The 64,424-nt window shown below is 45.3% G+C and overlaps 2 protein-coding genes, 1 long non-coding RNA gene and 2 other non-coding genes across 10 annotated transcripts; 1 reads left to right on the top strand and 4 right to left on the bottom strand.

Moving 5' to 3' along the window:
* Positions 1–11,916: 11,916 nt before the first annotated feature.
* RASL11A (RAS like family 11 member A) lies at positions 11,917–14,538 on the bottom strand. 2 transcript variants are annotated; one of them, XM_078444687.2, is made up of 4 exons: positions 14,214–14,528; positions 13,714–13,770; positions 13,522–13,601; positions 11,917–12,555 (listed from the first exon to the last, which is right to left on the bottom strand). In XM_078444687.2, the coding sequence occupies exons 1-4, from the start codon at positions 14,335–14,337 to the stop codon at positions 12,088–12,090; spliced, it is 729 nt and encodes a 242-aa protein (XP_078300813.1). In that variant the 5' UTR covers positions 14,338–14,528; the 3' UTR covers positions 11,917–12,087. The 2 variants fall into 2 exon arrangements, with proteins under 2 accessions (XP_078300813.1, XP_078300830.1); XM_078444704.2 differs by lacking the exon at positions 13,714–13,770 and having other exon boundaries at positions 14,214–14,538.
* Positions 14,539–21,984: 7,446 nt separating this feature from the next.
* On the bottom strand, positions 21,985–27,327 carry RPL21 (ribosomal protein L21). Its single transcript, XM_060637478.3, has 6 exons — positions 27,116–27,327; positions 25,117–25,195; positions 24,787–24,848; positions 24,091–24,203; positions 23,202–23,352; positions 21,985–23,019 (listed from the first exon to the last, which is right to left on the bottom strand). Exons 2-6 carry the CDS (start codon positions 25,181–25,183, stop codon positions 22,930–22,932), a joined length of 483 nt encoding a protein of 160 aa, XP_060493461.1. The 5' UTR covers positions 25,184–25,195; positions 27,116–27,327; the 3' UTR covers positions 21,985–22,929.
* LOC132682618 (small nucleolar RNA SNORA27) lies at positions 23,920–24,046 on the bottom strand. Its single transcript, XR_009611789.1, has one exon. It is a non-coding gene; the product is annotated as a small nucleolar RNA SNORA27 (small nucleolar RNA).
* Positions 24,317–24,387, bottom strand: LOC132682601 (small nucleolar RNA SNORD102). Its single transcript, XR_009611773.1, has one exon. It is a non-coding gene; the product is annotated as a small nucleolar RNA SNORD102 (small nucleolar RNA).
* A 332-nt stretch (positions 27,328–27,659) lies between the features above and the next one.
* Positions 27,660–46,696, top strand: LOC132682249 (uncharacterized). 5 transcript variants are annotated; one of them, XR_009611566.3, is made up of 5 exons: positions 27,660–27,921; positions 34,583–34,644; positions 36,510–36,636; positions 37,989–43,397; positions 43,492–46,696. It is a non-coding gene; the product is annotated as an uncharacterized LOC132682249 (long non-coding RNA). The 5 variants fall into 5 exon arrangements; XR_013554785.2 differs by having other exon boundaries at positions 27,660–27,917; XR_013554771.2 differs by lacking the exon at positions 27,660–27,921 and adding an exon at positions 33,214–33,813.
* The last annotated feature ends 17,728 nt before the right edge of the window (positions 46,697–64,424 follow it).

Genomic DNA, 64,424 nt, shown 5'->3' on the forward strand with positions numbered 1-64,424 from the left:
ATCCTTCCCTTTTTCTCTTTCTTTCTTTCTTTCTTTCTTTCTTTCTTTCTTTCTTCTTCCCTCTTCCTTCCTTCCTTCCTTCCTTCCTTCCTTCCTTCCCTCTTTCTTTCTTTCTTTCTTATCTAGATATAGACAAGAGAGAGGAAGAAGACCAACCATTTCTTGAAGGTTCTACTCAGAGGGAGTCCAAACAACTGATTTGGACCCAACTCCTTCTAAATGCCTCCTTCTCTCTGATGCCTACTTGCACCCCTCCTGGAACCCCCTCACTAACCACCGCCTCTGTTCCCAGAGCACATTGCTTGTCCCTTTCTGGTTGCTTCTGTCGAGTTTGCCCAGTACTCTGTGAGGTGTCTGTCTATCTTATCTTTTTTACCAAAGTCATCCATTCAGGGCGACTGTGTATGCTAGCAGCCAGCAGAATGGATGGGGCGTGGCTGAGGACAGCCTCTTGGGAAAGCACTAGCTGAGACCCACAGCCAAGGTCGACTAGGCCTGCGTCACAGCTCTGCCTCTCCCAACAGGGGCGTGACCTGGGACAGCCTCTCCGCAGCTGTGTGCCTCCATTTGCACATCTGTAACAGGGGATAATCATCGCTCATACTATTAATAATGTACTGATAATACTAATTAGCCCTAATGTACTAAGAATAGTATATGTCACGGGATCGTTGCAGGATAAAATTAGTTAATCCACGAAAAACTCTTTTAAGTAGTGTTTGGCACACGGCAAGGACTCAGTAGGTTTTAGGTATTTTTGTTGGGCAATTTCCACGTGGAATTTCTGTATCAGAGTCTCTGGGAGTCGGCCCAGGAGACTGCATTTTAAGCAAGCACCCCCAGGCGAGTCCACTGCATCCTGGCATGTGTGGACCGCTAATGAAACCCAAACCTCTCGTTTCATAAACGAGGAGCTTGGAGACCAGCGAGGGGAAATGACTCACCCAGGCCCCACAAGGACTTGCATAAGCCACTGTTTAGTGTATCTTTCATCATTCAGGGGCTTGAACGCTCAAGAAGACCAACTTTTTTTGGTTTTCAGATGCTTTCCCCACCCAGGGCAGCCCAGAGGGGACCAGGGCCACAGAACTGGCCTGGGCAGGAAGTCCAGCTTTGGCCGATACACCCAACTCCTTTCCTATCTGCAGCCAGAGAAGCAAAGCCCACGAATTACCACTTACTCCATTTCCTCCGTTCTAAGCAACTCAAGTTCATAAATAAGAATGCCCTTGGGGCGCCTGGGTGGCTCAGTCGGTTAAGCGTCCGACTTCGGCTCAGGTCATGGTCTCGCGGTTTGTGAGTTCGAGCCCCGCGTCAGTCTCTGTGCTGACAGCTCGGAGCCCGGAGCCTGCTTCGGATTCTGGGTCTCCCTCTCTCTCTGCCCTTCCCCCACTTGTGCTCTGTCTCTCTCTCTCTCAAAAATAAACAAACATTAAAAAAAAAAAAAAAGAGGGGCGCCTGGGTGGCGCAGTCGGTTAAGCGTCCGACTTCAGCCAGGTCACGATCTCGCGGTCCGTGAGTTCGAGCCCCACGTCAGGCTCTGGGCTGATGGCTCGGAGCCTGGAGCCTGTTTCCGATTCTGTGTCTCCCTCTCTCTCTGCCCCTCCCCCGTTCATGCTCTGTCTCTCTCTGTCCCAAAAATAAATAAAAAACATTGAAAAAAAAAAATTAAAAAAAAAAAAAAAAAAAAGAATGTCTGACTATCAGACTGTTCGTCAGTCTGACCCCATCCCTCCAAGGCAGAGGACCTTGCTATGATTTGTGTGCATGGCCTGGGAGAAGCTGAAGTCACTTCCCAGAGTCCCCAGGATTCTCAGGTACCAGGAGCAGACAAGCCATTGAGAGGACACTGGGCAGAGCCATTTGGGGGCAAACTTCCCCTTCCTTCTTCAGCCAGACATGAAGGAAATTCTTCCCTTCTCTTCCTTGTCCTCTACCAACCCGTGAAAATCCAGAGGATGAATCTGTTCTGAGATGGATTTTGTAGCAGTGACCATTAGCCGTCTCCAATATCCATTCTCTTGTCCCTTAAAAAATGGAAATCAGGGTCAGACGCTCAACCGACTGAGCCACCCAGGTGCCCCCGGCAGTGGAATTTCTGGCAGGGAGCAAACCGCCCAGCTGAAGTCTGCATCCCTCAGTCACACGAGGGAAGGACAGCAGAGGGGAAGGCCTCGACTTTTGGGTCTCCACCTTAAAGAGACAGAGCCTCCTGTCTTGGCCCCTTCCTGCTCTCTGGCTGCAGACTGGCTGAGAGGCATCGTAGACCCCGGAATGAGGGTGACACCAGGAAAGGCAGAGTGACAGAGAGGTGGAGCCTGGGCCCCTCCTGGGCCTCCTGGGCCCCTGGAATGTCGGAACAGAGCCACCCACCCAGCTTGAACTGCCCGTGTGGGAGACGCAAACTGTCTCTCGTCAGGCCATGCAGATGTCAGGGCAGCTAACCCCAATCCTGACACAGACGTGGAGAACTATACTTAGAGGACAGAGCCATGGTTCCCCCTGCTCTGGGCTGCCGTGCCTGGCCGCAAGGGTGCTGTGGGCAGAGCCCCGGCTTTAGGTTCAGACTCAAATATGGGCCCAGCCGTCTATTAACTGTACCAGTCAGCTCGGGCTGCCGTAACTAAGCACCCCAGCCAGATGGCTTAAGCCACAGAAATATATTGTCTCCTGCTTCTGGAGGCTGGACGGTCGAGGTCAAGTTGGTAGCAGGGCCACGCCTAATTCTGATTCTAAGGAAGGATCCGTTCCAGGCCTCTCTCCAGCTTCTGGCGGTCCCTCGGCTTGTGGGCGTTCACCCCAGTCTCCGCCTCTACCCTCACATGGCCTTCGCCCTGCGTCCCTTCTCATCACCTTCCCTCTGTTCACGTCTGTCTCTGTGTCTTTTTAAAACTATGTATGTATTCATTTGTTTAGTAAACTTGATGCCCAACGTGGGGCTTGAACTCACGACCCCGAGATCATGGGTCCCATGCTGTACCGGCTGGGCCAGCCAGGCCCCAGATTTCCTCTTGTTATAAGGACACCAGCCATTTTGATTTAGGGCTCATCCTGATGACCTCGTTTGAACTTGATTAGCTCCCTTAAGACCCTATTTCCAAATAAGGTCACATTCTGAGGTCCTAGGAGTCCAACGTATGGGTTTTCTTGAGGAACACAATTCAGCCCACAACACTCGCTTTGCTCATAAAATTTGGGTGTTTCCTTAATGCCTTATTACCTGCTTCTCCAATGTCAGGTTTATATATTCATTCTCAAGATCTAGTATTTAGGAAGTCCCCGGGCCGTGCCTTGGGTCTGGCCTGTGTCAGTGTCACGTCTACATTTGAGGACAGGCGCCCCTTCGCATCGTCTAATCATCAGACGAATGTAGTGGCCTTTGCCAGCTTTTCTGCCTGCTCGTCCCCCAAGCCCCTTTCCAGGGTCTGGGGTGAGCCTGTACCTTACGCGTCAGGGACAGGGACCATCTGCCACAACAGATGCCGAAAATGCCACTTTCTCGGCCTCCCTCGTAGCTGCACAGCCCCAGCTGTGGTTCTCCAGCTCGCCCGGTGATTCAGTAACGACTCACTAGCCCCTTTTTATTGATGAGGCAGAGTCTTCCCTAGTGATACCCCGTGGCATTTTCAAGGCTAAAATGGTTGATCAGGAGAATGGTAGCAGCTTCCAGGTGACCTCAGGGTGCAGAGAGTAGGACCGTTGGCATGGGCGGCAATACAGTGTGGTGGCTTCCAAATCAGAAAGCTGTGGGTGGATGGGGCGCCTGGGTGGCTCAGTAGGTTGAGAGTCTGACTTCGGCTCAGGTCACAATTTCACGGTGCGTGGGTTCGAGCCCCGTGTCGGGCTCTGTGCCGATAGCTCGGAGCCCGGAGCCTGCTTCGGATTCTGTGCCTCCCTCTCTCTCTGCTCCTCCCTTCCTCATTCTCATGCTCTGTCTCTGTCTCAATAATGAATAAACATTAAAAAAAATTTTTTTTTAAAAGAGAGCTGTGGATTGAAATCTCAACTGTGCCCCTTACTGGCTGAGAGACCATGAGGAAGTTGATGAACCTCTCTGAGCCTCGTTTTCCTGGTCTGTCAAACGGCGATGGTAATACTCAGCTGCTCAGAATTGTTTGGGAGGATTAAACGAGATAATACGCCTGAGACTCTTACTGTGCCGTGACGGTTACTTTGACCTGTCAACTTGACGGGGCCACCGGATACTCAGATACTTGGTCAAATGTTATTCTGGGTGGGTCTGTGAGGGTGTTTCCACACGAGGTTAGCACCTGAATGAGTGAACTGGGAAAAGTAGACTGCCCTCCTGAATGTAGATGAGCCCCCTCCAGTCCCTGGGGGGGCCTGCGTAGACTAGAAAGGCTGACTTCCCTCCTGTAAGCGGAGCTCCTCCAATACATATATATATAATGCTATACTATATATATAATACTATATATAATACTATATGTATATATAATGCTATATACATAATGCTATACTATATATACTATATAATATATACTATATATTATATAGTATATATATACACTATATAATACTATACTACGTATATATAATGCTATATATATATGCTATACTATATATACTATATATATACTATAATACTATACTATATATACTATATATATACTATACTATGTATATGTAATGCTATATATATAATGCTATACTATATATATTATATAATATATACTATATAATATATAGTATATATATACACTATATAATACTATACTATGTATATATAATGCTATTATATGCTATACTATATATACTATATAATACTATATTATATATACTATATATATACTATACTATGTATATGTAATGCTATATATATAATGCTATACTATATATATTATATAATATATAATATTATATATTATATACACTATATAATACTATATACTATACTACGTATATATAATGTTATATATATGCTATACTATATACACTATATAATACTATACTACGTATATATAATGCTATATATATGCTATACTATATATACTATATATATACTATACTATGTATATGTAATGCTATATATAATGCTATACTATATATATTATATAATATATACTATATAATACTATACTATGTATATATAATGCTATATATATGCTATACTATATATACTATATAATACTATAATACTATACTATATATATACTATACTATGTATATGTAATGCTATGTTTATAATGCTATACTATATATACTATATAATATATACTATATAACATATAGTATATATATATACACACTATAACATATATACACACTATATAATACTATACTACGTATATATAATGCTATATATATGCTATACTATATATACTATATATACACTATACTATGTATATGTAATGCTATGTATATAATGCTATACTATATATACTATATAATATAATAATGCTATACTATACATACACTATACTATATATATATATATTTTTTTCTGTTGATTCTATTTCGCTGGGCAATCCCGATACACTGGAATACACGGAACAATAGTGCCCATTCAGCGATTACAGTAGCTGTTTGTTGCGTGAGTTCTAGTATTATGCTACAAATAAATGATGGAGCCAACACACAGCCCCCAGCAAAGCCCCCTGGAATATCGCCATAGCAGCCTCAGACTTTGCCCTGCGCCACACTGAGTTGGGGTGGGGAGGCGTCTTTAGCTCCCGGATGTGCACTGGCAATTTCTGCTTCTGGCACCTTCCCTACGCCATTGGCTCCCACAGCCCCCTGGGACGCTGACATCAGCCGCCAGGTGCTCCAGGAGAAAAGAAAATGCCTGAATCTCTGGGGGCCGCTGTGGAAGCTGCTTCTCAGGGCCCCGGTCGGAGAAGAGCCTCAAGAGACAGCATGGCCGGGGGTGGGGTGCCCCGGGGCCTCTGACTTAGTGCCCCCTGCACACCCCCCCCCCCCACCCCACCCATGGCTTTCAAAACGGTGACTCTGGGAGAGACCCTCCTAGCCTGGAGAAGACTGCACGCTACCGGGTGGTGCTGAAGACAGAAACTCAGCAGAGCAGCCCGCCCCGGCCCCCCAGGCCAGCCACGGGGGTCCCCCGCCCGTCCCTTGTGGCATTCCTGCCTTTCCCTCCAGGTGCCACTTTCCCCTGGGGAAACAGGAAGCCGGGATGATCTTGCTGAAACCTGCAAATGTGAGATATCCGGCCTCCTCCGTACCACTCAGGGAGCTCGTCAACAAGCAGACTCCTCCTCCACAGACCCACAGAATCCCTGGAACTGGGCCCCGGGATCTTTGCTTTGAACAGCTTCTCCAAAAGACGTGGGCCTGCACGCGTCTGGCCAAGGGAAACAGCCCTGAGCTGAAAGGCACTCTCTCCCCTTCCCCGGGGCCAGACCTCCTGCTTCCTGGGTTTATATGGCTTGTGGCCATCGCAGGACCTCTCTGAGCCTCAGTTTCCTCATCTGAAAGATGGGAGTGATCATGGCTCTTCCTCAAAGGATTCAAGAGAAAATAAAAGTGCTCGGTGCAGAGTAAAGGATCAGCAATCGTTAGGCATTATCACTGAGGGAATAACGGCTCCCCTGCAAACTTTCTTTCTCCCACATGTGAAATGGAAAAAGTCACGTCTTGCAGAGCACCTACTATAGTTTTTGGAGTACACGAGCAAGTTCAAAAAGCACTCTTTTTCCAAAAGCAGCTTCGTAAATGTACCAGTGTACCTTTAAAAAATAATAAAGGGGCGCCTGGGTGGCTCAGTCGGTTAAGCGTCCGACTTCGGCTCAGGTCATGATCTCACGGTTGGTGGGTTCGAGCCCCGCATCGGGCTCTGTGCTGACAGCTCAGAGCCTGGAGCCTGTTTCAGATTCTGTGTCTCCCTCTCTCTCTCTGACCCTCCCCCCTTCATGCTCTGTCTCTCTCTGTCTCAAAAGTAAATAAACGTTAAAAAAAAATTTTTTTTTTAAATAAAAAAAATAATAATAAAAAACTGAAACTATTAACAATAATAACAAATTACAACTTCCTGAATGCCTTCTATGTGTCAAGCTCTGGCAACAATCCTCCCTGATGGGTACTGGAGAAGGAAACCCATACTGCACCTTGACCCAGGTAAAGTGGGCTTTGAACCCAATCTCAGTCTGGGACCCACACTGTGCTACCTTCATAAAGCTGGTGAATAACTGTCTCATCAGCAGGAGCTCCCGAAATTTCCCTGGTTTTCCACAGTCATAAATACACGGCAGTATTTCCAGGCAAAATTTGTTTATGTAAGTAAGCTTTGCTGTTAACAACGTTTCTTTTTTTTTTTAATGTTTATTTATTTTTGAGAGAGAGTGACAGTGAAAGTGGGGGAGGGGCAGAGAGAGAAGGAGACACAGAATCCAAAGCAGGCTCCAGGCCCCGAGCTGTCAGCACAGAGCCCGACGCGGGGCTCGAACCCACGAACCCTGACATCATGACCTGAGCTGAAGTCGGACGCTCAACCGACTGAGCCACCCAGGCTCCCCAACACCCTGAGATTCGGGTCCGAATCTTGTTTTCGCCTTTCATCCCCCAGAGTCCCACCCTCAAAGCGGACTCCCTAGAACTCCCTTGGGACCGTGTTTCTGGAGAGGGACAGCTCTCTTGATCACAAGGACATCTGGCACAGAGCTTTGTAGGAAGCAGGTTCTCCATAAATGTGATTTGAAACCGTGCAAATCACTACCGTGGTGGTCTTTAGAAAGATAGGAGGAAAACCAAAAGCAATAATACTCATTTTGTTCACGAAGCCACGCCGTGGAGAATGGGTGAAGGGCCAATTCGGATCGTTTGACAGCGGGAGCCCAGAATACAGATACACACAGCACTGCCCTCCCGGCTGTACCCAAGTAACTGGAAATGCTCCTTAAGTTTTCTGATGGCTCACCTTAGCAAACGTTGAGGATCCTGGCTTCTACCGGACACTACAGCAGGTGCCGTGGCTGGGGATGAGCCAGTAGACGAGCACTAGTGGAGCTCATGCCTCCTGGGGCAGAGGTGCATGCGGGCATCCGAAGGTGAGGGCCGACCGAGCCAGGATGGGCAAATTTCTGCGCGGTCTATGGAAAACCGTTTTTGCGGTTGCCAACCAATCATTGCTTACGACGGTTCATTTTTCCTAGACCCCTAGAGAACTTCAGGGTGGTTGGGATTTTTTTTTTATGTATCACACCTTTCTCACTGGGTGTCCGAGTGGCTCAAGACCAATTTTAACAAAGTCCTGAAAAAGACTCCACCTTTTGGAGACGGGTCAAATGGTAAGAATAAGTTATGAATCATCCCAAATTTCATCGCGTCGTAAATTCGGACCGGTGACTGTGCACGGCGAGAAGCCGAAATGACAGCACACACGTGGAACAAAAAAGCGATTCGAGCCCCAAGTTCATGACTAAACAGTCACCTTGTCTCTCCCATCTGCTCCATTGCCTTCCACGGCGACTTATTTTCATCCGTTCCTCCAAGGAGATATGAATAAACTTCGGGACTTCCGCTGTGCCCTTCACCTCAACCCAGGCAAAGCAGATTTATCTTCTGAGGCTATAATGGGTCTCGTTTTCCATTATTCGAGTTTGCTCTCCACGAGTGGCACATGGCGTACAGAACGCTTCCCGGATGTAGTCATTTGGACCTTCTCCATTATCTCCAGGACCATTAATTAAATAGGCTCATTAATTAAATCATTCTGCAGCTTCAGAGCAGCATGAGCACGGAGCCTTGACCGGAAGGGGGATGAGTGGTGTCAGTGGAGACTGGGGAATCTCAAAAACAGACGTGGGGGGGGGGGGGGGTTGGGGGGTGAGGGGGGGGGCGGGGGCGGGGCGTGAGGACAGAGGTGACAGTGAGGATGACAGCCCGGAGGGACGTCAAACCTATGATGGAGATGTAGACAGTCTCCTCCCCACCTCCCCACCTCCCCGATATTCTCCCCAAAGCTCCAGGAGGTGTGTCCCCACCAGGGGCGGAGCGACACCCAGGGCTCTGCCTCCCCCACTCCTGAGGCAGACGGACGCTAGCTGGGAGCTCAGCTTCCACTCTAAGGGCCTCCTCGGCACCCAGTCAAGGCCAAATCCTCACATCCTCTTTCCTGAACACAAATCCAACAACGTCCCACCCTAAGTGCCCCCCCCCCCCGCCCCACCCATGAACTCCATGCTCCCCTCTCACATCTGCACGGTTGCTACCGGGGGGGGGCCTTCTGGATGTTGCCCTGTGCACCTCGCCCCCTCAGCAGGAGGTCTGGGGAACAGGCATGGAGGTCCCTGTGAGACCAGGGAGCCGGGTCGTCCCCTGGGTCTGTTCTGGCAACCAGAAAGAAGGGAAGCTTTGAGGCCCAGGTCAGTTATTTGTGATGCCGAGGCCGGGAAAAATACCATGTGGGGTGCTTTCTGCTTGGCCCCGGGTCCCTAGAGGCTCTGCTCCTCCCTTTGGAACTGCCCCATGACTTTTGACCCCTCTGGTCCACACTGTGCTCTCCCCTGGAGAGCTCAAGGGTACTTCCTGTCCTCAACATTCCCTCACTTGGAACTTCTTCATAGGCAGCCTTGGGACATCTCTTGGGTTGTTCTTTCGCTTCTACAGTAGGGCTTTCCCCTTGGGATGTGGGATGCCTTATTCCCATGGGATTTGGGCTCAGCTCCTTAGAGGCAAAGGAGCCCCCTCCCTGCGCAGTGGGGATCTCGGCAGGCTGTGGGCATAGCAGTAACTGGTACAACTGTGCTTTTCGTGTCCTAACCTCCGAAGGGAAGATGTATGGTTAGAAGCAGGAATGGCCGGGGGCGCCTGGGTGGCGCAGTAGGTTAAGCGTCCGACTTCAGCCAGGTCACGATCTCGCGGTCCGTGAGTTCGAGCCCCGCGTCAGGCTCTGGGCTGATGGCTCGGAGCCTGGAGCCTGTTTCCGATTCTGTGTCTCCCTCTCTCTGCCCCTCCCCCGTTCATGCTCTGTCTCTCTCTGTCCCAAAAATAAATAAATAAATAAAAAAAAAAAAAAAAAAAAACGTTGAAAAAAAAAAGAAGCAGGAATGGCCGATGATAGAAAGAACTGCTTTAGTTCTGTGCTTGCGAATCAGCAAGAAGTAGGCACGTTCTCAAACATAATAGAATCCAAAACTATATTATTTTCCCTTGATTATTTCGATGCTGCTTTAGGCATGAACTAATTTGGGGGTTTTTAATTTATTTTAAAAAAGTGTCTTTTAATGTTTATTATTTTGAGAGAGACAGAACGCGAGTGGGGGAGGGGCAGAGAGAGAGGGAGACACAGAATCTGAAGCGGGCTCCAGGCTCCGAGCTGTCAGCGCAGAGCCCGACTCAGGGCTCGAACCCACAAACCACGAGATCATGACCTGAGTGGAAGTCGGAGGCTCAGTCGACTGAGCCACCCAGGCGCCCCTTGAACTATCTGATTTTTGTAATCCTTCATGCCATTTAGCACAGGTAGTCACGCCAGGTAGACACCCCTCAAGTGCAGGGAAGAATGGTGGTAACAGCACAGATGTGGACACAGGGGTCCCTGGAAGGCAGGGTAATTGTCTGAAATGACCAGAAGCTACATATGTGTCACTTCCTCTCTGTCGCTGCCAATCAAGTACCTCTAACTACTCGGAACACCTCCTTTCCTTATTCTGCGGAAGTGACATTGATCGTAATCTCCCATCACTGTCCCTTGGCATCAAAATCAACGCATGCAGCTCGTACTATTCATCAAATATTTACTGAAAACTTACCACTCTGTGCAAGCCGGAGGCCAGAAGCTTGGGATACAAAGTCATAAAATGCAGTTGCAACGGAGGTGACAAATAGCTACATGGTGTGGCTGGGTTTCACACAAATGCTACAGGGAGACTCAGAGACGGCACCCCGGGAGCTGAGCCCAGCACAGGACTTGGGGCTTGAAAAATGAGTTTGTGATCTTTTCGGGGGAGAAGAGGAAAATGTATTCAAGGCACAGGGACTGGTTCGTGCTAAGGCAGGAAGCATGACAGAGCCTTGTATGTATTGAGAACGGCAGACCGTTCTGTTGAATGGGCTTTCAGTCCATCGTGTGTGTGTGTGTCTGTGTGTGTCTGTGTGTGTGTGGGGGGGGGGGGGGGGGCGCGTGCTTGGAGGAGATGATAAGGCTGGAGAGGTGGTAAATGATCTCATGCCTCATTTATATTTTACCCAGTAGATAAGGGGAAAACAGCTGAGTTTCTTTAGCCATGAAAATAAAGAGATTAGGGTTGGTTTTAGCCAGGTTGTCCTGATGTGAAGAAAGCATGCGAAGGGTGTCATTCCAGAAACCAAGAAACCAGTCTCACCTTCCCTGCCAGTCTGGGCGACACCCGTACAGGCCTAGATTGTGGCAGAGTGACGCTTTAGAGAAAAAGAGGGGAATGGACCCTTCAGATGCCCTGTCAGATGTGAGGGTCCGGGAGGCAGAGCAGGAAGAATTTTTCACCACTCTGGGTAGGGTGCGGTTACTGACCTAAGGCATGTTTAGTTTTTAGAACAGGGTGGAGAGGATAAACCGGCATTTGCACCAACAAATAAAACTGTTACTCCTGTTCGTAATTTTGTAGCACCAGCAGATAATGAACCCCTTTCCTTGAAAATCACATGGTGTCAATTTCATGCCTGTGGCAAAGCGCCCTAATTAAAGACATCCTACAGTTGCTCAAGTCTTTCCTCCTGCACATTCTTTCCTGTCTCCCACAACAGATCCCCCTACATCAACCCCCTTAACGCAAGACACCAACAGGAGTTCAGACTGAGGGCAAGTGTGGAGCCGTTCTGGGCTCTGGTGCAAGTATGATCTATAAAAAGACATTTAGAAAACAAGGAGCCATGTTGCCATTTTGCCTTTAATGGAAAAGTGGCTAGCAGTTACAGTAAAAAAAAAAAAAAAAATTTAGTTTAATAAAAAAAACAAACAAACTATCCAACTTCTAGGCAATCACTGAATTTTCAGAAACACACATACACTCGAAAACCAACGGTCTGTATAAAAATAAACTTTGAATGTGCGGCTAAAAAGGGAGATCCCCAGTCTTTTCGGCTGCACAAACGGGCAGTAAAAAGGAGGCGAGTCTGGGTGAGCCGGGTTCACCCCAGCGCAGAGGGGGCTTTGACTTTGGAAGACAGAGCCTGCTTGAAGCGCCTCTTGAGGTCTTGCATGTTGGGAGAGCGCGGCCGGGGAATGATGGAGGCTCGCCTCCTCTCCCCGCTGACGCCGTGCGACTTGCTCACCTCTTTGCAGAGGTGCTGAAACACATCGCAGACGTCCTCGTAGTTTTCACTGGTGGAAATTTCAAGGAACAGGCTGCCCAGCTCGTTGGCTAGTTGAACGCCATCATGCGTTTGCACCTGCCGGGCATGCAGAAGGTCCCCCTTGTTGCCCACGATGACGACGGGGACCCTGGCGTCAGGGTGGACCTTCCGGATGTGCTGGTGGAGGGGGCGGATGGACTGGTAGCTGTCGTAGTCAGTGATGGAGTAGACCAGCAGAAAGCCGTCTGCCCACTGCATGCACCTGGACAGCGGATCAGCTACCTGGAGGAGGTTGTCTTGGACCTGAGAAAGATCAACACGAGTCTGGATCAAGGAAGCCCGCAGTGGGAGCGGACTCAAAATAAGATCAAAGGGACCCTCGGGAAAACAAGTTCGAAAAAGAAATCGTAAGTACAGTTTTCAGACTCGACCTAGCTTCTGCGGAAGGCGGCTCTGGCTGCGGGGAGAACAGATTCTCCGGCCAGGTCCCTGCCTGGGTTATTTTATTGGCTGCCACTAATGCTCGATCCTTCGGCCCCCTGCTTGGCAGGTATTCTGTGGTGAGCCCTGGCTGACTGAAGGATGACTTCAACGAGAACTTATCAAATGAGAATGGCGCAATCTTTAGGGAACTGGGAATAAACAAAACTTTGAAAACAAGCCAAGATAAATATCTTTTCCCAAGCCCATAAAAATATTTTTAGCATGCCCTTTTTGAGAATGTTACAGAAACAAATTCCTTCTTTCTGTTCTTCCACTAGACCTTGCCTCCCTAGAAGGGAGTGCAATTAATAACTTGTTAATCAAGTTAAGTTCCTGACTGCTTGCCAAGGGCTTATCTGGTTGCAATTACTAACTTGAGGGAACAGTTAGAAGCACGTCAGCAGTCCCTGCTAGGGGAGGAGCCCCTCCCCAGAATCCCACCCCAATAATTTTGTTAACGGTTTCCTGGCCCAGTGCTGGAAGCTGGGGAGGACCCATCCCTACAAGCCGTGATGCCCCACTAGGGTTGTAAAGAAAGGTCAAGTATCTCTCTCCTTTGGAGGTGACAGACACCAGGATGCTGCCTCCCTAACCATCCACCCACCCTGCCCAAGCCCCCAGGAGGGTTTCTAAGCCCCCACCTGGGGACAGCCCACTTCTATATCTAAAGGCAAAACGGGTGTGTTTAGACATCTTGCTCAAGCCTGGGAGCCCTCCCCCCCCCCCCCCCCCCCCCGCCCCCGGGGTATGCCAAGTGGTGAGCTGTTTGCTTCTGGCAGTCCTTACCTGGATGCCCCCGGGGGTGTCCTGAATCTGCAAGGATAGCTGGTCCCCCTCTACATAGACGAGCCGTGAATACAACTTGCCTGGAGAGTGAAGGAGAGTTTGCTTTTAAATTCCTAGCCTCCTATCAGGAGAGAGAAAGCCGGAGCTCGGGGCATGCAGCCACGGAAGCAGAGAGCACGAAATTATTCTAACCTGTATTCGGTTCATAATCGCCGATGAATCTCTTGGTGAGGAAGCGCACGATCATTGCTGAAAGGGAACCATGGGGAAGTCCGCTAAACGACTGGAACCAAACAGTCACCCCGGACGCTCTCGAGGAAAAGGAGGGGGCGATGGGCCGCAGGACAGCGGGTACTGCCCCAGTCCTACGGCTCTGCAACACCCAGGGTGCGGCCGTCGCGGTCTCCCGCGCGTCGGGGTGTGACTGCAGGTGCCCGGCCTGCCGCACCAGCCCCCCGCCATTCTCCAGCAGGTGCCAACCCGGGCGGGAGGGAGCCCTGGAGTAGACAACCCCGGGGAAGCAGCGGGAAAAGCGGGCTGGCGGGGGAGAGCCGGGGCCCGCGCCGAAACTTCCAGGTTCCTCCCCGCGCTCCACCCCGCCTCCCTCCGCTCCAGAGCTCCGGCTCTTCCCCGAAGCCCGGTTCCCCGCCCCCCCCCCACCCCCTCCCCGGCGCGGCCCCCCGGGCACTCACCGCTCTTGCCCACGCGGCCGGCGCCCAGCACGGCCAGCTTGATGTCCTTGGGCGGGAGGCAATCGGAGGAGGACTCGGGGATGGGCGCGAGCAGACAGTGCCCGGACATGCTGGGCGGCCGCATGGAGGGCGCGCCGGCCGAGCGGGACCCGCCGCCGAGAGCGCAAACCTGCCGAGCCCGGCCGCAGCGCCGCGGCGGCCAGCAGAGCGCGCGGGGACGCTGGAGCGCGGGCACCGCGGCGGCCGGCGCAGCGCGCGGGGCCCCGCGCGTTTTAAAGGGCTCGGCGCGCGCGGTGGGGGCGCGGCGGCCGCCTCCGGCTCCTCCTCCTCCCGCCCCTTCCCGCGGCGGCCGGGAGGGGACGCGCTGGGAGAGGCGAGGGGCCGGTGGCCGCGGGCGTGCGCGCCGCCTAGCCGCTTGACGCGCTGTGCGCGGCTCCCGCCTGCGGCCCCTGCAAGGACCGCCGCCGTCCCGCGAGTGCGTGGGAGGCCCCGCGTCAGGCTGTGCGTGCGTAGCCCTGGAGGCCCCTCCTTCCCGCAGAGACGAACCCGGGTCACTGGGCCGGTGGGTGAAGCTGAGATCCCCGTGAGCTGGAGGAGGAACGAAAGAGGAAACGGTGCACTCGGTCGGGTGTCTCCGCAACAACGGGAGGGATACATTCCTGTTGAGTGCAGTGGCCCTGTTTATTTCCAAAAGGTGCTAAGGGATGACATTAATAGGGAAGAAAGAGGGGGGTGGAGTCCCGAATTCGTGTCAGCATAAGGGAACTCGGTCACGGTGATCTGGCTCCGGATATGTGAAGGCCCCTTCCGGGCAGTAATTGTTTGCAACTCGGCCTCCCCGCCCGACCCTCGCCCCTCGCCCCTCGCCCCTCGCCCCTCGCTGCTGGCCTTGGCTGAATCCACTCATTAGGGAACCACTCGGCCTCCCCGCCCGACCCTCGCCCCTCGCCGCTGGCCTTGGCTGAATCCACTCATTAGGGAACCCTCAATGCACATTCCGTCCCCTGGGAGCTTTGGCTTTGGACTGATTCTCCATTGCTCTCTGCACTTGAGTCAGGCATTTGCTTTATTACTCAAGTACTAAAATGAAGGTTGGTGAGGATGGGGAGTGGAAGAAGAGGACACAAAAGGGAAAAGTGGCCTGCTCTCGGGTTTGGGGAGCCCACCGTCGGAAGGCAGAAGCCTTGGGATTTTATCCTTGTAGGTTCAGAACTTCATGCTTCTGGCCTCCTGTGTACCCACCTCAAATGTCCAGTTGCCTGTTGGGCGGCCTCACCCTTACGCCCCTTTCTCTTGGCTGAGTCAGTTGGCTTTGGCTGCATGACAAACTGCATGAAACTTAATGGTTTAAAACGACAATCCCCCACAGTTGCTCACAAGTCTGTAGGTCAGTGGAGGGGTTATCCTAATCTAGGCCAGAATCAGCTGACCTAGGCTGGGTCCTTTCACGTATCTGTGGAGAGCTGGCAGGGGGTGGGCGGTGGCGGGCAGGCAGTCAGCTGTGATGGGGGACGAGCAGTGACGGAGTCACAGGTCTCTCCCCACCCCGCACGCTGGCCCGAGTTTGCTCCTGTGGCGGCTGGGCAGCGAGTGGAAGAAGCAGAAAAGGCCTCTTGAACCCCAGGCTCCGTGGTGGAACCCATCACCCCTGCTGCATTGTGGGCCAAAGCGAGACACAATGCCGGCCCAAATTCAAGAGGGGAAGATACACCCCACTCCTTAGTGGAGGCAGCTGAAGCCACATTCGAAAGGGCTGAGTGTATGCAGAGAGGGGTAGAGAGTGGGATCCATGTTTGCAACCAACCACACTAATGCATGTTCCTTCCGGCTCCCCACGTGTCCAGACCGGCAACCTGTGAGCCATCCTTGATTCCAACCACTCTCACTTCTGAGTTCCACCATTTCTACGGCCTGCACACCTTGGTGTCTCCCCTCTCCGTCCCACTGCTGTCCTCGCTTCTCAGTTGACTTCTTCAGGGCTCCTGCAGTAGACTAGGAATCTCTCCTCTCTCAGATTTCTTTGATCATTGCTGCCACCCCCACCCCTGTCTCCCAGTTCCTCTCTCTTGGGAGGCCCTTGGCAGCACGGGTCTCAACTGTCGCTTTCTGTTCAACTGGTTTCCTGCCTGTCTCCAGGAGGGCAGAGACTCTCGTCTGTGCCTTCAGCATCAGCACATAGTGGTAGCTGGGACTTACAAGGTCCTTTGTTCACGGACCGACTTTCCGAATGAGTAAGTGAGTAAATGATGTCTTCCCTGTGTGAACTGGAAAGGGCAGAAATCGTATGTATAACCATCATCCAAATACCTCGGTTTTGAAAGCAAAATGCTCTCAAGAGAAAGCGTTCCAGGAAGTGTCCTGAGATGAACTGCCGTATCTCAGTTGCGCGGACCTTCGCCGGCTCACAAGGCAGTCTTTTAAACCTCGGTTTAACTGGAAAGATTTGAAGCAGGGCGCCTCCTTCCTCGACGGGGAGAAGGTACCATAAAGACAGCTACTATTTACAAAACCTTGAAACTATCCGGTTCCAAGGGTCCTTCAGCTGCTCAGTAATAGGGGTCCAAGTTGTTGTCTCCCAGATTCTCTTGGCTCTCCTTGGACACAAAAGGGCCCCTGCTTCGCCAAACACCAAGTCCTCAGCAAAGCAGGGAGGGTGGGACTCTATTCTTTGGTCTCTTTTTTATTATGACAAAATAATTCTCAGAACCCGCAGACTTTCTCTTATCTCTGAATCTCCAGAGCTGAGAAGTTGAGAGTTTATCCAAGTATCTCGCAAAGACTGGGACTGCCACTCCCTTAGGACAATCGTCGTCCCTTCCCAGGAGCTAGCAGGCACACTGCTTCCCCATTAAAAATCAAGAAATAGAAGAGGGGGATCGCTGTGGAGCAGGAGTCCATGGGACCTGCCACAAACACCCCTCACTTTCCCATTAAAATGCAGAACTCTCAAGGGAAAGGAGAGCACTTTCCTGGCTGAATCTTGGGCTTATCTCTTCACCTCACATTCCCCAGCTCACATTCCGTCAGAAATAAGATCGTTTTGACTTAAGGTCACCCAATAAGTAAGATTCCTAAGACTGTTCCTCTGTCCACTGATGATTATGTTCCATTTTGCATTCATGTCGCACCTTTGCTCAGAGAGCTCAAAATGTTATTCTTTGCATTTGCAGATAGATAATCCATGACCTGTTAATACAGACAATATGTTACCGAACTGTTACTGAACATTATAAATAGCCTTCCTTAAATGGTTGCAGCTTGTGTTCTCTTTCATTTTGGATTTGTGTCCAGAGTGCTGTAAAATTGCACTGCAACCAATAATTCACAGGCATACTGAAGTGGTTTTAACATAATGGAGATGCGGAGGCACAGATGTAGACACACAAATCCTGTGGGTGTTTAGAATACGCACAGATGTAGACACACAAATCCTGTGGGTGTTTAGAATACGTGTGAGGGGCAGAATTTGGGAATTTGCAAATATCAGCCTCAGGAAGTTATTAACCCTTTACCAGCCAAGTAAGCTTGATTTCTAGCCCTCAGGCAAAACTTTGCTGAGGGTACTTGTCTAGTTCAAGAACATCTCTCCCCCCACCGCCCATCATCTCCTAATATCAACTATCTTTCCTGCGTATCCTAAATCCTTGAACACTGAGCTTACTGGGGACTCACAGACTACCTTTTGGTAGTATTCCCAGAATAAAAATTGTGCTTCTGTACCAGCTCCCTACTTTATTTCAATCTTCAAAATTATTGAAAATCTAGTCATTGCAAAGCTCTATTAAGTGCTGGTACAAAACACAGAGAACAGCTTTGTTACCATTTACTGAGGAGACAAAGTGTAAGACATTCCCGCCTGCCATCACAGACATCCCTAGTGAAACAGTGAAATTAATTCCCTTTTATAAAATTGCTTAATTTACAAAAAAAATTCTCATATTTTTTCTTTAATCTTTTTTTTTTTTTTTTTGGACAGAGTGTGAGCGGGGGAGTGTTAGCAAGAGAGGGAGACACAGACTCTGAAGCAGGCTCCAGGATCCAAGCTGTCAGCACAGAGCCTGACATGGGGCTTGAACTCACGAACTACAAGATCATGACCTGAGCCAAAGTTGGGCGCTTAACTGACTGAGCCACCCAGGCGCCCCATTTCTTCCTTAATCTTAGATTAAGCCTGTAAAACGGGTTAAATTATCTCCTAAATTGAGATTCAGACAAGTTCGGTACCTTACCCAAAGTCACAGAGCCATTCAGCAGTAGACGCCCCAGCCCCTCTGATGTCCAGTCTTGGCACTTCCCATCAAGGTAGAGAGCAGGATGGAAAACGCACCAGTCGTGGACAAGGAGTGATAAAGCAGGTCAGGGTGCCAACTCCCAGTACAGCTACAACGGGAAGAATTAAATCTGAAGGGGGCGGGGGTGGTGGTGGTCATCAGGGAAAGCTACGGGGAGAAATGGCCTGGTCTCTGAGCTTCAATGATATTTGATAGGTGGAAGCACAGAGAGCAGGAGAGAGCATGTCAAGCTGAAGGAAGAGCATGAGCAAAATCATGGAGGTAGAAAGTATAATTCAAGTTCAGGGAGCTGGCAGACTCCAATATTAGGATGTAGCGTGATCCAAGAAGTTGGCGACCCCGCCACGGACGGCAATGAATGCTACGCTCGCTCGGGAATGTATCTGGGGCCCATGGAAAACCACTGAACTGTTCTCGAGGAGGGAACAATATGTAACTATCAGTGCTAGGAGCATGTGAAAAACAGAGTATCATCTCTGCTCCCAAGGATCTTCAAACTATTTACTTACTCATCTCCCAGAAGCAATTCTTCTGCATCTCCTTCTGGCTCAGGAGCAAAAAGTTCAATCACATCTTCACTTGAGCTGAGCCATCATCATCACCCCATCTCAGAGACAACAGAGTACCTCACTGCATTTCTTTTCCAAGCCAAATGATTTCCATACATTCCAGTCTTGCTAGCCAAGTACGTATGAGAGCATTTTCTCTGTGCTTTTCCCGTTTGGGGCTTCATGAGCTAGCCTGTCGGTTACTCCTCACCACACACTCTGGCAGTTTGAAAAGAATCACAACACAGAAACCCCGGGCTGCTTACTCCCTCCTCTGCACACACTTCCCACCTCAGCAAGAACAGCAAGCAGATGCTGCCTCACTGTTACTCATAACCAAATAACCTGTCGAGCACATTCCGTGAAGGTTTTCGTATGAACAATACCAACTGTTTTCCTTTTCAGTGGGGATGGGACAAATACTGGTCTTCCAAAGCCAATTGTTTAAAATTATTTCTCTTGCGCTCAAAAAATAAACCTGTTTTGTTTATATTTTAGCAACATTGTTTATATTTTTCCTATTTCTTTTCCCACCAGAGTACAGAGATCGTATAGACACCAGTGAGAACATCAAAGAGATATCAAACCGTGGGGCTTTTTTTCCCCACTACCGCAGAGCGTGACAAATTTTATTCAACCCTCGGGATTGGGCTCAACTGAACAAAAACAGAGGCCTTAAAAGACACCTAGCTAGATGAGAAAAGAATTAAAAGTTCAAGGAGCCAGGCACCTTCACTTATGGTCATGGCTCTAACTGAAAAACAGGGTGAAAAGTTTTATAGTTAGAACATCTTCCTTCATTCTCGTCAAGTGTACGAAAAGGGAATTGCATGGTAAGAGATTCACTTACAATCTCACAACCTGTAACAATTACTCGTTTTTAAAAGGACCTGCGTTTCAAGGCGGGTACGTAATCGACCAGTGCACACACACATTACTCAAAGCTCAGGGAACTGGATGCAATTTATTTCACCAGTGATAAAACCCCTCCAGATGAATCTGTGTCTATGCAGGATATCAAGATGGAGCTGCCCAAGAGGAAGCCGGAAATACAGTCGGAGCTGCAGAGAAGGTGAGCTCTGAAACGTGAGTCTCAAGTGTATTAGACAGGACTCAAACTTGAGCAAGCACCTCAACCACCCAGAGAGGCTGTGAAGAGTGCTGGGCCCAGCCCCGGAATTTGATTCAGTAGGCCCACGTTTTTAACGAATTTCCAAAAAACGTAGATGCCATGTGGGGAACCATACTTGAGAACCACTGGCGGGTCATGCAGAAAATACAGAGAATAGAGACAGATGCGGAGCATCACAAAGGCAGAAAAACAGGGTGCAGAGTCAGACAGGCAGAAAAACCTGGGTGAAGTAGGATGGCAGAAGCCTCTGGAACAGCAAGTTAGTCGTTGGCACGTCAAACATCAAGGAGGTCAAATCAAAATTGGCGTGTTTGGTGACCCTTGAGAGGAGGTTCATAGGAACGGTGGGGGCAGAAGCCAGATTTGCACTGGGGCGCTAGGAAATTAAGTTACAAACGGGACAAGGCATGCACAAGAGAAGCCGCTTCATTTAATCTGCCGGCTGAAGTCCAGGAAAAGCAAGCGGAAAGGGTCAAGGGTACAAGATCCAGGAATAATCAGCGAAACGAGAGCAGACGCATGTCAGCACCAACGCTCTCCCCTCTGCTGTCCCTTTACACACCGTGCCGTCCTAGCTTACCTTGTTTGACACAGCTTGAAGTCTTAACTGCTCCTCCTGGATTGTCATCTTTGCAGTTTGTCCCCACTTCTCTGGTAGAGTAGGTAACAAGTATTCCCTACCCTGAGAACGTTAAGTTGATAACCACCCCAACAAAATGTACCAAGTACAAAAGCAAGCGTGTAACTTGGCTTATCTGAGGCACCGTAAAGGTAGCGTAATTGAATTGGACCTTGGGCTCAAGGAGTAGGAGGTCAGAAAGGCAGGCACTGACCAGACGACGTGGGTTTTTACAAGGCCCTTGAGAATCTGGAGGTCGGAAAGACGGTCAAGACACAGCCAAGACTGCATTAAGAGGCAAAGGGGAACCAGGCAAGTGCTGCAGGAGGTGAAGCCAGCTCCATAGCGAATGCAGTATCCTCCCACCAAGTTAGCAAAGGCTGAATTAGAAGGGTGCGGACACCGGCATTTTCATTCACGGGAGGGCACACTAGTATAATCCTTTGGGAAAACAATTTATTCTCAATGAATTGGGAATTTGGAAAACACATTTTAGACTCCACGCTGTGTGCGAAGAACGATCTTTAAAGCGTCGTCCGAAAAGCCCCAAATGCCTTACGTACATTCGCAGGACCACCGCTGCCACGGACTGCACTGCACCCCAGATGGGAGAGCTCCTGGGTCCTGATGAACTGCCCTAAGCCAGCTCTCCTTGCGGCCCTTCCTCCCCTCAACATTCAGCCTCGCCAGCCCTCCCGCACCGAGCGCATCTTGTCCTCCGCCAGGCCTCTTCTCACAAGCGTGTCATGGGGGTCATGGTTTAACAGGAAATCACAGGCCCCGAGTGCACAAAGGACCTCCGGGAACCGTGTGGTCCGATCCCTATACTCCTGTGGGGAACACCCTTATTTCACAGGGGACAACAGAAAGTGAGGTTAACACGAGCTGCTGGAAGACAAACCAAGAACTGTTGAGGTTTCTTGAGGTTTCCACAGCATGTGGGAGATTTAAATAATCCCGGAAAACAAGATCAAACGAATGAGAAAATGCACATCAAAAAAAAAAAAAAAAAAAAAAGGACAGTGCTTTCCTCATTAATCCCAAGAGCATTCATTAAATGCTTATTATGTGCCAGGCCTTAGGAGTGCAAAGTTACGAAGACAATCGCTAACCTCAGGTGTGATGGGGAAGACAAGTTTTTAAAAATTATAAACACTGTAAAAAAAAGCAAACACATCTGTTGTGGTAATAGATATAAGGGATTTAATTCTATCATCCCAAAGCAGATTTTCCCCTTTGATTCCAGTTTCATTCCTCTCCTTTCTCCTTAAAATACATTAGGGAAGGTTCACTTATGACATGCAAGGTGAACAAAGGACAATCAGGAATTCACCAACTTTAGAAAGCACAGGCAGTCTTGGGCAAAGGCAAGTGCAAAGGACCTGGGGCAACAAAGAGCGTTTCCAATAAACAAATTTTTCCTAACACCATACAGAAAAACACTTAACAGGAAATGACAGGGAAAACAATTTAGTGGGAACCAGAATGCTTTAAACAATCTTTTTAAGTAATGGGCTTCAAATGCAAGTTCTTTATCCTTAAAACATAGCTACTTATGACTTAATACAATTACAAGTACTCAACTTTCCGTGCTTAAATGCAATCTCAACAGATAACCTTTCATTTGTTTTTAAAAAAATCTTTTTTCTTAGTAATTTAGAGGAACTATTTTCAAACTACTATAAAATATGTTATAGGTACTATCTGGCAGTTCCTAATCAATTGAGTATATTGTACAATAAACCACATCTTTCAGCAAAAACAAAAACCCCATCATATTTTAACATTTGTTTTTGAGACTCTAGAGAGAGCACCAGCAGGGGAGGGCAGAGAGAGAGGGAGACACAGAATCCAAAGCAGGATCCAGGCTCTGAGCTGTCAGCACAGAGCCTGACAAGGGGCTCAAACTCATGGACTGCAAGATCATGACCTGACCCAAAGTAGGATGCTTAACTGAGTCATCCAGGTGCCTCAAAACCCACAAAATTTGAATAAAGCCATCCCCCAGTGAATTCGGATATAAAGTTTGCTTTAAATACTTCTTTGGGGAAGACAATACCACGCTGCTACTCAATTAAAAGAAACATTTGTACAGTCTTGATGTCTTTTATTTTTTTTACATTTCTCACGCCATGAATTCATAGGGAATGGGTTCCAACAGCTCAGGCTCCTTTCCATTGGTTCTCACAAAGTGTGCTTCTCTGGGTGGGGCAGGCTATTAAAAAAAAAAGGCAAGGGAACAATCATGTAAACTACAATCATCAATTTCAAAGTACTCTAGAACCAAAAAAAAGTAACATAGTCAATTCATTAACTTTCATATAAAAGAAAATGACCACTGAGCAAGTTTTAAAATTCCCAAGATCAATAGCAAGAAGCCACCTACCAAGCACTCACCTGGCGCTTCAGTTGAACCCAAGTGCCTTTCTCCTTGGCTTCCTTCTTTTTCTGATCATTTTCCTTCACGCGCTTCAGGAAGCTGTCTCGGCTCTTTGAGTGCTTAATGTGCTCGATACGTACATTAATTCTCTTAGCAAGAATCTTGCCCCTGGAGAACAGAAATTCCTATAAATGCTCCAGCAAAAATGTAAGAAAGTCCAAAAGCACTTCTGCCAATTTCATTTATTAAAAAAAACGAAAAAACAAACATTAAGGGCACCTGGGTGGCTCAGTCAGTTAAGTGTCCCACTCTTGCCACGATATCCTGATTTGGGAGATCAAGGCCCACACTGGGCTCTGTGCTGACAGCGTGGAGCCTGGGATTCCCTCTCTCTCAGTCCCTCCCCTGTTGTCATGTGCTCTCTCCCCAAAATAAACAAAAAAACCACAATCCATTTAAAATAAATCAACCACGAACCTTTTACCAACAAATAGGATTAAACAGCAAGGTACAGCTAACTTACAATCATTTATTGATCGTACTGGAAGAGGCGCTGAGGCAAACACCCCCCATTTGTAAGCTTTCTTTTAATGAGGTGACAGACCTTCCAATACTAAATAAGCAAAACCAAATCGCTAACTAGATTTACATCGTGTTACACATCCTTCTACACTCTGAACACCAGAGTTGCTTAACACCGAGTTCTAATGAACATTTTTCATTAGGTCTAGTTCAATTTGTTTCCTCTGACAGGATACAAGACAAACACCCAGTTTGCTTGAGTTTTGAAAGGATATTTCCTTTGCCCCACTTGAATGACCAATAAAGACACAAGTCCAATTGGCAAAGTGAAACGGGGGTAAGAGGGAATACTAATCAGCTAGAAAGAAACCAGACATTACTTACTTAACTTGTTTGTTGACAACAATGCCAACAGCATGCTGGGTAACATTGTAGACTCTTCCAGTTTTGCCGTGGTAACATTTGTGGGGCATTCCTTTTTGAACAGTGCCCATTCCCTGTTAAAAGGAGATCAAAGTTATGCCAGCAATTTTCCCTTCTTTTTACATCCTGACTCTTATTAAAGTAACTAAGACACTCTTAGAATTTTTCTTTTAAATGGCAACTCAAGAGCTTTCAGAGCCGGTGAAATGGGTTTTTCACATTGCTTTAAGCAATCAAAAAGACAATCATCATTAAGCTCTAGAGTACCAGGATTCATTTAAATACCCATTACAAAAGAACGTTAACTTTCACCATTTTTTAAAAAATAGCAATCTCCATCTTCATCAACAATTAAATTCTGTACTAACGTATTATTCCTTTCCACCTTAAAAAACCGGATTTTTCCACTACCTGTTAACAAACAAGTAGTAAGAAAGTTTTCAGATTCAAGAATAGCACTTTAAAAACTCTGGTTTCTGGAAGTTAAATTAGCCATTCCACACTTATGAGCTCTTATTTAGGCCAAAAATTTCCCATTTAGGAGAATAAAAAGTCAACAGGTAAAATACAATATACACTAGCATCTGAATTTCAGTATCACACTTTTCTAGCTTCTAATGTTGTTCTGTAGGTTATTTACCCAATTTTAGAATTTACCTTGATGTCCACAATATCACCTTTCTTGTAGATTCGCATGTATGTTGCCAAAGGAACAACTCCTGTCCCCCAAAAAATCAGTAGTTAGTATCAAGATTAAAAAGTCCAGACTAAAAAATACATGTAAGCTTACTAGCTTTCAACATACTCTTATCTTTGACAGTTGTATTTTTAAAATCTTGTTGACAAAAAACAACTATATGAAATTTATGCTTTTTATTTACTACAAAGAACAAGTTAGGTAGATGCTGGTTAATTAACACCATTTATTAAAAACACATTATATGAATATATACTATGTTTGCTCTCAAGAAGGAAGTATCTACTTACCATGTTTTCTAAAAGGCCTAGAGAACATATAGCGAGTACCTCTCCTCTTTCCCTTTGTGTTGGTCATTTTGGCGAATTACTGAAAACAGTAAGTATAAAACATCAAACAAAACCGCAAAATTGGTAATTGTCTTTTTAAACAAAAAAAACCCCAATCAAACCCCGTAAATTTCAAATGCTTGCTTTACAACAAAAAATTCTAAGTTGAATCACCAATTATTTCCCATAAAGGATAAAACCCCATCATTTTGGCATGTAGGATCTTCACGCAAACTGCCTAAGTGCTATTAACACTAAAGCTACGAAGACCTGAATTTTGGAACCCACACCAGTACTTTCCCTGTTAGAACATAAAACAAAACTTCTACCCCGCTTCTGTAGAACCCATCTGAGAATGCCAAAGGCACTGGAATTACTAACTGGACAGTAATTTACCGTTGGAGAGCAAAACAACTCAACCCTACATTTTTAAGTGGATTAAACCCCTTCTCTTGAGATAATTTTTTGTGACCCCGTATCTCTTACACAGGGTCATGTCTACAAAGCACTCAGCAACTTTTTTTTAACATTTTGAGAGAGAGGGAGCTTGCAGGTGCGAATGGGGGAGGGGCAGAATCTGGAGCAGGCTGCAGGCTCCGAGCTGTCAGCACAGAGCCTGACGTGGGGTCCGAATCCGAACCCTGAGATCATGACCTGAGTCGAAGTTGGACGCCCAACCAGCTGAGCCACCCAGGCGGCCCCACCGAGCAACTTCTAGTGTATGTGTTTAATATTAAGTGGTAGTTAATTTATCGCTATCTAAGAATTCACAAATAGGCATTTCAAATTGCATCTTTCACTGTTCCCCAAAAGGTTGAAACAATGGCTTTTATGCTTCAGGTCGCTGGAGAGCAGAACTCCCATCGCTGGGAACTACTCCAACCACAAGGCAAAATATATGGAAGTCAGGCTTAACTTGATGAGACCCTAACATAAATCCCTTAACTTATGAACACTCCTTAAAAGAAAAGTGACTCCAAAGCACCTTCTTCGTGTAACTTGAGACGCAAAGGGACACAATGTTTCACCCGACCCGCCAAAGCGGGGTTAAAAACATAACTAAGCATCTATGAAGTGCCAGCTACCCTGCGTGAATCCTCAAATTTTCTACATTTGTACCCAGCGCATACAAAAGCGTGAAGTTCATCATATATACAAGGGACGCTCTGCAGGTCCAAATCACTTCCCCCGGTCACAAAGTGGCAGACTCGATAATGGAAGTAATTTCGGACTCCAGAAACCATTCTTTCACCAGATCCATTTTCCCCAGTAAGAAATCACCCAACACACGCTTTTGAAAATGATACTTGATGTAGGGAAGAGTGATGCTTTCTTTAGAGTCTCCAAAAGCACCAACCTGCGCGCCACCTGCGGTTTGCTCAGCTCTGGTAGCTAAAATTTACAAACTAGAACCCCCCTCCCCAAAAAACCTAAGATTAAGTGGTAATTCACTAACTCCACCCCCCCCCCCCCCCGAGTCTACATGAGACACACAACTATTCGGGAATCCTTTCACCGGCTGCCCCGGCCTTAACAAAATACCTGCGGCAACCTGAACGCACTTTCCGTTTGTCCAAATGCGATTTGGGCCTAAAATCTGTAACAGCCGGGATAATTTCACAAGCACTAACGCCGAGGGATCTGGGGTTCACATCCTGCGAGGCGACTAAGCGGGCATCCACTCTTCTCGGACCACGGGCCCGGGCTTTCACACACACCCCGGGGCCTCCTTGGAGGTTAAAGCTCCTGACTTTAAGCCCGTTTTAAACCCGTCCCAAACGACCGTAAGTCCCCGCCCAACTCATTTCAAGTTTAGGTTGCACATTAGGGGCCAAAACTCCACACTGGGTTCCAAAGGCCTGCCTGGGCCACGCGGCCCCACAAAGCCTGTCCGAAGGCCCAGAGTACGGAGTCTAAAGCCGCGGGGACCCAAGAAAAACCAACGATTCCCTAAACTGACCCGAGTCGCCTCCCCCCTGTATCTCGACTTCGCTTCTCTGGAGCCTCTCCCCCCGCAGGGCCCCGGCCTCGCGGTCCGGTCCTCAGCCCCCCGGCCCAGACCCGGCGCACGCCGCTCCCGGTCTGATTGGACATGGCTCCACCGCCCAGGCCGGTGGGCCCCGAACAGTCTAACCAGTCCCTTTAAGGCCTCAATGCACGGGCGGAGCGGTCACAGGGTCAGGACTCAGGTCTGGGGGGTAAGCGGCACCGGGAGCCACGCGCAGGCCTTACCTGGAAGATGGCGGTTCCGGCCGAAAGGAAGGAGGCGGGGCTGCAGCGCGCGCCTTACAAGGGCCTACGGGCTGCCCGCGGCACTGCCTGAAAGAAACGCCAGCCGAAAGCCACTCTTCCGGGGAAAGGGATCTTCTCAGAGAACAAGGGAACCCTTAGAATATTTTTCTTTTTTGTGAAAAAGAGGAAATAGACCTACACAAGCTGACACTTGGATCTTTCCAGACAGCCCGGAAAGGGGCCTTCAAGGACGTCAAACAGGGCGCCGACGTCCTACGCGTGCCGACGTTCGCCTTTACGTTGAGCTTACGCCGGAAGTGGGCGTGTATTGGCGTCTCCGGGCGCCGGGGAGAGGCTGGCCTGACGGAGTTTAAGCCTTTTGCGGGGCTCCTAGCAATCGTATGTTTGTTTGCAGAAATGATTACGTGAGCACAGAGGGCAGATTACAATGAGGAAAGCATATTATCCAGTTTGTGTCTTTCAAAAGTTCTTTTTCCTCTATGAGTCACGACATAACCACGTTCTTGCTGGTAGGTGCGTAAATGTTACATCCACTTTGGGAAGCACTTTGTCAGAATGAAGTAAAACCGCAAATTTTCAAATACTGTATCCTGGCATTCTGCTTTTAAGTTTGTATCTTACAGAAGCTTTGACATGTAGGCAAGAATGCGTAACAGCACTGAGTAGAAGCAAAAGATTAGAAACCTCCCCTGGTGAGAACAAATACATGAATGGGATGCTCATATGAGAGAATATTATATGCCAGTAAATCAGTACTAAACCCAGAAATACGAGGCCAGAAGAGGAAGATGTAGAAAGTATACAGCATGACAATTTATATACATACGATCTTAAAACATGTAAAGCTACCGTATGTTGCTTAGGTATATATGCATATGTGTTGGAAGTACTGAAGAAATAAAAGGGGGTAAAAATCGAACTTAGAATTTTTACGTCCAGTAGGAAAAGAACTGGAAAGTAGTACAAGAAAGGGTTTTGCGGGCGCCTGGGTGGCTCAGTGGGTTAAGCATCCGACTTGGCTCAGGTCACGATCTTGTGGTTAGTGGGTTCCAGGCCCCGCGTTGGGCTCTGTGCTGACCGCTCAGAGCCTGGAGCCTGCTTGGGATTCTGTGTCTCCCTCTCTCTCTCTCTCTGCTCCTCCCCCACTGATAACTCTGTCTCTCTCAGATTCTGTGTGTCTGTCTGTCTGTCCCTCACCCGCTCACACTTTCTCTCTCAATCTCTCTCTCAAAAATAAATAAGCATTAAAAAAAAAAGGATTCGATAAAGACTGTCTCCTGATTCCTTAAGTTCTTGAGCAAGTGAGCTCAAGGCAAGAAACTACAGACAGAATGTATAAATTCAAAATTTTGAAGCCTATGCAGTTTTTAAAAATTACAAAGTCCAGATGCATCGGGGTTGTAAGTCAAATTTCAAAATCAATGGAATAACATTATTTAAATTCAAGCAGGTTAAGATTTTTGTTGCTTAGATTATTTTTAGAAAAAAACATCATAAAAATAATACAATCATGAGAAAAGGATCAGACAAATTCCGCTATTGGGACATTCTACAAAATATCTGCCCAGCATTCCTCAAACTGTCAAGCTCGTAAAAAACAAGGTTAGTCTGAAAAACTGCCACAGCATAAGGAGACGTGATAATTACATGTGATGTGGTTTCCTGGATGGGATCCTAAGAGAAAAATAATATTAGGTAAAAATTAAGGAAGTCTGAATAAACCGTGGCCTTCAGTTGACAACACTGTACAAAATTTGGGACACCTGGTGGCTTGGTTGAGCATCCGACTCTTGATTTTGGCTCAGGTCATGATCCCAGGGTCATGGGATCAAGCCCCATGTCTCTCTAAAATAAACAAAAAACCCTCCCCCCCAGAAACTCAACAATGTACAAAACTGGTCCACTACCTTCACTGTAACTATTATACCCTCCTTTGGTCTCTATATTCTTTATCCAGCTTCATTTTTAGTAGTTCATTGTTACGGTCACTCTATCTCAACTAACTCAAATCAGTCTTCCGTATCACTCTCCTAAAAAATGTACCACCTTGGATAAATGCAACCTGTTTTCTTCAACACATAGAGTGGTTTTGTTGTTGTTGTTTTGTTTTTAACGTTTATTTATTTTTGAGACAGAGAGAGACAGAGCATGAACGGGGGAGGGGCAGAGAGAGAGGGAGACACAGAATCGGAAGCAGGCTCCAGGCTCCGAGCCATCAGCCCAGAGCCCGACGCGGGGCTCGAACTCACGGACCGTGAGATCGTGACCTGAGCCGAAGTCGGACGCTCAACCGACTGAGCCACCCAGGCGCCCCATGTTGTTTTGTTTTTTAGAGAGAAAGAGGGCATGGTGAGCGAGGGGCAGAGAGGGGCAGGGAGAGAGAATCCCACGCACTGAGAGTGTGGAGCGACAAGTGGAGCTTGAACTCACCCGATGTGGGACTCGAACTCATGAACCGGGAGATCGTGACCTGAGCCTAAGTCAGATGCTTAACTGACGAGCCACCCCGGTGGCTCATAGAGTGTTTTTTAAATTAAGATATGTTACATAAAAACCAAGATTTCTGGCTCCTCTTAGATCAGGGGATGTGACAACATAGGATTGACAGTGTTGGTGGCAGCAGTCCAGTGGCCACCCCCTTGAGACGGGATATATATTCTTGAGTTTCGTGTCCACTTAGCCTGCTTCAGGTTCACTTGTCTTGGCCCCTGTAGGCATTGGAGCTTTTAGCCTGTGCCACAAATTCATGGTCACCCGCTCTCAAGTGGTGCCTAACATCGCCACTGCAGTTCAGTTAATTTACGTACCTACTCTCTGTGAAGATTATTTCATGTTTTTTTCTTCAGTAACCAAATCTTCCGTCCCTTTCGAAACTTCACCCTTTTTCAGCTGACAGTTGCTTCATTTTTATCAATGTACAAACACGCTTTGGTCTTTCCCCTCTCCTTCCGGGCCCTACTTGACCTCATCTTCCCTTCTATGTTCTTCCATCAAGCTCCTTAGAAAAGAATCATGTGAAATTACTGTTTTTGTACATCAGAAACTGTCAGAGTTCAGCAATGTCCTATGATTTAACCTAATACGTGATCATTATGATCTCTTCCTTACATCCCATTCTGTTTCCAGTTTGATCTGACTTCTGCCCCAATCATGCTCTTCAGACTGCTTCCACGTTGCCAAAACCAAAAGATATTCTATGTTCATGGTTTTCTTAATCTCTGACAAGCTTTGGCCGCTCCCTCCTTGAAACACTACCCTTTCTGACCAATCCACCGCCTGCTTTGCTGGTTTTCTTTTTCTTCCTGCCCTCTAAAAGACTTCTTCAAGACGTGGAACTGGTTCCCTTCTCTTCTCTTTCTACACCCTCTTCTTGGGGAAATCCACGTATACCTATAATTTTAAATTTCGTCTCTATCCTGCTTACTACCACATTTATTTTTTTAAATTCAAGACTCTCCTCAAAACTATTCAGCCTGACATCTCTTCTTGGATACATTTTGGCATCTCAAAGTTAATGTGTCCAAAATAAAACTTACCTTTCCATCCCTAAACCTGTTTTCAGTGCAGTATTTCCCATGTCAGTAAGTGGCATAAGCCAGAAACCTCAGTTTCATTTTTAAGTTTTCCTCCCCCCACCATATCCCATCCGTCAGCATATTTTTTTCCAGTAATACCTGTAAAATATATCTCCGGATGGCCTACCTCCTCCCATCTCCACCACCACCACTGGAATCTCTCCCCCAGACTAGCAATGGCCCCATTAAGGCTACTTTTTTCTCTCTTGCTTCTGCTCTGTCCATTTTCTACATAGCAGCCAGAATGATCTTTTAGAAACGTAATCTCAATTGTGTCATAACCTTGCTTAAAGTCCTCCAAAGGCTTTCTGTTGCTCTTAGAATAAAATCTATACTCCTTACCTTGGTTTACAAGGTCCTGTATAAACCAGTTCTGGGTTATCTTCTCAGGGTCACTTGGTTTCCCCGCCCCAGCTCATTTGTAGCCTTCTGTGGTTCCCTAACCCGGACCAGGGCTTTCTAGCCTCAGGGGTTTTATGCATACTCTTCTCCTTTGCCTTTCCCGTGGCTCATTCTTTCTCATCTTTTTTGCTTCCTAAGAATTAGCATCTGCATAGTTAGGAATTTAGTAAGGTGTTTAAATTATAGAACAAATCCAGATGCTGTGACCAAAGTATTGGCTATTACTGTGCTTCTATTTTAGGTAACTCTTTAAAAATCTTTTTTAGAGATTTTAAAGATTTTTGTCATAGGAAAAAATATAATTGGAAGGCGGCAGTTGTTTTTTAGCACAGTCTTTTACGTCACTCATCAGTTGGTCCAGGCTAAGTGTAACCAAAATCATATTACTTTTAGCCTAAGAAAATCATAATTAAGAAGATAAAAATAATAGTACAACAAATCCAGAATTAATGTGTTCTTGGTGTGGCCCACCACTTTAGACTTTGTATATTGTTCTTGACTGTCTTGAATAATAAGTAATTGAACCCCAGTATAATGTACGTATATGTGTGTATACATATATGGACACATAGGTATATATGTGTGTATACATCAGAGAGAGAGACTGAGAGATTTTTTTAAAATACATACACTAAAATGCACACATCTAAGTGTATACGTGGAGGGTTTTTTGACTAATTTTTATAACTTTACAACCAGTATTTACGACAAAGGTATAGACCATTGCCATCCCTGTGGAAAATTCCCTGATGATCCTTTCCAGCTAACCCTCCTCCCCACCACAACCATCTGATATCCTGATTTCTACAATTATAGAGTAGTTTTGCCTATTCTGAAATTTCACATAAATGGCGCCCTACAGTCTGCACTCTTACTTATCTTCTTTTGTTCAGCTCAGTGTTTTCAAGATTGCATCACGTCATCTGGACCAATAGTGCAATTCCTTTTTCATTACTAAGTAGTATTCCGCTGTGTGAATATACTACAAATTATGTAGACATTCTTTTCTAGATGGAAAGTGGGATGTTTGCAATTTTTTGATACTATGAATAAAACTGTCGTAAACGTTTTGTGAATATGTTTTAATATCTTTGGGGGAAATACCTAGATTTAACGTTGCTTGACCGTAAGGTGGGTGTATCTCTAACTTCATAAAAAATTGTCAAACGGTTTCTCCAAGTGAACCCCATTTTATTTATTTAGCATATTCCTCCAAAGAATGTAAGGCATTTGTTTCTACTGCAGGCTTTTAAAATCGGTTTGTGTCACTAGCTCTGTCATACACATCTGAAAACCAAAGTGGTTTCCTGAGTCTCTAACAGTCAATTTGTCTCTACTTTGAGATCATTAACGTAAAGAATAAGAACAGCGTTGAGACTTAAAAAGAAGTGTGCAGTAATTGAACGTGGAAAGAAGGGAAACTCGAAAGTCGTTCAATATTTATTAGCATCCAGATTAAGTCAGGTGCTGTGCTGAGTGATGGAACTATAAACATGAATAAAACATGAGCCTTGCCCTCAAGGACTCCACAGAGAGTTTGGTGGAAGGAAAAGGTGAGTGGGTTCCAATATTCTAAGTGCCCTAGGAGAGGACGCTGAACACGAGCAGTGCAGGCATTATGTGGATGCCACCGTGTGTGTGCGTTAGAGGGGGGAGTGGATGAGAGACGAGCCCCCGGACGAGAAGGAAGCCTCACGGAGGAGGTTGGACTCGAGGAAACAGTTAACGCTTTGACCATAGAACAAGTAGCAAGGGTATTTTAGGTAGAGGGTATTTTAACTTTTTTAAGTTTATTGGTCCTGAGAGGGGAGAGAGAGAGAGAGAATGCAAGTGGGGGGAGGGGCAGAGAGAGAGGGAGAAAGAGAATCCCAAGCAGGCTCTGCCACCAGCACGGAGCCCGACCTGGGGCTTGAACTCACAAACCGCGAGACTAAGACCTGAGACGAAATCAAGAATTGGACGCTTAACAGACTGAGCCACCCAGGCGCCCCAAGGCATTTTAACTTTTGTAAAAGCACAGTTGTTTTGAATAACAACTTTCAAAACTCGGGGAAATGAAGGTCATCCAACAGCTTTAGAAAATAAGGTCAACAAATGAACAGGAACGTGACTTATTAAAATGAGGGAAATTAATTGTGCACCAGGCTTGAATAAAAATACGAAACAAAACCCATAATTTTTGGTCATTAAGCTAAAGTCATAAGCTAAAGCTATGTCCATTTTCATGTTTTCTTCTGTGAAGGAATTTTAATAAAGTTCAGTGTATGTTTTGTTTTTTTTTGGTTTTCGGAAGACACTGGCAGTTTAACTCCAGCAGGAAAAAATTTTCCAAGCTAGGAAGAAACCTGGATCCACCTTCTGTGTGAGGCTGTGGTTAGGAAGTCCATATGAGTCTCAGTCGACTCCTTTTGATTTGCCCTTTGTCTTGGTAGGTTGGCAGGAGAACAATTTCAAATGAGAACTGATTAGGAAATTCTGGGGTAGAAAGTATATAATGAGAATTCTTGTCTCCAGGGAAATGTCACTAATGATAACTGAAGTCATGGGAACTGAAATACTATGAATAATGGAAAAATGTATAGTGAAGAATAATTATGTAAAAGAATCATTTTTTCCCCATAAAAATTTTCATTTGAGATCCTGAGAAGCGAGGGGAAGGGGGAGGTGGAAATGAACAAGATAAAATCTATTTTTTAATCAAGGAGGCAAAGATTGCGCTCTTCCAGAATTTTTCTACCTGCAAACAGTGAAGCATTACCAGGCTTGTGACCATGTGATTGGACATTCTGATTCAGTCTCAGCCCTCTAACCCAGGTCTTCATTGTCTGTATCCAGATGTTTCTGTTCCCAAATCCTGCGTTTGCTCCAGCTTCCAAAATACCTTCAACTACCTTAGACTTTAAGGCCAGTGCAACGTGAGGAAGAAGCTAGTCAAGTATCAGAAGTGTTCAGACAGGAAGAGTGTTGCCGTGAGAGTAGGAGAAGCCGTTGCAGTGATTTATGGAAGCCTAGTTACGTTTAGACAGTCAAGTACAATTTGGAAAAGTGGGAAAAGATACGATGTAGAGTTTTGTAGTAGGTAGGAAACATCTAGTGGACCGTTGAACTTGTAATAAATTCCAGGAGTCTCCTCAGTTAGGGTCAACAGTCCTTGCTCGTAATGATTGTTAGTTGTTTTGTTTTGTTTTTTTTCCTAGGTAATTCAATCACTTGGAGCTGTGCACATCTCTTCCTGGCAAACTTAGTAACAAAGGAAGAGGTTCGTGCTCTGTTCCCACATACTTGCCTCATAATGATTTAGAAATGAGGGCTGACAAATTTCAAGTCTGTTGTTAGCTCGGATTGATTGATTGATTGATTGATTGTGGCTACCTGGACCTGAGTTGAGATGTTTCTGAGGCCAATTCCAGGCTAACTGAAAAGTAAAGATTATTAATGTCCGGTGGGGGCTTATTGGGAGGGGGGGAAGACCTCTTATACCTTATTCTTCTCACTTCTGGCTTAGATAACTAGTATAAGAGAAGTAGTTTTACTGCTAGAGGAAAAGGTTTGCCCAGACTTGGAAACAGGTTAGATGGTAGTGTGGGGCATGGCTTATCATGGTGGGCAGTCTGCAAGAGGGTCCCTAAATCAAAGCTGGAAAGAAGGTATCTTTTTCCACTGTGGAGGAAAAACATGAGTTTTGGAGCCCGACAGACTAGATTCTATGTTCTGTCACTTCCTAAAGCCTGTTTCTTTAAAGTGGAAACACAGATACTTGTTGAAGAGAATCTCGGACTTATAAGCCCACCTGGGAAAATGAATGTAGAACATCTTTTCCATTTTGTACAGCACTGGCACCTGGGAGGCCCAAAGCATGTCCTCTCCCTTGCTCTCCTTTGGAGTCTGGTCTGTGGGCCCCTGGGTGTCTCTGGGACCTTTGTAAGGGATGTGTGAGGTCAAAATTATTTTCAGAACAGTGTTAAGACATTATTTGCCTTTTTTACTGCATTGCCATTTCTCTGGTGATGCAAAAGCTATAATGGGAAAAACAACCTAGTGCTTTACCACGAATCAAGGCAGTGGCACTGGCCATTATTGTACTTTTCGCCACCATGCACTCTTAAGATAAAAATAAAACCAGTTCACTTAATAATAGGTGTGATGAGGGCAGTAAAACTCATTAATTTTATTTGATCTCCACATCTGAGTACACATCTTTTAAATAAACTGTGTGTGACAAAATGGGAACTGTGGATAAGACATTTGTGCTATATAATCAGTACAATGATTGTCTGGAGGAAAAGCACCTGTTCTGTTGTTTGAGTTGCAAGCTGAACTAACACCACCTTTCCCACTGAATACTATTTTTACTTGAAAGAACAGACAAACTAGGGTTATTCAGAGTTGAGTATTTGGCTGACATCTTCTGATGGGCTAAACCAGACTACTGCTACTTCAAGGGAAACAAGGGAGAAAATTTGAGCTTTTAAGTAAAAGTTACAGTTTGGAAAACTTGTATCCATCACCGGGAGCCTGACAGCTTCCTACAACTGAGATACTCTTCTGTTAAGATCATTGGTGATATGAACAAACGCAGTTTGTTTTATATAGTTAAATGTTTCCACATTTGGATTATCTGCATAACTGAGTGAACCATATTTTCAAATGATCAGTACATAATGTTACAAAGTAAGAAATGGGAAAAGATCATGTGAAGTGTAAGATAGGCCAATGGAATTAAAAAACTTTTTTTTAATGTTTGTTTATTTCTGAGAGAGAGAGAGAGAGAGCGAGCGAGCACGAGCAGGGGAGGGGCAGAGAGAGAGGGAGGCACAGAATCCGAAGCAGGCTCCAGGCTCTGAGCTGTCAGCCCAGAGCCCGACGCGGGGCTCGAACTCATGAACTGCTGGATCATGACCTGAGCAGAAGTCGGAAGCTCAACCGACTGAGCCACCAGGCACTCCTACGTGGGCCAACAGAATTTAATGTACCAGTATGAAAATGTCACTGATACTACTTAGATTCCACGTTGCAACTACTCTTTTAAAAACAAATCTGTCACTGTGGAGTGTTGGTATAGTACCAAATAAGATTAGCCACAATTACCTGAAAAAGTTATTAAAATACTGCTCCCTTTTCTAGCACACCTGTGTGAGAAGGTTTTCTTCATATACTTCAACCAAATGCACATGGCAATAGAGTCAATGCAGAGGCAGATGAGTGTCCAGTTGTGTTCGACCGAGCTAGACCTTAAGGATGTCACAAAAAGGTGAGACAATGCCACACTTGTCACCAAATGGTGCAGCAAAAAAGAAATGCAGTGAAAAGGAATTTATTTTGGAAAATACAGTCACTTGTCATAAAAACATTTATGTGACCATATATGAGGTTTCTATTATTATTTTTATAGAAGTTAATGAATATTTCTAGAAATTCTTTATTTTAATGTCTGATAAATATTGATAGATGAAAATCCACATAAATGAAAGTTCAGTGATTTTTTTTTAATTTTTTTTTTAACATTTATTTATTTTTGAGACAGAGACAGAGCATGAACGAGGGAGGGGCAGAGAGAGAGGGAGACACAGAATCGGAAGCAGGCTCCAGGCCCTGAGCCATCAGCCCAGAGCCCGACGCGGGGCTCGAACTCACGGACCGTGAGATCGTGGCCTGAGCCGAAGTCGGACGCTCAACCGACTGAGCCACCCAGGCACCCGAAAGTTCAGTGATTTTTAAGAGGTAAAGGAGTCCTGGGATCAAAAAGCTTATGAACACTGTCCTAGTCCCCTACTTCTGCTACCGCTGCATGTGCTCTGATCCCCAGAGAAGAGCCAGAGATGTCCCTGCAGATTCTGGAAGTAATCCCTATTTGTCGCAAACTTTTTTTTTTTTTTTAATTTTTTTTTAACATTTATCCATTTTTGAAAGGCACAGAGAGACAGAGCGTGGATGGGGGAGGGGCAGAGAGAGAGGGAGACACAGAAACAGAAGCAGGCTCCAGGCTCTGAGCTGTCAGCATAGAGCCCGACACGGGTCTCGAACTCACGGACCGTGAGATCATGACCTGAGCCGAAGTCGGACGCTTAACCGACTGAGCCACCTAGGTGCCCCTATTTGTCGCAAACTTTGACTGTTAACTATTAGGGTGAGTTCCACGTCAAAATATGCATGTTCCCAGGGTAATCTTGCCCCTGCAAAGTTACCCAGAAACATGGGCACGTGGGATTATTTTCCATTTTGCCCTGTGGATTCTGAACAAGCTTTGGTACAATTTTGCTGACTTGCCTTGAGCTGACAGTCTGCAATTGTTAATTTATCCTGTAACTAAACTGATTTTGCTTCACTGTTACCCTGTCATGTCCTTAGATTTCCAGTGCAACTGCTGATGAAGTCAAGCAGGTCAAATTTTGTGGGACAATCAGATAGGGGACTGGCACTCTGTTGTGCCTGTTAAAATTAAACTTGGAAACACTTTAAAAAGAAACCCACAAAAGTGTTCTCAAAACAGCCATTCTGGTTGTCAAATGAAATAGGGGAGCAATTAGGCCTCTGTCCTATGATAGATTCAAAATTTTCTGCTGACTGGCAGTGTCCTGTTTCTACCTCCGAACTATTCCGCAGGTACTTGGCTGTACTCCGACGGGATAAGAAGATTCTGCGGTTGAAAAATTTTAACTACAGTCCTTGCTGACAAAAGACTAAAACCTTTTTAGCCATTAGAAAAATTACTCTGGCTACAGTTTCATATATGCCCGGAATTATTGAAATAAACTCTTTTTTTTTTTTTTTTTGGAAAACTGACAATAACTTTAACCATTATAATGAACCACAATGACATCAAAATATTTCTGCAAAATAATTGATACAAATGCTTTTAAAGGTTTTAGCGCTGGGATTTATATAAGCCAAAGCGTAAAATTACATGAAGAACCTTCGTCAGATACCAGTTTCATGTTGCTAATTTGCACTCAGCTTTCATATTGTATAGATGCAATCCCAGTGCCATCTATTCAGACTACTTTTTAGATATCTGTGGTGCTTCCAGCTAGGTTTCGGTGGTCTTTGAAAGCTGGTTTATGTGCGTGAAATTGGACAAGATTGAATTGAAATCATTTGCTAGAATTCTACTTAATTTTAGTTGATCTGAGAGAAGATACTTGAAACTGGGGAGAGGTAGTGGTCTGGTGACTTTCACACGGTGAATTTCAGAAAACTGTAAGCTTCGTAAAGGTAAGGACTTTGTCACTCTAGGCCTATCACTTTGTACCCAGTGCTTAGCATACCGTATATAGTAAAGGCTCAAAAATATTTGGAAACCGAGATGGAAAATACGGGGGAAAAGGGAGCAGCAAGCTGACCCCACTGAATCAGTGTCAATAGGGGTAATTTTAATAACATGAACGGAGTTTGAAGAAAGTGATCACTCACAGTAGCAGCATCTTTTGTAACAGGACGATTTGATATTTAGGATCCATTTGAGATTGACAATTAATCCAACTTAGTCTGCTGCCCAGCTGACGGGTTTCCTCAAGCAGTGCTCAGGGCATTCGTTCCTTCAGTCATTCATGGAGCATACATTCATTGGGCACCTACTACATGGCAGAATGCTAGAGATACAGGGGAATAAAACAGACAAAAATCCCTATCCTCTCGAAGTTTACATTCTAGTGGTGGAAAGACAGTAAATAGTACACTATTTACACTATCGTGTTACAATGTGTATATTCTGACAGATGGAGACAAGTGCCATAGAGAAAAAAAAATCAAGCAGGAAAGAGGAAATGAGATATCACAGTTTCAAATAGAGTGATCAGGGGGGCGCCAGGGTGGCTCAGTCGGTTAAGCTTCCGACTTCGGCTCAGGTCATGATCTCGCACTCCGTGGGTCCGAGCCCCACATCGGGCTCTGTGCTGACAGCTCAGAGCCTGGAGCCTGCTGCGGATTCTGTGTCTCCCTCTCTCTCTGCCTCTCCCCCACTCACGTTCTGTCTGTCTCTGTTTCTCAAAAATGAGTAAATGTTAAAAATAAAATAGAGTGATCAGGGACACCTGGGTGGCTCAGTAGGTTGAGCATCTGACTCTTGATTTCAGCTCAGATCATGATCCCAGGGTGAGTGTGGAGCCTGCTGAAGATTCTCTCTCCCTTCTTCTGGCCCACTTGCTCCCTCTCTGAAAGAAAGAAAGAAAGAAAGAAAGAAAGAAAGAAAGAAAGAAAGAAGAAAGGAAGGAAGAAAGAAGGAAAGAAAGAAAGAAGGAAGAAAGGAAAGAAAGAAAGAAATGTTATGTTATTGACATAAATTGACTTAGAATATTATATAGTTTCAGGTGGACAACATAATGATTCGGTATTTGTACATGTTGTGAAACGAGCACCCCAATAAGTCTAGTTAGCATCCATCACCATGTAGTTAAAAAGATTTTGAAACACAGGACACCGAGCTGAGAAACTCCTACGATTGTATGTAGTACAAAGCACACCTTGCTGCACTTGACAGTTGACGGGACGCTGGGAGGGAAACAAGCCCGCAAATGCCAGAGCCTGACATTCGCTCACCCTCAGTAGTACGCGCTCCTTTCTCCGTTCTCATTCTCTGCACAAGCCAGAAATAAGACAACCGACAGAAATCATGGAGTTCTTCCTTTATAAAATTCTCTGTGGTGTGACCTATTTATTCATTAATCTTTTTTTTAATTTAAAAAATTTTTATTTTAAGAGGAAGAGAGCGAGAGAGCGAGAGAGAACATGAGCAGGGGAGGGGCAGAGAGAGAGGGAGACACAGAATCGGAAGCAGGCTGCAGGCTCCGAGCTGTCCGCACAGAGCCCGACGCCGGGCTCGAACCCACGAACCGTGAGATCATAATCTGAGCCCAAGTCAGATGCTCAACCGACGGAGCCACCCAGGCGCCCCTATTCATTAATCTTTACTAAGCATTTCATTATGTGCCTGCTTGATACTGGGGCCCATTCCTGAAGAGGGGAACAAAGCCCGTGTCTTTTGGGAAATTATGAATTTTCCAGGGAGACAATACTGAACTAGTCATTGGGAGGTAATTTAAGAGTTATTTTTATATGTGCCACGAAGGACCAGCTGAGACTGTGAGAACATCAAGGGTACGATCCTCATCCGGGAGATCAGGAAAGACTTGCTGGAGTAGGTGACAGTATCGGCACATGTACTCAACACGTTTTGATTTGTGTTGATCTATATGATTATATCTGTACCCTTGAGACGTATACGTTTCACCATAGGATACAAAAGTGAGTAATCATTTTGGCTCAGTAGGGTATGGTCTAGGAAAAAGACTCACAAATCTCTGTGGCTACATAGATTTTTGAGAAGAATTATTAACTGAATTTTTCAGTTTAATAATGTTGTTCTAGCTTGTCAGTTGTTTTTTATTGTTTGTTGGTATGTTTAACAAGTCATAAAATGTATACACATTCCTGTCTCTTGTGTGTGTGTGTGGAGGTGTATTTGATCATGTTTAGAATAAAATACAGAACCACAAACTAGATTTTCCGGTTCAACAGCAAACACATTATACTTTCTGAGGCACTTTCTACAAAAAGTAGGTACAAAACAAAATTTTGTTCGATTTTTAAATGAACGTGTAATGTACAAAAGTAACAATCTGAAATTCTACGTCCTACATACATTGGTGAGCTCCTTGCCTTTTCTTTTCTTTTTTTTTTAAGTTTTATAGATTTATGTATTAATATTTGACCTTGAAAACATACACAGAACTATAGCTTCTCAAGTCTTTTGAATTTGAGGTTGGATGGATTGGTTAGAGTGGTCTTTATAACTTTTATTTGGGGGTAGACTAAAGGTTTTACCTAATTCTCCCTATTGATATCCCCTAGGCCAGACCACACTTACTTACATGCTCTTTTGGCTGCAGGCGCTAGAATCCTTATTTATTTATTTATTTATTTATTTATTTACTTACTTACTTATTTAAAAAGTTTATTTATTTTGAGAGAGGGAGAGGGAGAGAGAGTGCACTCACAAGTGGGGGAAAGGCAGAGAGAGAGAGAGAGAGCGCAAGAATCCCAAGCAGGCTCCACACTGTCAATGCAGAGCCTGATGTGGGGCTCAAACTCATGACCCATGAGATCATGACCTGAGCCAAAACCAAGAGCCAGATGCTTAACCCACTGAGACCCCCAGGTGCCCACAGAATCCCAATTCAAGTGAGGTTAGAAAAAAAAGTCAGGGTCCCAACAGTAAAGGATTGCTTGCTCCCCTTTTTCTGAGTATCAACCTCATTCTTCTCTCTCGTTGCAAGCATTCTTTCAACACATGAGAGAAACTTGACCTCTGATAGCTCCTGAGCTTTGCAGCTGACCAAGTTGGCCACCTGCAGAGAAACCACCTCAACTCTCTGGGCCCTAGGTCCAAGACCAGTGGGAAAACCCTCACTGGGCCACAAGATCTAGACACAGCAACTGTAACAGGAGGAGAGATGTGTGTGTGACGTTGTGTCATAACTGGAGATCCTGAGAGAACAATTTGGATAGGATGACGGGAAATTGTTCTCAGAAGAAGGAGGCAATTCTGAGAAAAGAATTACATGTGAGCCTACCATGGTATTATTGGAAAGAAGTATGAGAGAATGGGACTAAACGATGAATAAGGAACTAATGTTGGACATCTTATGTGAGGGAAAGGGAGAAAAGAAGGTCAGGAGATTTCCCTGAGAATGTAAGGAAACATGAGAAACTTTAGCCAAGACAAAGTGGGACATAACCAAAACGTTGACAAATGTTACACCCGTTTACTTTCAAACACTTCAGTAAAAAACAAATAGATGAAACAGAAATGGCAAGATGTTAATATTAAAACTGGGCAATGAGTATATAGATGTTTTCTAAGAAGTGGCTCTCGGGGTGCCTGGGAGGCTCAGTCTAAGCATCCGACTTTGGCTCAGGTCATGATCTCACAGGTTCATGAGTTCGAGCCCCACATTGGGTTCTGTGCTGATGGCTCAGAGCCTGGAGCCTGCTTCCAAATCTGTGTCTCCCTCTCTCTCTGCCCCTCCCCCACTCGCATTCTGTCTCAAAAACAAATATTAAAAAAAATAAAGTTTTGTCTGTTAAGTCTGATATTTGGGCTTCCTCAAGAACTATTAATTTTTTTCTTCCTATGAATGATTCTTTCTTTCACATGTGACTTTGTAATCTTTCATTGAAAACTTAATATTTTGAATATTATCATGTGTCAAACTTTGGAAATCACTTTTTCCCTCTCTCTCCATGACGTGTTGTTGCTGTTTGTTGTAGTTGTTGTTGCTTGTTTTTTAAATGGCTTTTCTGAACTAATTTTCAAAGTATATTCTTTGTCATATGTGGTCACTTACGTTTCTGTTCCATTAGTTTACTAGTCAGCTAGTGGTCAGGCAGAGAGTTCTTTTAATCCCTGGAGTAAAAAAAAAAAAAAAAAAAAAAAAGGAAAAAAAAAAGCCCACTAAAAACTCTCTCCAGTCTTTTCAGATGGGCTCTGTGTCGTGGCACTCCTCGATACTTGGCCGGGCCATTTACTTCCTGCTTGCATGGAGCTTGAAGGTCAGCCAATGAGAAGATCTTTGAATCTTCTCAGGTCTTTTCTGAGCATGTATCCAGCCCAGGCATGCATGGAGTCTTCTAGTTCTCTGGATTAAATGGGAGCTGCTCAAAGCCCTTATTCCCTGAAATATGCCCTTCTCCAGCCTCTTTCTTCCCAGTGTTTTGGCTTTTCTATCGCTTGCCCTAATTGTTATCCTTTGCCACAGATGGCAGCCGCTTATACATTTGCAAATGTCACCCAGGAAACTGCCTTGGAGCTGAGGCGTGTGAAACAAAGGCAAGTCCTTGAGCAGATCCTCCAAGGAGCTTCTGGGGAGCTTCCGGGAGCTACTAAGGTCAAAACGTGGATCCACAGTTCTTTGAGGTAAGATAAGATTGGTTCTGGTCCCTCCGGTACCAGTAACCTGCACCAGGAAAATGGACTTCTGTCTTCCAGTCTGTAGCTGCGTTGGGGATGGTAACAAGGTAAGTCAAAATGCTCTCTTACCAAAATTCAGCCGGCTTTTTTTTTTTTTTTCCAGTGAGCTTTATTCTGGTTGCTGAAAGTTTCTTTTATTAGATTCTAGGGTTCTGAAAAACTTCATCGTGACAATTCTTGCCAGCTTGTCCACTGCTTTTATGAAGGGATGAAGGTTTGGAGTTGTCTACTCTGCTGTTTTCAGAGACGTCTGTCCTGTGGAGAGAATGGGTGACACGGGTGTGGTATTCCTGATTCCAACAAAAGGACAGCATCCGGTGCAGATCCCTTCCGACTTATCTGGGAGTCTTGAGAGTTGGATGCCTGAGGAGATTTGTGGCCGAGCCCTGAAATCATCGACCTGCCCCTTCTGTGGGGTCTACTCTGAGGAACCCTATTCCATAACGTACGCACCTTCTGTCCAAGGTGCCTGGGCCCCTCGGTGATGCAGACTGACGAGGCTTTTCATCCACTCTGGGTGCTTTCAGTTCTCCCAGAATAAGTAAGGCCAGGAAAACCCGGTAGCAGGACGTTTGGCGGACCTTTTCAGAGAGTTGGACTCTGGAGTCGAGCCCTGAGCATGGGCCTTAGGTCGGCGGGTTTCTGTGTGACCGTGACAGAAGACCGGAAAAGACTCATCTCTTCCTTTTACCTGCACTGTTTTGAAGACCTCTGCTTGACATCTTGCCAACAACGTATGCTTCCCCTGCCTTCAGCATTTGGCGAGAAAGCACCAGACGGGCTATTCGTTTCTCACCAGCATCTGGACGTTCCTCAGACACGCAAGATCCGGATCAACACGGCCCTTGGGAGGGTGGCTGAGACGAAGGTGCTCACGCCTGCGCTAAGCCCGTGCTGCCGTAGGCTCGGATTTTATGTGAATGTGAACTTGGGTTCACTAACCACCACCGACTGTCTCACATCCTCCGAGACATGTGAGGTGTCAGAAGGGTATGTCTGCTCAAGTCTGGTAGAGACTCCTGAGACATTCCTCTCCGCCGCTGGCGTCCTGGCTTCTCCACTTCACTTCTGGCCGCAACGATTAGAAGATGGAAATGGGAGGGAGGTAGAAATGGGATATAGGTGTTTGCTTGGCATCTGCCCATTGTCAAGGAACATTCCCTGTGTCTTCAGAACTCAGATTTAGTGTTGGGAGCCTCACAGGAGTATGTGAAGTTGTGTTATCCGAACCGAGGACTGTTCTCCACATGCAAAGTTACAGAAGGTGAGCATCTTCCTGGCTTGACCTAAAAGTCAACTCATTTTTTGATGCCTCTGATGGTTTGCATCTCTTCACATTTAAAAAAATGTGTCTACCTCAGGGCCTTTGCATCAACCCTCTATTCTAGGATTCTAGGGGTAAGAATGTGAAGATCTGTCCCAAGGGAGCCACAGATATTCCACTTTGGCCACAGTCACCCCAAGAAGACATGTAAACTCTGTCCAAAGTAAAGAGCAAATGGAAGAAAACTGTTGACTCCTATAGGCCCAAGATCTTTTGTCATTACAGGTGTTTATAAAGTTGAGAATACTGGGGTTTTTTTTCTCCTGATAAGGAAGGCTTGTGATAAAAATTGCTAAAAGAAGTCATTAACTTAATTTTTTAATGTTTATTTTTTTATAGAGAGAGAGAGCAGGGGAGGGGCAGAGAGAGAGACGGAGACAGAGAATCCGAAGCAGGCTCCAGGCTCTGAGCTGTCAGCACAGAGCCTGATGCGGGGCTTGAACCCACAAACTGTGAGATCATGACCTGAGCTGAAGTCGGACGCCCAACCGATTGAGCCACCCAGGCGCCCCAAGAAGTCACTAATTTAATGACTGGCTTACCTCCAACTGCTAGGTTTTGCTTAGGTTGAGCCACAACAAACCAAAGAGGTAGCATTACAAGTGTCCTTTGGCTTCCTCTTACATGTTTCTGAGAGGACGGAGCCGTGAATGGCTGCTTTAGAAGGAAACCAAGAGCTAGCCTGTGGACAGTATCCAGGAGGAATCTGTGTAAAATGCCAACGAAAATACTCCCAGTCAAAACATGAGGTGTGTGGGTGAGCTGCGAACAAAGAAGACGTCATCACATTGAAGGCTTAACGTGCCAAGCGAGAAAGATGACCGATAGGCAGATGAAGCACCCAACTGCACAAGCTAAAGGCGGACTCCGAAACAGAAGGCTTTCAAAGGGAAAGTATTTGCAAAGACAAGAAGGAAGTCAGATTTCAGAAAGATCTGCTCCCCCAGTGGAGAACCTGGTAAGCATTTGGTTCAAGAAACCATAAAGTTATCAAGGTTCCCAAGTTTATATCCGTGTGTTAATGCTGGCAACAGACAACTTCCTCACGTGACGTTATAGTCACAAAGACCAAGTCATAGTCTCAGATGCCAACATAACAAGATCAGGAGCGGAATTGCTTTTGTTTGGAAACCAGGTTTATGGGATCTTCAATATTTTAAGAGCTTGGAGACCCAAGCCAGTTAGGGTGGTCCTGTTATTTTTAATTTCGCTCAGAATGCAAAGTGCTTTACTTTTTTCCTTATTGCCGTCTCTGAAGTGCTCAGTCGTGTTGAGAGTAGAGTCATGTATCAGTGTTGGCTTCCTGCTTCCCTGTTTTGGTCAAGTTCCTGCCATTAAGATGTGGATTTGATAGCAGGGTAGGCTTGTGGTGGTGGTGGTGATTGTTGTTTTTAAATTCAGCATCATTAATTGTTTTTGTGTGTGTTCTTTGACTTATTTATACGGGAGTAACTAGAGTTGTTTTCATAGAAGATCCTTTTAACGGTTATCAAAAATGCAGTCACATCCTATGGAGGTCTAAAACTATGCTTTTTGGGGGGATTTTGTTCAGCCCATAGCCTTATAATTGCCTTTTACGTTCAGAAGTATTTTACTTCCTTTATCAGATCTGTTGGGATCGAGAACTGAGAAATTAATCTACTCTACCAGGTCACCCTGAAGTAACTATGACTGTAAGGGTCCCCATGTTAGACTGTTCCTGGCCTGCAAGTGACAACCTCAAAATATGTATAAGGGGAGGATCTCATAAGCCATAGAGCAGACACCAGGCAACTTTTCCTTGGAGGAATTTACGGATACTTTTTCCACATGTGAATCAGCCCTGAAGAGTGGGTTTTTGATGGGATGTCTAGGTGGCTCAGTTGGTTAAGTGTCTGACTTTGGCTCAGGTCATGAACTAATGGTTTGTGAGTTTGAGCCCCACGTCAGGCTCTGTGCTGACAGCTCAGAGCCCGGAGCCTGCTTCGGATTCTGTGTCTCCCTCTCTCTCTCTCTGCTTCTCCCCCACTCATACTCTGTCTCTCTCTCTCTCAAAAATAAATAAACATTTTAAAAAAAAGGTGGCCTTTTGATACTTAATTCCAGAATAATTAAACATGTAAATGTGTAAAGGTAAGACCTTTAAACATTTAGAAATAGAAGACTATCTTATCTTTGTGTAAGGAAAAAGTGCTTAAGACACAAAAAGCTCAAATCAGAAAGATTGATGTATCTGCCTATGTTATAAATTTTTAACGTTTGTTTATTTTTTCGGGAAAGAGAGACAGAATGTGAGCAGAGGAGAGGCAGACAGAGAGGGAGACACAGAATCTGAAGCAGTCTCCAGGCTCTGTACTGCCAGCACAGAGCCTGATGCAGGGCTCAAACCCACAAAGGATGGGATCATGACCTGGGCTGAAGTCGGAGGCTTAACCGACTGAGCCACCCAGGTGCCCCTACATCTGCCTATATTATAGTTAAGAACTTCTGGTCATCAAGCGATGCCAACAAGGAAGGGCAAAAACAGTCTACAAACTGGGAGAAGATATCTGCAACACCTGTAGCTGGCAAAGAAGATAGTATTCAGATTAATACTCTGAAACAAACAGAAAAAGACAACCAATGGAAAAACCATCCAAACATGTTTCACAGGAAGACGAAACACAAAAGGAGAATAAACATGAAAAATTGCTCAACTTCTTTAAGAGAGACAGGGAGGGGCAGAGAGAAAGGGAGAGAGAGAATCTCAAGCAGGTTCTACACTGTCAGCTCAGAGCCTGATGTGGGGCTTGATCCCTTGAACCGAGAGATCATGACCTGAGCCGAAATCAAGAGTGGGACGGTTAACTGACTGAGCCACCCAGGCGCCCTAGGTGTCTGACTATTGATTATGACTCAAGTCATGATCTCACAGGGTTTGGGGCTCCTGAGTTTGAGCCCCGCATTGGGCTCTGTGCTGACAGCATGGAGCCTGCTTGGGATTCTCTCTCTGCTCCTCCCTCACTCGTGCACACACACTCTCTCTCTCAAAATAAACAAACTTAAAAAAACACTATAACAAGATAACACAAAACCTACTAAAGTGGCTAAAATTAAGAAGTCATAATCACAAGTCTCAGAGATGAATAGAAGCTCTACCATACTGCTGGTGGGATGATAAATATACACGAGCACTTCCATAAATACTACACAATTTGGTAATATCTTGGTAGTTGAACATTCACATACTCTGAAACCCAGCAGTTTCGCCTGTGTGTATACCATCATGACTTTTGCACGTGTGCCTAGGGAGACATCCATAAGGACATTCCACAGCAAGAGTAAAACTTCACATTTCTACCTTGCTTTCTGAAAGCATTCGATAAATGCCGAGGTCTGCATCTCTGCCCCAGAGCTGAAGTCACCTAGAAAGCTCATTCTGCATAATTCCTTGAGGAAGTGCTTAAGATTGAACAAAGGAAATGTTCATAAAACTACTCATTCTTTTTTTATTCCAGATAATTTTAAATACCATCTGACTAGCATGTCACCTCCAATGAAATATCAACTGAAAATAGGTGTTTCTTCTTCCTTTCTAGACTATTTAATATTGTTCTCCTGTGCTATTGTCTAGTTCCAAAAGCAGCAGCTTAGTGTGAAATTTGTGGGAAGGATGCTATTCAGAGTTTAATTTCATTATGCAGTAACCCAGTGAAAATCCAGTAGAAAGAATGTAGATATTTCTAGAAGATGCTAAAAACTATTCGAAAAATGAGGAATGCATAGACGTAATTTCTCTAAAATAGAGCATTCAATCATTAGAGTTGGAAATTGAATAAATGAAAGGATGATTGAATGAATGGTTGATTCAAAATGCATCATTAGTAAATGGGAAGAATAGATTATGTCGCTTGGTCCTAAAAATATTCCTCTAAGGAATCATTAGAATTATATGGGAGACTTTAAAAAAATAATACCCAAGCCCCAGTTAAATTGAATCACAATCTCTAAAGTTCTTAGCCATTAGTATTTCTTAAAAGGACTTAGCCATTAGTATTTTGTAGAAGTTCCCAGGTAATTCTAAACGATAACAGCTTTGTGAACCACAGAGCCATCGCTTGTACTCCCAAGTGGGGTCCAAAGACAACATCATTGGGATGTTGTTAGAATTTGGAATCTTGGCCCTGGCCCAGACATACTGAATCAGAGTCTACAGTTTGACCAAGTCCCCAGGTGATGGCTAACATAAAGTTTGAGAAACTCTGGGTCATCAGAATTGCTTTCCTTTCTGCATGCCATTTTGCTACATCTTCGATCAAGAGGTTGGGGAAAGACTGGGGAAAGGTCTTTCTTTTTAAGATTCTTGTTCCCACTTTAATCTGGAGGCAACTCACATCATCATTTTGATAAATCTGATCATAAAGAAATAATCAGATAAACAAGCACATGAAAAGTGCTCAGCATCACTCGTCATCAGATAAATGCAATCAAACCCAAAATGAAATATCACCTTACACCAGTCGGAATAGCGAGTATCGAAAAGACAAGAAATAACAAGTATTGGCAAGAATGTGGAGAAAAGGTAACCCTCGTGCACTGTTGGTGGGAGTATAAATTGGTGCAGCCACTGTGGAAAACGGTATGGAGGTTCCTCAAAAAAAAAAAAAAAAAAGAAAAGAAAAGAAAAAAGAAATACCATATGATGCATCAATTTCACTTCTGAGTATTTATTTGAAGGAAATGAAACCCTAACTCGAAAAATATGTGCACCCCATGTTCAATGTGGCATTATTTATAATGACCAAGACATAAAACAGCCTAAGTGTCCATCAATGGGTGAATGGATAAAGAAAACATATTATATAGAATTCAGCAAAAAACAGAAGAAAATCCTGTCATCTGTGACAACATGGATGGATCTTGAGGGCATTATGCTAAGTGAAATAAGCCAGACATAGAAAGACAAATGGTATATGACCTCACTTACATGTAGAATCTAAAAAAACAAAAACAAAAACAAACTCACAGTTACAAAGAACAGATTGGTGGTTGCCAGAGGTAGGGGGTAGGGGGTGGGAGAAACGGGTGTAGGAGGTCAAAAGATACACACTTCCAATTATAAAGTAGATAAGTCCTGGGGATGTAATGCACAGTATGGTGACGACAGTCAACAATACTGTATTTGAAAGTTCCCAAGAGAGTAAATCTTAAATCATGTATTTGAAAGTTCTTAAGAGAGTAAATCTTAAAAGTTCCCATCACAAGAAAAAAAAATTGTAACTATGTGTGGTGATAGACATTAACTAGATTTCTTACGGAAAATCTCTATATTGTAAACCCGAGGCTAATGTAATGTCAACTATATCTCACTTTTAAAAAATAAACAAATAATCGACATTCCACCTCCCAGTGGGAAAAGTCAGAATCTCCAATCTTACCTTGAGCAAAAGTGTGAGGTAGCAATCATCCTGTCCATCTGTTCCAACGTCCTCACCCCCATCCCAGGATGATTTTCCTTTGAACCCCACCTCAAGCCTCAATGCTTCATATTTTTACACTGACTCTTAAAGATAAAATTTTATTATAGAAAACTTCAAACATACATAAAATAGTCCAGTATAGTGAACCATCATATACTATTGACCCAGCATCAATAATTACCAACTCATGGCTAATCTTGTTTCATCAATGTCAGCACCCACTTCCTACTCTTCTAGACTGTTGTGAAGAAAATCCAATCATTAGCTCATTTCATCTATAAATATTTCAATGTGCGTCTCTAAAGGACGTAACCCAAATACCATTAGGACACTTAAAAAAATTAACAACAATCCCTTAATACCGTCAGTATTCAGTTACTGATCACATTTCTCCAATTGTCTTATAGTTTTTTTTATATGTTGAAACCCTAGCCCTCAGTGTTTCTGTATTTAGAGAGATAGCCATAAGGAGGAAATAAGGTTATGTGAGGCCATAAGAGTGGGGCTCTAAACCAGCAGGGCTGTTCTCCTTATAAAAAGAGGAAGATTCTATGTCAATTATATCATAATAAAGCTGGGGGAAAGGTTATACAGAAATACAGAAATAAACGAAGAAACAAATAAATGGAATGATGGAAAAACCAGAAGAGGAAGAGACATCAGAGAGCTCTTTCTACTTGCACGCGCTGAAGAAAAAACCATGTGAGGACATGAAAAAAGGCAGCCTTCTACAGGAAGAGAAGTCTCACCAGAAACCAACCCTGATGGCAACTTGATCTTGGACTTTCAGCTTTCACAACTTTGAAAAAGTAAAATGGTCTATTGTTTAAGCCCCCCGGTCTGGAATTTTATTACGGCAGCCTGAGATGACTAATACAATTATTGAGAGACTCTTTTCACAGCAGATGCTGCGGTGGGCATTTACATGCGATATACCTATCTCTATACTCCACGCACATTCCGAAAGTCCATCCACAAACCTCTGCCCCAGCCATCTCACCAAACAGGCAATTTATTTTTTCCAACTCCCTGAACAATCTGGCGAACCTGTTAACCACGGCCCAGGAATCAGATGGGTCATTCCTCAGACTACCTTTCCTTCCGTACAGAGTAAACCAGGTGTAGTACCTGAAGCTCTGCCCACTGGGAAGGTTGCTTTTCACTCTTTTCTATCAGGCCATCCCTGAATGGGACTAGAGTTGGGCAACTTATCACTTCTGTGTGGTTGCATCATACCATGTACATCCATTAATACATGTGGCCCCCACTTCTTCATCCTCTATAAGTGGCTACAGGGAACTCCCCATAAGGCCATTGATGTGTGTTGAGAGAGGGGCAGCGCAGCAGTAGGAAGAGGCACCACGGGAGCCTAAACCACCTGGTCCGGAAGTCTGTGGTTTCCAGATCTGCTTGGAGATTGGTCTCACATATATCATTTATACTTTACGATGAATCCTGCTGAGTGTGCCCGGGGCACGGTGGGCAGTTTAACTCACATAGTCATTTGTGACCCAGGGTCAGATATTCAGTCTCTATTGGGAACCTCAGGCAGTCCAGGACCGGCTTTTCAAGTGAAAATAGTTGTCAGCAGTTGACTTCACTTGGGTCTTAGTGGGTCTTGACAGGGGCTCCCTACAGCATCCCTGCTCACCACAGATTCTTCCATGCTATTGGATGTGCGGGTCAGACTGCTTGTAAGGAAGCCTGGACTTGTTGCAGAACCTCTTCATACCCTGTGCCCACTCACAACTGGTGGCGTTGTAAGCTACCCAATAATTAGGTCAGAGCAGCACATGAAACTCTGGTTTAAGTTGCCTCTAAAATCCAAAGAAAGCCAAGAAGCATTGTATCTCCTGTGCAGTATTTGGAACACGGTGCAACAATTGTGCCTCACTTGCGGAACAACGTGGTACCCCAGTGCTCCCCTATGAACCTCACTGATTCAGCAGCCCCTGGACTTCTGGGGGTTTATCTCCCAACTCCCTGGCATGCATGTGTTTTATCAATGTGCCTAAGGTGCTTATCGCCTCCCACTTCTTGGATCCAATTAGTATAATGCCATCAGTGTAATGGACCAGTGTGATGTTTTGTAGAATATCAAGACAAACACATCCCTCTAGATTAAATTATGACAGCAGGATTTGATTTAGGCCCTGAAGCAAGACAGTTAAGATATAGTGCTGTCCCTGACATAGGAAGGCACACCACTTTTAATTATTTTTGCCGATAGAGAAGGGGAGTAGTGAAAGCATTTTCTAGGTCATTAGCTGCATACCAGGTGCCAGAAAGTGTTGCCTTTGGAGCAGCCAACTCACAGCAACGCTGCTGAGAGAGAGCCAGGATAATAAATATGCCAGCCACTCCCCAGTCTCCTGCTAGTGCCTCCGCTTAGCCAAATCCAACTGAAATCCATCCCTATGGGTCAGCCTGGAGGACCCAAGGCAGAATGGAAAAGGTGGAGGTGGGGTCTGGAATTGCACATGGCGACCATTCACCATACTGGTACATGATGTAGGGCACATTTGTATACGAAAGAATAAATGGACCCTGATCCAATGTTAAAGGAGGGTCCCTTGCTCAGACATAGAATTTAGGAGTCATGTCATTGGACAGGAAGCTCTCTGGATCACATTGATTGAAGTTACACTGCCAGGACACGATGTACTTTCTGACTATTTAATGTACAATGGAGACAGATCGTATGCGCTCCTTAGTGCAGGATTTGAGGTTTTGAAAATTCTAGGGTCCTCTGCTGATTCATCATAGTTTCAACTGTATTGCTAATAATAATCGAGTTTTATCACAACCTAATCCTCCCCTTTTCAGCTCAGGCTGGGACACATTCTTCCTTTTAGAGCTTATCAGGAGGTACAGGGTATTAAAAAGATACTGGCATCTATGGATGAACCTTGAGAGTATTATGCTGAGTGAAATAAGCCAGTCACAAAAAGACAAATACTGCACAATTCCGGTGATATGAGGTACCTAGGGTCGTCAAACTCCTAGAGACGGAAGTTAGAACGGTGGGTGCCAGGGCTAGAAGGAGGGAGAGTGGGGAGTTTTTACTGGATAGAGTTTCAGTTCTGCAAGACGAAGAGTACTGCACATGAATGGTGGTAGTAGCCGCACCAGAGTGTGAACGTCCTTACTGCCACTGAACTGTAAGATTAAAAATGGTGAAGATGGTGAATTTCACATTATGTGTCTTTTACAATTTTTAAAAGCTAGAAAAGAAATTGGCACCTAATGTAGAAAAGCATGTAGCTCTTAGAGATATCCCAACTGATTAAAATTCCAGCATCACCACTTACTGGCTGTGCGATTTGGGCAAGTTACTTAACCGCATCGTCAATTTCCTTACTTCTCAACTGGTATCGATAATGCCTCTCTCACTGGATTACTGAGAGAATTCGGGAGATAATGTGCAGAAGCATCTCCAGCAGAAGCCATGTATAGGTGCTGGTTCCCTTTGCCATAATACCTGCCCATTCTTCAGATCTCAGCCGGGACATCCTTTCCTTTCCAGGCCTTTTCTTACCCGTAAATCTGGTTAGGGAATCCCTCCTGCAAGACTTACTGTGTTAATGCCAGATTGGTCCGTTTGACTGTACTTGCTTGCTTACTACTACTCACTGCTCAAGAACATAAACTCCATGTGAGAAGGGACTGTGTCTGCCTTCTTCCCAGTTGTAATCCCAGAGCTGAGCAGATCCCACTGAAATGGGAAAGGAGACAGAAAACCAGTGGAATGACAGTGGGAGCCTTGCAAACAAGAAAGCCCCATCCACAGACAAGACATTTTGAACTTTAGAGACGATAGAAAGTAGATGGGGGGTGTCTGGGTGGCTCAGTTGGTTATGCATCCAACCTTGGCTCAGGTCGTGATCTCGTGCAGTTGGTGAGTTCCCGCCCCACATTGGGCTCTCTACTGTGAGTGCAGAGCGTACTTCCGGTCCTCTGTCCGCCCCCTCTCTCTGCCCCTCCCCTGGCTAGTTTAGGGGTGCGCATGTGCTCTCTTTCTCAAAAATAAAACGTTAAAAAAAAAAAAAAAAAGGAAAGTAGATAGGATTATAGCAGAATAAAATGGTAACCCTAAGCCACCATGGAAGTGGTGGCTGTTTTGCCTGGCAGAACTCTGCAGAAATTCCAAGATATGGAGTCAGCAGGTTGGGAGAGGAGGGGTGATGGATTGAAGGACCATCTACAGGATGGCTCAATCAGCCCCTCCCCTCCATTAAATATCTGGAGTAGCACCATTTGCCCCAGGTGCACCCCTGTGCACCCCTCCGCCAACAGAGTAAAAGCTACCAGGGTGAGGGAAAATGGGGTGGGGGGTGCTGTGGACTGAGGCAGACCAGGTGCTGAGAGACTCAGGGCCTCCACAGAAAGCCACAGGCAGGAGACTCCACTCTCGGGGGGAGATTCTTCCTTATTCTGGCAATTCTGAGAATCCTGTCTGTGGGGAGGACACACCCATTTACCCAGAGTCTTCCTGCTCTCCTCCTGGGCTGTTGGGGGTGGAGGGTGGCAGTGGGGTGAAGGAGAGGCCTTTGGGGTAAACAGGCCTTCCCATCTGCAAAGCAAACTCAGGTGTGTTGACCAGAGAAGCCAATATATCCCATCGTCTATCAGCCATGTCAATCAAAATCATGAGGCATTTGGAAGAAATTCATGCTGTGAAAGACCGATTTGCACAAACAGAACACGTCGTTTTAGAGAGTGGGAGACAGATAATGGCAAGAAATAGGACTTGAGAACACTTTCTAATCTAAGCTCCAAAAAGACATACTATCTATTGAGGAAAAAAATAGAAACAGATGGCCATGAAAAAAGAACACTCAGAAAGTGAAAAACTCTCGGAAATTAAAAGCAGGATCACTAAAATGAAAACTGAGAATAAAAGAACTGAATGAAGCAAACGATCGAACATGGATCTGGAAGAGATGGGCAGAAAGGTGCTCCAAATTATGGAGTCCTAACAAGGGAAGGTCAAACGTGGAGCCGACATCTATCCGTGAGGAGCTCCAGGAAGAGATGGTGGATGAGGAACAAGCTTTTAAAGACAGAGCAGTTGGGGCACCCGAGCGGCTCAGTCAGCTGAGCGTCTGATTTCAGCTCAGGTCATGATCTCACGGCTCATGAGTTCGAGCCCCGCTCATGAGCCCCGCGTCTGGCTCTGTGCCGACAACCCAGAGCCTGGAGCCTGCTTCGGATTCTGTGTCTCCCTCTCTCTCTGCCCCTCCCCGACTCGCTCTGTCGCTCTTTCAAAAATAAATAACGTTAAAAAAAAAAAAGACATAGCAGATAATTCCCCTGAGGTGGTAGAAAAACTGCAGTGTTGGGATTGAAAGAAACTTCTTGCCCACCTCCCATTCTGGGGAGGGCAGAGGGCGGTCTGAGTCAACATTTAGATGTATTCAGGGGAACATTCAGAATGCCAGCTTTATTTTTTTCAGTGTTTATTTTATTTTGAAAGAGACAGAGACAGAGACAGAGAGAATGAATCCCAAGCAGGCACCAGCACTGTCAGCCCGGAGCCTGACCCAGGGCTTGATCTCCTGAAACATGAGATCATGACCTGAGCCAAAATCAAGACTCTGAAGGTTAACAGACTGAAACTGCCCCCCCGCCCCCCGCAGGCGCCCCTAGAATGCCAACTTAAAGAAAAATACTAAGATTCTGCAGAAAGGAAAGAAAATAAGTTTCGCAGGTGGAAATGAGTCCCACGCTGGCCCCAGACATATCTGAAGCAGTGTTGTCTGCTAGAAGGCAGTGAAGCAAAGACTCTGAATTGATAAGGAAAAATTATTTCAACCGAGAATTCCATATCCGGTCAAACAAGTAAGGCGAGGATAAAATAAAAACGGTAAACACCCACAAAGGTTATGTCTACACATACCCTTTCTGGAAAAAACAAAACAAAACTAATTAATTGAGGATGTATTCCTCCCAAGCTGAGAAGGAATCCAAGAAGAGGGAGACACAAATCCAGCTCAGGAAATCATTGAAAAGAAACCGCAGGGGGTCATTTGTGCCACTGGGCCTGCAAAGCTGTCATTTCAAATTAAAGGAGGGAGTAAACAGGCTCCGCAAAGAATAACTTTAAAAAACAAAATAGATGTCATTACACACACCGAGTATTGAGGAACCTGGAAGTTGTCAACAATAAAATGAAGACATTTCGATAACTACTTACAAACACACACACACACACACACACACACGGAGATAAGAAACTTCCCTTGAGGGAAACAAATGCTCTATAAGAAAATCGTGATCCGGGGGCACCTGCGTGGCTCAATCAGTTAAGTGCCAGACTTCGGCTCAGGTCATGATCTCGCAGTTCATGAGTTCGAGCCCCGCGTCAGGCTCTGTGCTGACAGCTCAGAGCCTGGAGCCTGCTTGGGATTCTGTGTCTCCCTCTCTCTCTGCCCCTCCCCTACTTGTGCTCTGTCTCTGTCTCTCTCAAAAAAAAAAAATAAACATTGCCTCCCCAAAAAAGAAAGCCATGATCCAAATAGGAAGCCAACTAAAACAGGACATGATTCTGACCCATATGTAGAATTTAGAAAACTTTCTATTCAATCATGACACAGGTGTAATGACATAGGCTACTTTTCATTTTCTGTGGGTCCAGTCCCATTACTTGCCTTCACAGCGAACTTGAATCCAGAGTGCAGAAGACTTGGTTAGGGTTCCAGCACAGAGCGAAAGTGTTAGAACAATGGCACGCTCCGACAGAACAAGGGGGAGGGGACAGAGGTAGGAAGGGCCCCCCCCCCCCATGCTGAGGGGCCTCATCTCCTAAGCAGCCACCAGGAGAGCTCAAAAGGGAAAGTAGTCACCCCTGGGGAGTGGGGGTTGGAGGGGGGAGAGGAGGAGGAAGGAGGTTTTGTGCCCCAGCCAGATTCTCAGCTCCCACTGCCTGTTTTGAGACCCAGGGCCCGGGTTCTGCCTCCCTCTGCTCTTCCTGTTCTTTTCTGTTTGTGCCCCCACCCCACCCCCTCCCCCCCTGCCGGAAGCGATCACCTTGTTTTTCAACCATGCGCCCCCTCCCCTTTCTTCTCTCCTTGTATATTTTGTTTGGCATCGCTTAATGTTTGCCGTGGGTGAAATACATCTTCTGGTACCGTCTTGACTGGACTGCCATCACATTCCTGGTATAGCTAAAAAAAAAGGTATCTGAAAACAGAAAAGCCATTCCTTTCTCCTCCTAGGATTATTCTGCAGCACACTGACATCTGCACAGTTGACTCTTTTGCACCCATGCGAAACCAGAGCTTAACTTTCAAGTCAACGTAGCGTTTGTTTTCTGAACTCGAAACCGTAGTATTCCATGAGGGAAACTGAGGCACAGGAAACGAAGCCAACTGTAGCTGTTCAAGTCGCCCGCCTGCCCCCTGCCTGTGCCCTGCCCCTCCAATCCCCAGTCCCTGCCCTCAAGAGGAGCACATCTCAGCCTTCAGAGAGTTCACTGTATAATCCCTGTCACCTGAAGTCACTTCGGCCTCCCTTTTCCTTCCTCAGTCCTTGGTGGAGGTGAACAGCTGGCCTTCCTCCTTGTCCTCCCCCCCCCCCCTTCTCCTTTGCGTCAGAACCCTTTCTGTAGCAGAACATCATTATGTAGTCACCTTCTAGCCATTTCTTTCTCTGTCTGACTCATTGCTGTTCCTGAAAGTCCGTTCTAGGTCTTATTGTTTGGAGCTGTGAGTCATTCTGGTGGCTTTTCTTTGAAATTCTCCCGAGAGCTTTCCTTCTCTTTTAAGCCAAGGAGAGCAGAATGGGAAGGATACTCTGGTGAGCATTTCTAGGAGGGCTGAGAACATAATCCTTTTTTATGAGTTTTAGGACCGAAGCATAAAATGCAGTAAGACAAACCGTTGACAATTGTGCCCTAGCAGATAAGCGAGCAAATACATAAATCTTAGGGTTGCCTTTACTCTCTTGAATATCATCATTCTGTTTCTCTCTCAGAGTCAGTTTGTTACCTACCAGGCTGTGGTAAGGAACCCTGTTTTCCTCCCTAATGTCCATTCTTTCCTTTGTTGTACTAGAACCCCTAATTATTGGCTGGGCACAAGGCCACTCAGAGTAAAGACTACTTCCTAGCCTTCCTTTTTATTATTATTATTTTAACACGTGTTCAATTTTGAGAGGGTGAGTAGGGGAGGGCAGAGAGAGAGAGGGAGACAGAATCCAAAGCAGGCTCCAGGCTCTGAGCTGTCAGCACAGAGCCCGGCCGACGCGACGCTCGAGCCCATGAACTGCGAGATCATGACCTGAGCTGACGTTGGACGCTTAACCAACTGAGCCACCCAGGTGCCCCGTTCCTAGCCTTCCTTATAGCTGGATGTGATTCTGAGACCAAGTTCTGGCCAGTGGAGTGTTCGTGGAAGTGTTGGATGCAGCTGCTGGCAAATATTTCTAAAGGGTTAGGGCAGAACGGCTCCCCACCCCCCTTCTCCTTTCCACTGCTTGGACAAGGAGATCACGGCGGTCAAGCTACCTTCCAGAACCAAGAGGCGGCTCACTAAGGAGGTAGAAGCAGTGCAAGAAAAGGAACTTGGATCCAGCTAATGGTGAATCCATTAGACCAGCCCTGGGCTTTTCAGTAGAAAGTCCTACTTTCTGGCTTATTTTCTGCATGAGGGAAATTAATTTCTATTTTTCTAAACTGCTGGTTTGAATATCTATGCAGCAAATCCTAATCCTGACAGACTCAATAGCCCTGAGAATGCGTTTGTATATACTTCGTTTTGCTTTGTTTTACTCGCATAGGCTGATACAGATAGGAAATATCTAGTGGGTTATGCTTTTCCTTCCTCTGTGTGTGAATAGCTCAAGTATACCAAATGCTCCCTGTACACCAGTTATTTCTTATGCTTTGTCTCATTTAATCTTGACACAAAGCATATGATTCTTTTCATTTCCAATGAGAGTAAACTGCCACTCAGAAGTTAGGCGACCGTGTTCAAGGTCACACGGTGGGTAAATTACAGATCTGGAATCTGCATCTGGACAGTCTGGCCCCAGAGCCTACCCCCTCGGTACACCTTTTTAAGGTGGATTCTGTTCCCCAAGGACCTACCAAAAGGTGTTCATCATAGCGATCATCCACTTAGTGCCTGCTACGAGCAGGCACTGTGCTGGTGCAGAAAGCACATTCTAGAAAGGCTGAACTGTACTGAACACGGGGGAAGCAGAGTCAGTGAGGGTCCTTTGCGGGTCCAGAACACCTTGCAGCTGTGCTGTTTGGTGCCATTTTCTTCTCTTTCCTCTGATGTGTTTTGAAATGGTGATTGATGAATTCCTTTTGAAGTTCAGTAATCCAGGACTCCTTTTTGTACTTTTCTCTAAATTCTTCTTCTAAATTGCTTCATCTGAATTTTCCCTTTGTTTTATGCTGAGAATTTTGGTATCATAAACATCTTATTCATCACATGCTTATAATAATTCTGGAAGATGGTTACTCCGAGGTACATCTCGTCTTAGTGACTGACATCCAACTCATTATCAAACAAGAGAATACGAGGTAGGGTAAAAATACAGTAATTTGGCAGGTATTAACCTGGAGGGACTCTATATGAGTTAAGCCACAAATAAAGTAAAATAAAAGATTCTTCAGTGTCACTTTTACAAGCAGACTAACATTTAAATAATTATCCCTTTGTAGAGTAGCAACCTTTGGAAAATTCAATACTCCGAACGCTCAGAAGACTCTATTGATTGGTGGTACACGAAAATAACTTATTTGTTCTCCTTACTCTGTAGCTATTCTCGAATAGGAGGAAACACTTCTCCACTTCCATTTTGAATAGTTAGGTGAATTTTGATTCACATTAAAGTATTTTTCCCTGCGGGGCGCCTGGGTAGCGCAGTCGGTTAAGCGTCCGACTTCAGCCAGGTCACGATCTCGCGGTCCGTGAGTTCGAGCCCCGCGTCAGGCTCTGGGCTGATGGCTCGGAGCCTGGAGCCTGTTTCCGATTCTGTGTCTCCCTCTCTCTCTGCCCCTCCCCCGTTCATGCTCTGTCTCTCTCTGTCCCAAAAATAAATAAAAAACGTTGAAAAAAAAATTAAAAAAAAAAAAGTATTTTTCCCTGTGAAGTTCTATCATAAAATTTTATGCACCTATATAATTGTTTAAAGATTTTGGCTCTATTGCGTTGGTTCAGACAAGATAAAATGATACTCTTTAGCTACTATATGATTTTTGATATGAACCTCGCTATCCTTTTAATTGAGTCTTATAGATGAAAACATGACCCAGAACTGAGTATAAACCCTGCACATTGTAACTTTGAGCCAATATTGCAAATTGGATTCTCTGAGCCATTTTTTCCCCTGTTGATGCACCCTAATGAAACAAATAACACCAATCGCAAGATACAAGAACTACTTTTCATAGCAAAATTGGTTGTTGAAATCACAGGGCTGTGTACTAGCCCACTAATTCTTTTTTTTTTTTTTTAATTTTTTTAAATGTTTATTTATTATTGAGAGACAGAGAGAGACAGAACACGAGCATGGGAGGGGCAGAGAGAGGGGGAGACACAGAATCCGAAGCAGGCTCCAGGCTCCGAGCCGTCAGCACAGAGCCCGACGCGGGGCTCGAAACCATAAACCGGGAGATCGTGACCCGAGCAGAAGTCGGACGGTTAACCGACTGAGCCACCCAGGCGCCCCACTAACCTACTAGTTCTTGAACATAGAAGCAATGTAATTACTGTAGTACCATGCAGTACTATCTAAAAAAAAAAAAAAAAAAAAAAAAGGTTACTCTCTGGGCTGGGACCTGGTTTGCAGCAACTTGGTAAAACATGCCAAGATGTTAGGAATCATCGGTAAATAGAAGATCCCCCTCACCCTGTTATGGTGCCTCCCTCGGGAAAATGGTGAAGAAAAGTGAAAGAAGCCAGCGTGCCAAATACACTTGCTCCTTCTGTGGCAAAACCAAGTTGAAAGGATGAGCTGTGGGGTTGTGGTTCCCTCATGAAAACAGCAGCCGGTGGTGCCTGGACCCTCAACACCACTTCTGCCGCCACTGTAAAGGCAGCCATCAAAAGACTGAAGGAATTGAGGGGCGCCTGGTTGGCTCAGTCAGTAGAGCATGCGACTCTTAATCTCAGGGTCATGAGTTCAAGCTCCATGTTGGACAACGGGACCTACTGAAAATTAAAAATGTCGAAGACTGGGGCACCTGGGTGGCTCAGTCGGTTGAGTGTCTGACTCTTGATTTTGGCTCAAGTTATGACCTCAGGGTCACGGGATCGAGCTCCGTATCGGGCTCATGCTGAGCATGGAGACTGCTTACGCTTCTCTCCCTCTGCCCCTCTTGCATGCTATCTCTAAAATAAAACAATTTTCCAAAAGCAAAAGACTAAAGGAATTTCCAGACCAGTAGAATCTCCACCATTTGACACCCGGTTGGCCTATAGTAAATGTGTTCATTTATGTAACAACAACAACAAAAAGAAGAAATGGTTAAGCATAAATGCAATTTAAAATGAGATAGACTCAGTAGTTCTGCTCACAGAAAATAAAATAAAATGACATAAACTTCTCTAAAGCAAAAAATATGGCATTCAAACCAAAGCCAACAAGAAGATGTGTAGAAATAAATATTCAAGACAAAAATACAGGCAGCCTACAGAAATAACTTAAAAAGCCCTAGGATACCAATGGGCAGGGACTACAGATACATAATTCACAAAAGAGAAAATGCAAATTGCTAATAAACAAGTTACTCTCACAAAGAAATGCAAATGTGAAAGTACAGTGGCTTTAAATATCTCCTATTAGTAAATATTAAAAATAATACACTGTTGAATAAAAGTGGTGGGAGTGGACATCCTTGCTTTGTTCCTGATCCTGGGGGAAAAGCATGTGGCCTGTCGTTGTTAAGTATGATGCTAGCTGTACATTTTTCATAGATGCTCTTGACTACACCGAGAGCTTTTTTCTATTCCCAAATTCCTTTTTGTTCTCTGTGTTAACAATAACACCCCGTGTTGGCAATAGTCAACAAGATAGACCCAGTACGCTCTGCTGTGGGAGGGTAAGTTTGCACGCTCTCTAGAAATCAAGTTAGCGGTATGTATCAGGTGTTTTTAGGCCATATTTTATGTCAATACATTTATTTCTATGTGTCTGACTTAAGGAAGTAATCTGATTGGAGAGGGCATTCGGTTAAGCAGGCGACTCTTGATCTCAGCTCAGGTCATGATCTCACAGTTTCTGAGTCTGAGACCTGGTTAACACATTGGGCCCTGCATCGATGGCGTGGAGCCTGCTTGGGATTCTTTCTCTCCCTCTCTCTGCCCTTCACCCACTTGTGTTCTCTCTCTCTCTCTCTCTCTCAAAATAAATAAACAAACTTAAAAAAATTAACAAAAAGAAAGTAATCTGATATATGGGTAAAGATTGTTTGCAAACATATTCATTACGGAGTTATTCATAATTCATAATCGAAACTAACATCAGGTCAATATGAGGAGAATGTTTAAGATGAGAATAATATGCAACTATTCAACTTTAATTCACAAAGTCTCTTTAATGTCGTGGGGGAAATGCTGATAAATGAAAACAAGTTATAGTGAAGATCAGATGTGGCCCAGGAACTTGGTTTTGAGTCAAGGCAGTGAGGTGAATGGATACAAAGGGGGATAGGACTCTGAGATCCTGATCTGGGACATGATGTTGGGACCAGAGATGGGAGTAAAGACTCCAATTAGGGTCACAGATCAGAACTGTGGGTTTGGTGGGCAAAGGGCGAGAACAAAAGGTGGGGAAAAAAGAGAGTCATCTGTGAGGAAAGGCAGAACAAAGGCCACCCTGCTTAATATGGAAAACAAAACGTTTTCCTTGGGTAAGCCCACCCATCCTCAGCACCAGTGTGAAATCTAGTACTCCGAAGCAACCTTTTTCTTTTTTTTTTTTTAATTTTTAAAAAAATGTTTATGTATTTTTGAAGGAGAGAGACACAGAGCATGAGTGAAGAAGGGGCAGAGAGAGAGGGAGACACAGAATCCGAAACAGGCTCCAGGCTCCGAGCTGTCAGCACAGAGCCCCACGCGGGGCTCCACCCCACAAACCGCGAGATCATGACCTTAGCTGAAGTCGGACGCTTAACCGACTGAGCCACCCAGGCGCCCCAAAAGCAACCTTTTTCTACTCGCAGCAAAAAAATGACTGGAAAGAAACACAGCAAAATGTTAAGAACGATTTTTTTTAATGTTTATTTATTTTTGAGAGAGAGAGAAACAGAGCACAAGTGGGGAGGGCCAGAGAGAGAGGGAGACACAGAATCCAAAGCAGGCTCCAGACCCCGAGCTGTCAGCACAGAGCCTGACGCAGGGCTCAAACTCACGGACCGTGAGACCATGACCTGAGCCAAAGTTGGGTGCTTAACCGATTGAGCCACCCAAGCTCCCCAAGAACGATTTTTGTCTGACTGGTGGATTATGGGGGATTCTAATTTTCTTCTTTATGTCTTTTTACGTTTTCAAAAATTTAGAGAAGAATTTTTCAGGATTTCTGACTGTGGAAAATCAGCTTTTTAATTCTGTGCACCACGTTCAGAAACGTACCCTAATGGAATGAGATAACTAAAAGATGGAAAAGACTTTGAGGTGTATCCACTTCATCTCCAGGCCAATTCTCATTTGCTTTTATACGTGGACTTTCCCCTGGAAGTGTCCTTTTTTTGTTTTTTAAAAAAATTTTTTTTTTTTTTAAGTTTATTTATTTTTGAGACAGAGAGAGACAGAGCATGAACGGGGGAGGGGCAGAGAGAGAGGGAGACACAGAATCGGAAGCAGGCTCCAGGCTCTGAGCCATCAGCCCAGAGCCCGACGCGGGGCTCGAACTCACGGACCGCGAGATCGTGACCTGAGCTGAAGTCGGACGCTTAACCGACTGAGCCACCCAGGTGCCCCTTTTTAAAATTTTTTTAATGTTTATTTATTATTGAGAGACACACACACACACACACACACAGAGCATGAGCAGGGGAGGGGCAGGGAGAGAGGGAGACACAGAATCCGAAGCAGGCTCCAGGCTCTGAGCCATCAGCACAGAGCCCGACGCAGGGCTCCAACTCACAAGCTGTGAGACCTGAGCCGAAGTCGGTAGGTAGCTCAACAAGCTGGGCCACCCAGGGGTCCCTGGAAGTGTCCTTAAAGCAGTGTAATCCCTTGTACCGAGTGAAGAATGTCTCAATAATACCTTTTCTTAAAACAGTTGGTTCAGGTTCAGCAGTCAGTGGGTGATTTTTTTTTTTTTTTTTGTGCATGTGTTTCTTTGTTTTTTTCTTA

This window comes from Panthera onca, chromosome A1 (genome assembly GCF_046562875.1).
Source record: "Panthera onca isolate mPanOnc1 chromosome A1, mPanOnc1 haplotype 2, whole genome shotgun sequence".
Lineage (NCBI taxonomy): Eukaryota > Metazoa > Chordata > Mammalia > Carnivora > Felidae > Panthera > Panthera onca.

Excerpts from the sequence above, each read along its gene's own strand:
- RASL11A (XM_078444687.2), bottom strand. The coding sequence starts at position 14,337 with ATGCGGCCGCCCAGCATGTCCGGGCACTGTCTGCTCGCGCCCATCCCC. Across the intron at positions 13,602-13,713 it reads CGATTATGAACCGAATACAG|GCAAGTTGTATTCACGGCTC; the intron begins GTTAGAATAATT and ends TTCACTCTCCAG. Across the intron at positions 12,556-13,521 it reads ACACCCCCGGGGGCATCCAG|GTCCAAGACAACCTCCTCCA; the intron begins GTAAGGACTGCC and ends GATCTTTCTCAG.
- RPL21 (XM_060637478.3), bottom strand. The coding sequence starts at position 25,183 with ATGACCAACACAAAGGGAAAGAGGAGAGGTACTCGCTATATGTTCTCT. Across the intron at positions 24,849-25,116 it reads TAGGCCTTTTAGAAAACATG|GAGTTGTTCCTTTGGCAACA; the intron begins GTAAGTAGATAC and ends TTTGGGGGACAG. Across the intron at positions 23,353-24,090 it reads GTTGTCAACAAACAAGTTAA|GGGCAAGATTCTTGCTAAGA; the intron begins GTAAGTAATGTC and ends TCTGTTCTCCAG.